Below are 72089 nucleotides of genomic sequence, written 5' to 3'. Positions count from 1 at the left end.
TAGCGCCTGAGACTCCTGTGGCCATTAGCGGGCCGTCTAGCCTAGCGCCTGGGACCCCTGATCCTGCTCAGAGTCATCCTGATATCCCTGAGCACACAAGTAAAAGGCTCTCTAAATTAAAGCTCAGCGGGCGCTCCAAGCCTCCACGGCCCCTCAGCGGGCGCTCCAAGCCTCCTCTGAGGCTGTTCCAGTGCCGCAGTCGGCAGCCCCCTCTGAGGCTGTTCCTGTGCCGCAGTCGGTGTCCCCCAAGGTTCCTGCAGCTGCGTCTGAGACGGCGTCCCCCAGGGTTCCTGCAGCTGCGTCTGAGACGGCGTCCCCCGAGGTTCCTGCAGCTGCGTCTGAGACGGCGTCCCCCGAGGTTCCTGCAGCTGCGTCTGAGACGGCGTCCCCCGAGGTTCCTGCAGCTGCGTCTGAGACGGCGTCCCCCGAGGTTCCTGCAGCTGCGTCTGAGACGGCGTCCCCCGAGGTTCCTGCAGCTGCGTCTGAGACGGCGTCCCCCGAGGTTCCTGCAGCTGCGTCTGAGACGGCGTCCCCCGAGGTTCCTGCGTCTGAGACGGCGTCCCCCGAGGTTCCTGCGTCTGAGACGGCGTCCCCCGAGGTTCCTGCGTCTGAGACGGCGTCCCCCGAGGTTCCTGCGTCTGAGACGGCGTCCCCCGAGGTTCCTGCGTCTGAGACGGCGTCCCCCAAGGTTCCTGCGTCTGAGACGGCGTCCCCCAAGGTTCCTGCGTCTGAGACGGCGTCCCCCAAGGTTCCTGCGTCTGAGACGGCGTCCCCCAAGGTTCCTGCGTCTGAGACGGCGTCCCCCAAGGTTCCTGCGTCTGAGACGGCGTCCCCCAAGGTTCCTGCGTCTGAGACGGCGTCCCCCAAGGTTCCTGCGTCTGAGACGGCGTCCCCCAAGGTTCCTGCGTCTGAGACGGCGTCCCCCAAGGTTCCTGCGTCTGAGACGGCGTCCCCCAAGGTTCCTGCGTCTGAGACGGCGTCCCCCAAGGTTCCTGCGTCTGAGACGGCGTCCCCCAAGGTTCCTGCGTCTGAGACGGCGTCGGCCTCCTCCTTCGTCAGAGACTGCGAGGCCGTTGCCGGCCTCCTGAGACTCTGTCTCCTCGCCTCCGGCCCCACGGCCGGCCTCCTGAGACTCTGTCTCCTCGCCTCCGGCCCCACGGCCGGCCTCCAGAGACTCTGTCTCCTCGCCTCCGGCCCCACGGCCGGCCTCCAGAGACTCTGTCTCCTCGCCTCCGGCCCCACGGCCGGCCTCCAGAGACTCTGTCTCCTCGCCTCCGGCCCCACGGCCGGCCTCCAGAGACTCTGTCTCCTCGCCTCCGGCCCCACGGCCGGCCTCCAGAGACTCTGTCTCCTCGCCTCCGGCCCCACGGCCGGCCTCCAGAGACTCTGTCTCCTCGCCTCCGGCCCCACGGCCGGCCTCCAGAGACTCTGTCTCCTCGCCTCCGGCCCCACGGCCGGCCTCCAGAGACTTTAGGTTGCCCTCGCCCACCCTTTGTGGGTTGTTTTGTGTTTCTTGCCCTCCTTCCTGGTTTTCCCCCTCCGCCCACCCTTTGTGGGTTGTTTTGTGTTTCTTGCCCTCCTTCCTGGTTTTCCCCCTCCGCCCACCCTTTGTGGGTTGTTTTGTGTTTCTTGCCCTCCTTCCTGGTTTTCCCCCTCCGCCCACCCTTTGTGGGTTGTTTTGTGTTTCTTGCCCTCCTTCCTGGTTTTCCCCCTCCGCCCACCCTTTGTGGGTTGTTTTGTGTTTCTTGCCCTCCTTCCTGGTTTTCCCCCTCCGCCCACCCTTTGTGGGTTGTTTTGTGTTTCTTGCCCTCCTTCCTGGTTTTCCCCCTCCGCCCACCCTTTGTGGGTTGTTTTGTGTTTCTTGCCCTCCTTCCTGGTTTTCCCCCTCCGCCCACCCTTTGTGGGTTGTTTTGTGTTTCTTGCCCTCCTTCCTGGTTTTCCCCCTCCGCCCACCCTTTGTGGGTTGTTTTGTGTTTCTTGCCCTCCTTCCTGGTTTTCCCCCTCCGCCCACCCTTTGTGGGTTGTTTTGTGTTTCTTGCCCTCCTTCCTGGTTTTCCCCCTCCGCCCACCCTTTGTGGGTTGTTTTGTGTTTCTTGCCCTCCTTCCTGGTTTTCCCCCTCCGCCCACCCTTTGTGGGTTGTTTTGTGTTTCTTGCCCTCCTTCCTGGTTTTCCCCCTCCGCCCACCCTTTGTGGGTTGTTTTGTGTTTCTTGCCCTCCTTCCTGGTTTTCCCCCTCCGCCCACCCTTTGTGGGTTGTTTTGTGTTTCTTGCCCTCCTTCCTGGTTTTCCCCCTCCGCCCACCCTTTGTGGGTTGTTTTGTGTTTCTTGCCCTCCTTCCTGGTTTTCCCCCTCCGCCCACCCTTTGTGGGTTGTTTTGTGTTTCTTGCCCTCCTTCCTGGTTTTCCCCCTCCGCCCACCCTTTGTGGGTTGTTTTGTGTTTCTTGCCCTCCTTCCTGGTTTTCCCCCTCCGCCCACCCTGGGTGGGTTGTTTTGTGTTTCTTGCCCTCCTTCCTGGTTTTCCCCCTCCGCCCACCCTGGGTGGGTTGTTTTGTGTTTCTTGCCCTCCTTCCTGGTTTTCCCCCTCCGCCCACCCTGGGTGGGTTGTTTTGTGTTTGGGCTCCGAGAGCGTCTGGTATCCGCCCTTGAGGGGGGGGGGTACTGTTATGATTCCTATTTCTTGTTACTCTGAGTTTTCTGTTATCAGTTGTTTTGTTTTTATTTTCCATTATCTTCAAGCATTCTTTAGTTACTCTCTGTTGCCCCCTTGTGATTGTTTTCTTTTCCCTTGGATTCCCTCTTGCCAGTTCCACCCACACCTGCTCCCCATTCAGCTCGTTAGTCCTTCCTTTGTTTGGTTTTCCTTAAATACTCCACCTCTGCAGTCACTCAGGGCTGGTTCCTTCTTGTTGCTCTGTTGTCTACTCTGCTCGTCTCTCCCCGGCTCCTCAGACTCGTCTTTACCCTGTTGTCTCCATGATTTTGGTATGTTTTATATTTTGAGTTGGATTTCTAGATTTCTGCCTCTGCTGCCTTTTGGTCTACAATTAAACCTTTCAGAACACATCCCTGCTTCAGTTGTCTCTGCATCTGGGTCCTCAAAGCAACCTCACCACCCATACATGACACTTTATTATTTAGCAGTTAAACATTTAATCCTCTATTGAACCAATAAGAGAGGTTATTTGTCCTGTTTTCTTCAAAAATGTTTGATGCAAACTCACATCTTTATTAGCATTATGACAAACACTCGGGCAAGTTGATTTACCGTATGAGCAACTTAGAGAAAATCTAAAGTAATTTGTCCAGAAACTGATTCATTCCCTGTTTAATAATATCAGTGTAATTTTAATAATCCTTTGGTTAGATTCTAGATTTTATCTGCAGGTTCTTAGATTTATTCCACATTATGTGTTTCTGTTAATCACAACAAAGGCAGGTAGAAAAATGGACTGATTAGGTATGAATAATTCCAATAAATCTTTATCAAATCAGTTGACAATTAAACTTAGACTGCAAAATAGAAAAGAAATGACTCAATTCAAAAACTAGATAAAAGAAACTTTTGTTTTAAAAATAAAAATTTTTTTTTTTTTTGCTCCAACATGTTTTTCTGTCACACATTGAATCACAGGAAATGAGACAAATGAGCTGCAGATGAGCTGCAGGAAAATAATTAATCAAAGACGGATCGGTGAATCGATCAGGCTGATTCTTCAGGGTTAGGTCTGACGTCCTCCGTTGGTTCTAGACTGAACCAGTTTCTGTGAGGAGACAGAAACATCAGAACGTGGTTAAAAAAAAGGCAGAAAGACACTGATGGACAGAGAAACACTGGAGAGAGAAGCTGATGGAGAGAGACACTGATGGACAGAGAGACACTGATGGAGAGAGACACTGATGGACAGAGAGACACTGATGGACAGAGAGACACTGATGGAGAGAGACACTGATGGACAGAGAGACACTGATGGACAGAGAGACACTGATGGAGAGAGACACTGATGGAAAGAGACACTGATGGAGAGAGACACTGATGGACAGAGAGACACTGATGGAGAGAGACACTGATGGACAGAGAGACACTGATGGAGAGAGACACTGATGGAGAGAGACACTGATGGACAGAGAGACACTGATGGACAGAGACACTGATGGACAGAGAGACACTGATGGACAGAGAGACACTGATGGAGAGAGACACTGATGGACAGAGAGACACTGATGGAGAGAGACACTGATGGACAGAGAGACACTGATGGAGAGAGACACTGATGGAGAGAGACACTGATGGACAGAGAGACACTGATGGAGAGAGACACTGATGGACAGAGAGACACTGATGGACAGAGAGACACTGATGGAGAGAGAAGCTGATGGACAGAGACATTAATGGGGAGAGACACTGATGGAGAGAGACACTGATGGACAGAGAGACACTGATGGAGAGAGAAGCTGATGGAGAGAGACACTGATGGACAGAGAGACACTGATGGAGAGAGACACTGATGGACAGAGAGACACTGATGGAGAGAGACACTGATGGACAGAGAGACACTGATGGAGAGAGAAGCTGATGGACAGAGACATTAATGGGGAGAGACACTGATGGACAGAGAGACACTGATGGAGAGAGAAGCTGATGAGAGAGACATTAATGGATAGAGACACTGGTGGATACAAAGACACTGATGGACAAAGAGACACTGATAAATAGAGAGACAGTGATGGACAGAGACACTGATGGAAAGAGAAACTAATGGAGAGAGACACTAATGGCCAGAGAGACACTGATGGATAGAGACACTGGTGGACAGAGAGACACAAATGGAGAGAGACACTGGTGGACAGAGAGACAATGGTGGACAGAGAGGCAATGGTGGACAGAGAGACACTGATGGACAGAGACACTGGTGGACAGAGACACTGATGGACAAAGAGACACTGATAAATAGAGAGACAGTGATGGACAGAGACACTGATGGAGAGAGAAACTAATGGCCAGAGAGACACTGATGGATAGAGACACTGGTGGACAGAGAGACACAAATGGAGAGAGACACTGGTGGACACAGAGACATTGATGGACAGAGAGACATTATGGAGAGAGACGCTGGTGGACAGATAGACAATGGTGGGCAGAGACAATATCACTTGCGTAAAAAAAAGCCCCTTGTATAGTCTAAAATCTAGGACAATTTATCTGACTCGTGGGCATCAACTATCTATATCAGGGAGAATTCCGGAACTTCCGGGAGACTAGGGATGTCTGATGTTAGCAGCAAGCCACCGGGCTAGCTTGAGCTTCACAGTCCCCCCTCCTCACCCACGCTCTCTCCATTCATCTCCTGGTCGCAATCTTTACTCACTGTAGCAGCGATGTCCACCTCGCCCTCTTCGGTTCTTCGAAAGAAGCAGCCCTTATTTATATTTGCTTTTTCTTTTCTGGAATACCCTTAAGTACCTCTTTTTGGTATCCATCGTCGCTAACATATACATGTTATATATATACAGGTGCTGGTCATAAAATTAGAATATCATGAAAAAGTATATTGATTTCAGTAATTCCATTTAAAAAGTGAAACTTGTATATTATATTCATACATTACATACAAACTCATATATTTCAGATGTTTATTTTGTTTAATTTTGATGATTACAAATGACAACAAATGAAAATCTCAAATTCATCATATCAGAAAATTAGAATATTGTGAAAAGGTTCAAAATTGATGGCCCCTGGTGCCACACTCTAATCAGCTAATTAACTCAAACCACCTGCAAAAGCCTTTAAATGGTCTTTCAGTCTAGTTCTATAGGCTACACAATCATGGGGAAGACTGCTGACTTGACAGTTGTCCAAAAGACGACCATCGACACCTTGCACAAGGAGGGCAAGACACAAAAGGTCATCGCTAAAGAGGCTGGCTGTTCACAGAGCTCAGTGTCCAAGCACATTAATAGAGAGGCGAAGGGAAGGAAAAGATGTGGTCGAAAAAAGTGTACAAGCAAGAGAGATAACCGCACCCTGGAGAGGATTGTGAAACAAAACCCATTCAAAAATGTGGGGGAGATTCACAAAGAGTGGACTGCAGCTGGAGTGAGTGCTTCAAGAACCACCACACACAGACGTATGAAAGACATGGGTTTCTGCTGTTGCATTCCTTGTGTCAAGCCACTCTTGAACCACAGACAGCGTCAGAAGCGTCTTGCCTGGGCTAAAGAGAAACAGGACTGGACTGCTGGTGAGTGGTCCAAAGTCATGTTCTCTGATGAAAGTAAATTTTGCATTTCCTTTGGAAATCAAGGTCCCAGAGTCTGGAGGAAAAGAAGAGAGGCACTTCATCCACGTTGCTTGAAGTCCAGTGTAAAGTTTCCACAGTCAGTGATGGTTTGGGGTGCCATGTCATCTGCTGGTGTTGGTCCATTGTGTTTTCTGAGGTCCAGGGTCAACGCAGCCACATACCAGGAAGTTTTAGAGCACTTCATGCTTCCTGCAGCTGACCAACTTTTTGGAGATGCAGATTTCATTTTCCAACAGGACTTGGCACCTGCACACAGTGCCAAAGCTACCAGTACCTGGTTGAAGGACCATGGTATCCCTGTTCTTAATTGGCCAGCAAACTCTCCTGACCTTAACCCCATAGAAAATCTATGGGGTATTGTGAAGAAGAAGATGCAATACACCAGACCCAACAATTCAGAAGAGCTAAAAGCCACTATTAGAGCAACCTGGGCTATCATAACACCTGAGCAGTGCCACAGACTGATCGACTCCATGCCACGCCGCATTGCTGCAGTAATACAAGCCAAAGGAGGCCCAACTAAATACTGAGTGCTGTACATGCTCATACTTTTCATGTTCATACTTTTCAGTTGGCTAACATTTCTATAAATCCTTTGTTTTTATTGGTCTTCAGTAATATTCTAATTTTCTGATATGATGAATTTGAGATTTTCATTTGTTGTCATTTGTAATCATCAAAATTAAACAAAATAAACATCTGAAATATATGAGTTTGTATGTAATGTATGAATATAATATACAAGTTTCACTTTTTAAATGGAATTACTGAAATCAATCTACTTTTTCATGATATTCTAATTTTATGACCAGCACCTGTATATATATATATATATATATATATATATATATATATATATATATATATATATATATATATATATATATATATATATATATATATATATAACTGTAACTTGAGCATGTAACAAAAGTAATTTCCCTCTGAAATTATTAAAGCATTTCTGATTCTGACTCTGATTCTGATTAAAACCAGCAGCTATTTTGATCCATGAAATTATCATGTCTCAACCAGGGGGGGGTAACTCTTACTGCTTTAAAAAATTTTTTGCATGTCTCACATGTTGTAAATACAATTCACAAGGAAATCAGAGAACTAAGTGAGGACAGGTGCCAAGAGGTACAGCTCCATTTGAAGTAATGAGCATGGACTACATTGAGCTGACCCCAAGTGGACAATACAAGTACTGCCTAGTCCTAGTGAACAATATTTCTAAATGGGTAGAAATTGTTTCCACAAAATATGACAATGCACTGACAGTAGTAAAAGCATTGTGTAACATATCATACCTGAGCATGGTATCCAAAAAATATTACAAAGTGATAATGGAACACATTTTGTGGATGAAGTGGTATCGCTAATGTCCAAACATTTAAACATAACTTTGAAACATCACTGTTCCTACCATCCACAGAGTGCAGGATTAGTGGAGAGAATTAATGGAGAAAAATTAAAAATAGATTGAGAAAATTAATGGCAGAAACAGGAAAGCCATGGCCAGAGTGTTTACACTTGGTAAAATTACTCATGAGATGAGGATTATTCCAACATCTAATGGTTTAACCCCTTTTGAAATAGTGAATGGAAGACCTTTTGTTCTACCTTTATGGGAAGGACAGCCATGGGCAGAAAAACAACATTGACCCATCAACTAAGTGAATTCTGAAGCTGTTCAGATACAGAACTGTTCAAAGAAAATGTAATCTGCCCGGAGCTCCTTTTGTTTCCCCACAGGAAGAACTGCAGCCTGGAGACCGAGTGCTGATTAAAATCATCAAAAGGAAAAATTGGGCAGCTCCGAGGTGGGAAGGACCCTACATTGTGCAACTAGCAACCCCCACCACTGTGAGGAGATCCAGGAAAGGGAGACTTGAATCCACCAGAGTCATTGTAAACTGATTAAAGATTTTCCTCAGCAAGAAGCCCAGTTACCTTCACAGGGACCCCACAACTAAGGTAGGGATCTGTGGTGAAGTCCAGCTTCAAAGGGGTTTGTTTTTTTTAGGACCAATCGTCTCAACGCTGGTGAAGAAATCAACCTAACCCTGTCCTTTAGAGTCCTGGTTAGTGGGTGCTTCCTTGGAGGGACTGGTGAAGATGGGAAAAACCAAAGTGGTTTTACTGCCCGGTGATGACTGTTGGACTGGTGTTCCTAGGGACTCAAACTGACTGTCTGAAACAAAGGAGGAACAGAATGGTCTTTGATGGATCCACAGCAAGTCATCCTACAGTGCCAATATGTGGTAGTAGCATTCCAAGCACGTTGCTGAAGATTTAAACAAAACAGACTGTTATGTTTATACTCATATTCCTACTTCTATGCATACAATATGAATTGAAAGATGCTGGTGTTTATATGCACAAGAGGGGGGAAATGTTAGGATTATTCAATGATGATTATAAAGTTGATGTGTGTGCATATGAAACACTGAAGTCCTGCTTCCAGCCAGTTTACAGGGTCACATTACTGGGTCATTTTAGGATCATTTCACTTTATGACCTGCCTCCAGCCAGTTGGTCATAAAGCAGGGTCATGCTGTTTTATGACCTGCATCCAGCTAGATAATCATTGCAGGGTCTTCTGGCCTAAGACCCACCCATTTGCTTGTGTTCTGTTAATAAAAGACTCTGCTGTTTTGGTGAGGGGCAGAAAGGTGCTGAAATGTGAGCAGGCAGCCTTTCTCCTCCTGCAGGACGCTGTGTTTGAAAATCCCTTCGTGTGTCAGATTCATTTTTGTCCTATAGGAACTCACAACTTTTAAATCTAACAGCCATCCAAGGCAGGAACACAGGAAATAATTTATTGTTCAATTCCTGGGCAAACGCCTGGTCCATGAACTCAGTATCAGAACCTGAATCCACAAAAATGGAGACAGAGAGAGAGTTGGCATGAGTGGACAGAGTAGCGGGCAGTAACAGGCGGGAGATAGTCTATGGTTCGACTCAGTATGGACCTCCCCTGCCCTTCTGAGCCTGAGCTTTTACTGGACTGACATGACCCTCACCACCACAGTAAAGACAGAGCCCTTGTTGCTGCCTGCGGCGTCGCTCCTCCTTTGAAAGGGAAGTCTTCCCCAGTTGCATGGGCTCGGGCTCTGTCTAAACCCTACAAGGTGAGATTGCAGCAGGGGTGGATCTAGAAGGCTGGGTGTGAGCTGCATGGTGATCTCTTCACGGAGGTTGATACGAGAGGCTAATTCTTCCAACTAATTTAAGATTAAACATTTATCTTTATCACATCTAAAAAATATATATCAATATATTAATTTATTTCTTAAATTAAGACTCTTGATCAAGGTCATTGGGCTGGCATCCTAAAGTCCTAAATTGGCCAGCCGCCACTGGATGGTTGTCAGGGAAGACTTAATGTCTATTAATACAACAGGTTTGGAAAAGTAGCTGCTGTGCTGTGAGGTATGTAGAAAGTATTAGGAAGTCACCTTTAGACCTTCCTTACACCACAGGTCTGTTTTAGAGTTCCCTCCCAACCACATGGAGGAGTTACACTCCTGAGTTTGACTCCTGATTTCAGGCTATTAAATATATATTTTCGTTGTCTTTTATATTTTTTATGTCAAATCACATGGAGAAATGACATCAGACAAGTACAGAGCAGAATCACTGCCTTTCAAAAAGTAAAGGGAGTACAGCTGACTAAACTCATTGAAGATGGACTTTTTGATACAGAGCATGAAAGATTTCACTGTGTGGATCAGTTTTATCTATAATCAGAAAATAAGATATTTATTTGTATTTTCCTTTCTCTGTGTCCTCCACATCTATCAGACTCCGAATACATGTTAAAGGGATTCAGTTTAAATTATTCCACATATTTATTGCAGATTAAATGTCTCATTTGTGTGACTAAACTGTCCTTAATAAATCAAAGCACCTCCCCAATCCTCAAGCATCAGAGTGAGACATCAGCAGAGACAGTAGAGACTCTCCTTGTTGATTGAAAGGTAGAGACAGGATCCCGTATCTGTATGAAGCTGCTGGTTTGATTAGAGAAGCTCTCTGATTCCAGGTGGGAGTTACAGGTAATTTAATGCTACAGCAGGTTATATGCTGCCTGTAAGGACCAGCAGGTTTTATTATCAAGGATCACCATCCTCTCAGCACCGAGAGGGAGGAGTTTAGGAAACCGATTGACCATCACATTTTTTACCATCCGGAGAGGTTTGAATAACACCTCAATAAAAAAAAGGCATTGCCTGAATACCAGAACTTTGGACACTTTTTGTTGTTGTTGTTTTTTAGTTTAATGAATATATGTCCTGCATATATGGCAAGTCAATAAGCAACATCACATCCACAAAACTTTGACTACTTTTACAAATATGACATATAGACTTTATACTCTATGTATTTAGAACATATATAAAGATATTTTAAACTTAATAATTTAGGTTGAGACATAAAATACGTGATAATTAATTAATTACACTGAAATAAATTACTGTATATAAACTAAGTAATCGAGTCTGTATGTCTGATGCAATGGTGTTTAAGATCCAGCAGGTGTCAGTATAGAGCAACGCTGGCACAGTATTATTACAGTTTGCAGAATTAGGTCTTTCTACCCATTACTACATGACAGATTCTGGGTCTTTTAATCAGGGGAGTGGAGTGTATTAAATTAAGATCAGCAGCAGTTAACAGGCCCTGAAATGCAAAAGGGAAACCTAAATTAATACATTTTTTTGGAAAATGATTATTTTCACTTGTTTTGAGCAGGTAAACATGTAATTTTCTTATTTTAAAGGTGAAAATAATTATCCATCCATTATCTGACACGTTTTATCCCGAGTGGGGTCGTGAGGGGTGCTGCAGCCTATCTCCAGCAGTCGAGAGGCGGGGTCCACCCTGGACAGGTCGCCAGTCCATCGCAGGGCAACACAGAGACACACAACCGTTCACGCACACACTGACACATAAGGAGAATTTAGAGAAGCCAATTAACCTAACAGTCATGTTTTTGGACTGTGGGAGGAAGCCGGAGTACCCGGAGAGAACCAACGCATGCTCAGGGAGAATATGCAAACTCCATGCAGAAAGACCCCGGGCCGGGAATCAAACCCAGAACCTTCTTGCTGCAAGGCAGCAGTGCTGTGAAAATAATTTTTTACTTAATTTGTTTTTCCAATGTGTGTTGGTCTTTATTGTAAGACAAAAGTAATTGCATCTTCTTCTGGGCCAGTATTAGTCAAATCTCCCAGGAATGCTGCTAAGAATGGACCCAAGTTTGGAGAACCAAGTTTAAAAGCTAATTAAGCATTTGTTTTCAACACATTGCTGATGGAGGTTCTCAGTCATCCAGGTCATAGTCATTCCGTAAAAATTCAAAAAATATCCACTGGACTTGGTTTCCAAGATTTGAAGACGTTTTGCCACCTCTCCAGGAAGCTTTCTGTGGATATCCAAACTGGGCTTTTATCAAATCAGCAAGGAAATCCAAAAGACACACAACAGAAGACAGCGATGAGAAAATTAAACGCAAACACATCACAATCCCTTATGTTGCTGGAGTGTCTGAAAAGCTCAAGAGGATTTTCTCCAAACACAAAATCCCAGTACATTTCAAGCCAAACCAAACCCTTAAACAGAGGCATCCTAAAGATAAAACCCCCAGACCGAATATGAGCGGAGTGGTATATGCTGTTCAGTGCAGTGAGGAATGCTCTGATCTTTATATTGGAGAAACCAAACAACCTCTCCACAGACGCATGGCCCAACACAGAAGAGCGGCCGCCTCTGGACAAGACTCTGCAGTACACCTACACCTTGTGGACAAAGGACATTCTTTTGAGGACCAGAATGTCCATATTCTGGATAAAAAAAATAGGTGGTTTGAGAGGGGCGTGAAGGAAGCCATCTATGTTAAGAGAGAAAAACCAACTTTAAACAGAGGTGGTGGACTCAGATTTCAGCTTCCAAAAACATACAATTCAATCATAGACACGATCCTTTACAGATATCACCAAACCCCCCACCCCATCACAGAGGAACGAGGGACCTACCCGCTCCAGCCGGTGAACAATACCTCCTTAACGACCGACCCTTAACAATCATAGACAGTTTTCAGGTATTACAGGAGACAATCCCCCCCTTAACGGCAATCCCCCCCCTTTAACGACCGACCCTCAGAATCATAGACAGGTTCATATATTACAGGCTAACGATGGTACCAAACGACCCATTCATCGGTTACCATTTGCATGTTTCCAAGCAATACAAGGCCTTCTCCATATAAGACTCAAACTCACTGCAGATCCAGACATTTGAATTGAGAAAGCTTCCTGGAGAGGTGGCGAAACGTCTTCAAATCTTGAAAACCAAGTCCAGTGGATATTTTTTTAATTTTTATGGAATTTTGGTTGTATATAACGGATATTTGAAAAAAAGATTATATATTTTTCCATGTAAATTGATCATAATTCAGGATCATTGATTCTGACAAATCTAAAAGAGTTTCTAGTTAATCGGATGTGAACACTGGATCTAAAACAAAAGCAGCTGGATAAAATTTCTAATAAAATACAATTTCTGGGGTGCAGGACTTTGGTTTGCAGATGAAACACAATCCGGTTTTTAAGACGATAGAAATGCTATGCAAAAAGCAGGGGCGGATTTAGGGAATTTGGGGCCCAAGGCAAAGACAGGCAGGGGGCCCTCTGAATTGAGAAAACAACACATAAAATAAAACCCTTATCGAGATAGAGAAAAGGTAATAGAATAGACATCCATTATTTGTTCTAGGTTTTGTCCCTCTCTTCTTGTCCCTTTTCTTGTTGTTTTCCTCTCTATGTTTTGTACTCAGCTGACTTTTCATGCTGTCTCAAAAGGAATGAAAGATTTTTTCCCAAGCACTAAGCTCACTAAGCTGATTGCTCCTTCCTGATTTTCTCCATTTTGATTTGGATGAAATAATAGCAGAAAGTGAATCTGACACACAAAGGGATTTTCATTCAGAGCTTCCTGCAGGAGGAGAAAGGCTGCTGCTCACATTCCAGCACCTTTCTGGCCAACAGAACAGCAAAGGTCTTTTATTAACAGAACATGAGCAAAATGGGTGGGTCTTAGGATAGAAGACCCTGCAATGATTATCTAGTTGGATGCAGGTCATAAAACAGAGTGACACTGTTTTATGATCAACTGGCTGGAGAAAGGTCATAGAGTGAAATGACCCTGTAAATGACTTCTAGCTGAAGGAAAGTCTAGAATGACCCTCCTGATTGAATCACAGGACAGAATGTAGCATCTTATTTCTTCAATGTTTCATATGCACGCACATTAACTTTATAATCATCATTGTATAAACCTAACATAACCCCATAGAGAGGCACCAAGGCTGGAGAGGCTAAAGGCTATTGTGGAATGGTATTTTTGTTTGGCCTGTTTGTAAGGGGAAGGAGGTTTGAAAGGAAGTCAGGATTCTCACGTCCTGGTGTGAACGGGAAACATTTGTTATCTCTGTCCTTTGAAGAGTTAAATGTGTGTGTGTAGTCCCCTTTTTATGGAGGGTGAGAATGTTGCAGCCTTAGAACATCACTGAACTGCATTTAGGCTAGTCGTGTGTTCTCCTCTGCAGAGAAAATAAAAACTTTTCTTCCTATAATAACAACTCTCAGCGCTCATATTTTTTTAACTCGACACTATAAAAACAAATTAGGCCAAACCAAAAATAAACAGCTGACAACAGTCAGTCAGCATGAATCCATTGTGCTAAGAAGACTGGTGAACACTTAGTGGGACGTCATTTAAAATGGTGAGATTATTCACCACCATCAGATATCTCTACAGATATAATCTCTACTGATTAAATAAAAGCCTCCTTAACCAGCTGTTTAAAAAAGAAAAGCAATTATCCAATTTCCTCACAAAACCTTGGGAGATGAAGACGTCCCTGACTGAAGACTCCACCAGACGTTCCCACAGACTCACTACTCGCTTGGTCCTGCTGAGTCTGTCCTGCTTCCTCCTCTTCCAGCGTATCCAGCTAAGCGCCAGGTGCTGATTGGTGGACGGCTCCGCCCCTCTCTTCACCAAAGTGTCCAAGACAGGCTGAAGGTTAGAACATATACTGCTAGTCGATCATCGATCTCTAGCCCATGGTGTCCTGGTGCCAAGTGCACTAATCATTATTCTTGAATATGGTGTTAATTGTGCACTATCCATGCTAAACAGTCCAATAATAAAGCACCTCCTTGGTTCTGAGCTCAAAACCTGAGACCAGGTGTGCATCGGTCCAAAGATGATCCGGTAGCAATCAGGTGGAGGCGACCTGATCCTCAGCCAACAGCTCTGAGGAAGTGGAATGTTTTATTTCCTGCTCTTTAAAAACAAAAAGACCTCTGGCTGCATATTGATGGAGTTTCTGTTGTTTTCATGTTGAACAGGCAAGAGCTGTGATTGGCTGGTTTCCTCTTTGTGATTTATGAGTATATAAATAAGGAGCTGAAGAGCTGCAGTTGAAGGACTGAGGTGAAAAAGGTAAAGATGAGGATGAGAAATTCATAGAGTTCCAAAAGCACATTAGATTAATATTAACAATGTCTGAAGACATTTAAATAAACATAAATCTACATTTAAATAAAATCAACCATCGTGTTTGTGTTGCCTTACAAATTGCTATTTATTGTTACATAGGAGCTTTTATGGAGGCAGACATCTTTGCACTACAGAACAGAGGTGAAACACTGGCAGAGATGGCAAAAGTACTCACTTTCCGTACTTGAGTAAAAGTACAGGTACTTGTGTTAAAAAATACTCTGGTAAAAGTGGAAGTACTGATTAAACTTCTTTACTCAAGTAAAAGTAACAAAGTACAGGCTTGTGAATTTACTTAAAGTATAAAAGTAAAAGTAGAAACCACTTTTTTCATGCCGTTGCCTACATTTTAAATGGATGTCTGCCAATAGGACTAGATCTCCGTTGTGTTCATTTTCAATCATCTCGTCGTCCATGCTACTATGCTAACGCCACCGCCACCAAGCTGCAATGATTTGCCACGAATGAATACCGCCGAATCTGTCGATTCATCTTGTAGCGGTGCGTCAAATGCAACGTAGATTCCCATCCAATTAGATTGAATTTGGTATTGATGACGTGAAAAATAATAACGGTAACTCCATTGAAATGATTCAAAACTAAAGTAACGAGCCAATTTTTTAAAATGTAAGGAGTAGAAAGTACAGATATTTGTGTAAAAATGTAAGGAGTAGAAGTAAAAAGTCGCCATAAAAATAAGTAAAAGTAAAAAAAAAAAGTAAAGTAAAAATATCAGAAAAATCTACTTGAGTACAGTAACGAAGTATTTGTACTTTGTTACTTCCCATCTCTGCACACTGGTGACTAAATAGAATAGAATATTAAATACACACAAAAAAAGTTCTTAAGTAAATTGATTCTATTAACTGTGAGAATAACGTTTTTAGAATTAAAGTAATTGCGTTAATGTTAACACTGTTCAGTATGTGGAGCTGAAGCAGTGAAATAATGAATGTGCAAAAAAGTCAACGTGAGTTTGAATCCTTTGTTTCTGTTGCAAAATATAAACCCAATATACTTTAATTTATTTTAACAGTAAAAACAACTAATACTACTACAAACTACTAGCTTTCTTTTTACTATTTTTACTGTAAACTGATGAATATTTTAGGCAATTTGTTCTTCTGTAATACACAATCTGACCACCAGGTGGTAGAAAACTCTAATCTGAGAGATCACTGAAATAGTAGTAGGCCTATCTTTTTCACAATTTTTACTAGTTTTATCTTATTTGAAAATAATCACATTTGGGAAGGTTGTAGTTTTTATTTAACAGATAATCTGCTGTGAGAAGATGAAATTAAAACAATGTAAAACTTTTTAAAACTAGAATCTGTTATTAAATTTTATAGTCCAATTTTAATTGTGTCAAACTGGAATCAATCTAAACCAGTTCTCCTGGAACCAGAACCTTCTCTCAGCCACAGATCACAGTTAGTCATGTCAATCAGATCCAGGATGAAGTTCCTTCTCTGCATGAAGGAAAACCTCATGTTCTAACAGCACTTATATAAGACTTATTTATCAGCTTTTTACTAAAATCTGTTCGCAGAAAGAGAACAGATTAGTTTTAGCAATAAGACTTTTACTTTTGAGTCAAGGCCAATTTATGCTTCTAACGCATAGCCTCTGCAACCATCAAATCTGTCTCTGTGCATGACCACGCCCCCTGTGCAGAGGCTCTGCAACTGTCATTGCGCACCTAAAAAAATCCTGACTACGCGTTGGAGGGTCGCAGAGCCGCGCAGACCTCAAGCGGAAGGTCGCAGACAAAAAGCAGCTGTGATTGGTCCTTGGTTTGCCTTTCCGGCTGTCTGTGTGGTCGTCCTTCTCGGCTCTGTTCGAAATCCTGGGCTGCATCCTCCAAGGACGGGGTCTACCTGGACTGGATCCTTCGAAGTCCGTGAAAATAAGGAGACCGGAAGAGTTTTGGCTGTGGATTCGGCAACCGTGAAAGTTGACACACAAAGCAGGAAAATAATGAATACCGAAGTTCTCAAAACTGTTTATTTCTGTATTTATTTTTTATTGTAAAGTGAACAAAGACTAAACTCACAAGAATCCAGAGTGGAATAAAGGTTCCAACCACCGGGGAGCAGGAACAAATAAAATCAAATGTAATGATAGAAACCTTAGTCAGTTAAATAACCTGCTGCTGTCATTCTGCACATCTCTGATGTTGCTGCTATTTTCAAATATCCATTACTGTAAAAATGTCCATAGCTGCATATTGGTTATTTATTCTCCAGTTTTATATTGTTAAAACACTTTACAGTATTTTATTGTTTATATTTTAACTCTTCCCTATTATGTTATTCTTATACATTTTTCTAAGGTCCAGATTTGTGTGACCATTTTCAATAATATTTCTGCTGCTGTAAATTTGCCCATTGTGGGACAATAAAGGGATTTTCTATTCTATTCTATAAAAGGGGTAGAAAGATATAAGTAAATCTAAACAATGTATGTATAAAAAATATATCTGCAAAATCTCTAATATTCAACAACAAAAAATACTTAGTTAAGCATATTGTGCAAAACAGCAATAAAAAATTTAACTCCTATCAGATTTATAGTCCCCACACTGTAGATATATTAGAATCTGTCCTTAAATTACAGCCAAACCCATTTACACAGTAACAGATAAAAACCTTTAGATAAATCAAACAACACCACTGCAAATCTGACTCAATAACCATTAAATCAACTATTTTCATTCATTTCAGACAAAACTATTCAGAGATTTGTATTATATTAAACTGCACTTCCAATATTCTCCACTGTTCAGCGCCAAGTAACCTTTTCTCTGATCACGGCTTGCTTGGTCTTCCAATGAATCCTGGGAAAACCAAGGATAGCGAGGATACATCGGACCCGTCCTTCAAATCGGGCAAAAAAAAGGACGCATTTGTAGGCCGCATATGAGGACTCATGGAATCTGATCAGACCTCAGAGCCGCGCTATGACGTAAAGACTACATAAAGAAATCATACACTTGCCGCTTCATTTTTAAAACATATTAATATAAAAAATATAACCGCGGATGTCTTGGGGACAGTGATTTGCCTACGTTCTGAATGCTGGCGTACCATAAATAATAAATTATGAACAGTTTAGTTTGTGCCTTCAAGTCGTTGCCCATAGGAAGACGTTACTTGGATATAACCTAACGGAATATCTTCAGAACGGCTCCAGATGACACAAGACTCATATGGGTGAGTAGAACATGATGGAATAACGTAAAATTAAGGGCCAAATGTAAAAAAAAACTGTGGTTCCCCTTTAAACTTGGGTGATGATCTAGATCTGGTCTGGTTTCTCTGAGTGCTCTAGTTCTACATAGAGAGAAATGTTCTAACAGCAGGATGATAGAAACATGAATGTAGAAGTAAACAGAGTCTGTTGGATGAAGCAGTCAGAAGGCAGCAGCTGGAGGTCAGAGGTCAGATGGTGGACTACCTCACTGAGGAGTAGATGAGGTCTGGTTCTACTGGAAGCTCTGCTAGAACATCAACACACTCTGGTTAGAAGGAAAGAAAATACAGAGAATAAAGCTGCAGGTCAACTATTTAAAACAACACAATACAAAACTAAGGAATATATTTACTCATTAGATCAGAGCTGTCAGTCATTTTGATCCCATGGAAATAATCTAAAGAAGCAGGAAATCATAGATGAAGTAGAAAAGCTTTAATTCCAACCTGTCCATCACAGCAGCCAGTGTCCTTCATCTCTATCTGTGTCTCTCTGCTCTGAGCTTCATTGCTGACCTCCCTCCATGTTGGATGCTCCTTCCTCTGCCTCTATCAGCTCAGGGTTCCTGCTCCTTCCTCTCTAATGCGCTCTGGGTTTTCTATCATTCTCACTATTCTGATAACTACTAGAAGACCAATTACTGCCCCCAACATAGAATCCAAAAGGTTAAAGGTCATCAAACAGCTTCCTCTTTCATCACTGTGATCTATCTACTCTGATTCCAGATCTAAACCTGATCTAATAGTCAGGAGCTCAGCTCCTCATCTACACATGTGTATAATTGATTATTTTCAGCTCCTGATGCAGCAGAAGATCTGCAGGACTTAATGTGTCAGTGGTAGAGAATTCACCCAGAAGTCGACCTAATTAAGCCGACTCACATCTGGGCAACTTAAAAGTTGCTCCCTCAGCTGTTGTGGACCTGTGAGGTGATGTGTGTGCAACATGCAAAAATGGTCTCCTATTGGCTAATTTCATGGGCTTAGTAGAGCCAACACTACAGTTAGCAATAAAAGGTGGATTAGACCACTCTGATATAAACTAGTCCGTCACTCCTGCAAGACTTACTCTAAGTAGCTTTTTGTGTTACCAAACTAAACACAATGTGCAGCATTTAAACATGCTGAAAACCTGTCTGACATGCATTGAACTCCAGCCAACAAACTTTATCTTCTGTCTATAGTCTTGCTTCACTCCTTCTCCTTGCATGATCCACTAAATATCTGAGCTCACAACTTTAACTGTATGTAAATGAACCACACCAATTTGGGAATGGAGATCTACTGGTTAGGGCATTACAACCGTTACAGCTCTGCAGACATGAACATGTCCCCTCCTACCTGCTTGGAGGCCTCTGCTTCCATCAAGGCTGTAGAAATAGATCTGGCTTTGGACAGCAGCTCTGTTCCTGGATCAGTGGTTCTGTATTCACAGACCGACCAGAACTTGATGTCTTCCTCCCTGAACTCTGTCCTGAGGAACTGAGAGAAGGTTTCCATCCCATCTGACAGAAGAAAAACACAATGACAGAAACAGTGTTAATGCTGAGAGATGAACAACAGAGAGATCAGAGGAGATCTAACTGGGTCAGATCCATATCCAACCCTGCTGAGGAGAACCAGCCCAGGGTGGGCTCCATCCAAATGTGACCCAGCATCAGGTTACAGATCAGGTTCTTCTGAACCCAGCAGCTTTTAGTGTTTAATATCCTTTAAAGCAGCTGAATGGGAGACAAAAATGATGGACAGTTTGAATGATTTGAGGCCCGTTTCACGACTCAAATCCTTAACTCTGTATTTTTCTACACTAAAGTCAGAAACTTTGTTCGTCTCACAAAAGTCTCTTAATTAACTCCATCAACTCTGAGTAATTTCACTCATAGCTGAGCATGTGCATAAAAAATATGAAAACCAATTTATGTTTATCACAGTACACTTGCGAAGAATGATCCAGGAAATCACATTTTAGGATTTTTAAAGAATTTATGGTATACATATTTTCTTACTCTTATACTAATTAAGCCCAAGTGTCAAGACCCAGGGTTTTGTTTTGTTTTTTCTTTTTTTTTATTTTTTCCCTTCCTTCCTCTACCACCAGAGCCTGTAGGCTGGCCCCTGGAGAAGTGTGGGAAACCCCGTGGACACACCTGGGGGAAATCATCATTTGACTGTGGAGCTACATAAGGAGCGGATGACCGACTCTGCGTTGCCTGAGTGTTTGCCTATTATGGTAACCAGAGCCCCTCGTAGATCCTACCGAGTATTATTCTCTTTGAGTAGACCTTTCGCTTAGATTCTTCTGTCTGAGTAATTCCCTCCATTGCTTCCTCTTCACCAGGTCGTCTCCAGTGACTCCCTGTGGACGCTGCCTATACCGGAAGCGTCTGAACTCCTCCGAGAGCTCTCCTTGTGAAGCGTGAGGTTGATATTCCCAGTCAGCCTCCCTTCTCCACCTCGCTGAACAAACTTACCTGTCCACCCGCCAGCTCCGCCACCCCCGGTTCCAAAACCCCACTCTGGACCCTACACAATCCACTCCACTCAAGAGAAGCCTCCTCTGATTCAGCCGTTCTGTCGCTGAACCGGACACCAACTCAAAAGTAAGCACCGCTGCTATTATTGTATTTTCCCACTGTTCCCTGAACGCAACTCTAACCACCCTCTCTCATTGACAGTCAGAGGACCGGATTTTCCCCTTCTCCCCGGAGCACTTTCCCTCACTATTGTTTGAATCTGTTCAATAAACCACTTTAACTGATTTCAGTGCTCTCCTGTGTGTGTTTCTGCATGTGGGTGAAAAGACTGGAACCCAACATGACACCAAGTTAAAAAAAATATTTTGTCCCCCACAAGCTTCTATAGAAAGCTGAAGAGTTTTAGATAAAGGAAGATTGGATATAGGTCTATAATTGACCAAGTCATTGACTGCTAATGATCTTATTGTTAAAAGAATCAATATTTTTTACTGCTAAGAGCAGGTGAAATTGAGGGTTCAACAAATACTGTACAGTTGCCAAACGCTGGGAGAGTTTGGCAACAGTATTAAAAATAAATCTAGGATTATTTTTATTCTCCTCTATTAATGAGGAGAAATATTCTGTTCTTGCTTTACAAAGGGTCCTCTTATACAGTAAACAATTTTTGCAGACTCCTGTAGACATGTAGAGCACCATTTTCTCTCCAGTTTCCTAGCATTTTGCTTCAGACTGCGCAGCTCTGCATTAAACCAAGGAGCCAACTTTTTATTTTTAAAGTTTTTCATGTTCAAAGGGGCTGCATTGTCTAAAGCAGTAAGCAGAGAACTAGCATCATAGATAACTGCATCAACTAAATCATCAATCTGTGAAGGGGAATAAACTAAACTTTTGTCCTCTGCAGCACTGCTCAGCAACAGAGCAGAGAGAAAGTGAAAAAGATTTTTTTTTTTTTTATAACTGCATTATTTAATAATGATCTGTGTGGCTGGAAAATTTATATTTCTCTTATTTCATGTACTATTTATCCCATTTACTAACTATAAAGGTTTTCACCCAGCCTGTTTCACCTGCAAGGCCATACAATTTTGAAAAAAACCAATAGAGTCTAAGATACTGTAGCATTAAAGGCTCCACTTAAGCTATCACCTTTAATGTAAGCATGGATGTTAAAATCTCCCACTATGATGACCCTGTTAACTAAACTAAAATAAACTTAAAATTCAGAGCAAGGACCTTGTTAACGATACAAAGTAACAAAAAGAAGAGGTTTTCTTGCTTTGCAATTTGGATCAGGGAAATTAAGGGTTAAATGTTCAAAAGAGTTGTAGGTATTAACTGTTTTGGGAGTAATCAGTAAGTCAGACTGAAAGATTGTTGCTACTCCTCCTCCTCGCCCAGAACTTCTGGGTATGTGAAAATTTAAATAGCTTGAAGGAGTTGCCTCATTTATGCTCACATAATCCTCTTGCTGCAGCCAGGTTTCTGTAAGGCAACATAAGTCAATGTGATTATCACAAATCAAGTCTTTAACTAGCAGACTTTTTGAAGAAAGAGATCTTATGTTACACAAATCATGTTTCATTGTTTAAAAATTTTCCCCAATTGGAATATTTTAATTATTATCATATTTTAATTTGAATTAGATTATCACGATTTACTGCTTTAGAATTCTTTTCTGTTTTATTCGATTTTGGTCGTGGGCAGGACACTGTCTGGATGGAGTAAAGAGTGGGTAACAGTAGAGAAGCTGCAGAGATGTGTGTTAAACTACGACTCTGCTTCCTGGTCTGCACCCTGTGTGGTCAGGGTTTTGGAGGACTAATAAATGTGGCCAGATTCCTAGAAAGAAGAGCTGCACCATCCAAAGTGGGATGGATGCCGTCTCTCCGAATCAGACCAGGCTTTCCCCAAAAGTAAAGCCAATTATCAATGCAGCCCACGTTGTTTTCAGGACACCACCTAGACAACCAGCGGTTGAATGACGACATGCAGCTAAACATGTCATCACTGGTCAGATCAGGGAGAGAACCAGAGAAAATTACAGAGTCCGACATTGTTTTGGCAAACCTACACACCGAAGCAACACTAATTTTAGTGACCTCTAAACGGTATAACCGGGTGTCATCACCCATGGTGGACGAAGTACCCAACATCAGTACTTGAGTAAAAGTATTGATACTCACTGTCATATCTTACTCAACTTGGTGCGCATGCGCTGAGTGGATGCTGGCGCGTTTTTGCAGCCGCTGCTCTCCGCTACCTGTTTTTAAGTATTTTTCAACGTTTTTACGGAACTTTGGGCTGTGTACTCACATTCAAGTGAGAGCAAAGACACTTGCCTTCGCTTCTATCATCCTAACTCCGGCTGCCATCCCGTTGTTTTTGTGTCTGAGTGTGGTTAACTAACCTCACTCTCCAACTGTTCTCCTGACTCTACGCCGTTGCTGCTGTTGGTTAGCCACCGGCTGCCGTTAACAATGTCAACCTCCAAGTTCTACATCTGGTGTATCCTCCTCTGGACTGTCCTCTCCACTCTACATCGACCTGGGGCTGGTCTGTCCCAGTATTCGGCAGCTGATCTCCTCCTGCTCCGTGGGTTTCTGTCTGCGCCTGCACCGCCAGTTCTCCAGCTACACCCGGAGATCATGCTCCTTCCCCGCCAGAGATACATCCACCGCGGATCCCGTCGGAATTTCCACATCGATGACTCCAATCCAATACCATCATTCTGGTCCACTTCACGCCGCTCTCGCCGATATCCCGGTCGGACCGCTGATTTCAGTTCGCTTGCTAGCCTGGCTAAGGCAGCAAGCCCCGCCTCCGGTCATATCAACTCTCCCGTCAACTTTGGACTCCTGAATATCCGCTCTCTCACAAACAAGGGTCAGCTCATCCAGGATCTCATCAATGACCGTAAGCTGGACTTCCTCTGCCTCACGGAGACCTGGCGACAACCTAAAGACTTCTCCCAGCTCAACGCCTCCACTCCACCTGGGTTTGTTTACCACTCTCTTCCTCGTGTTTCTGGCCGTGTGGGAGGTCTCGCGTTACTTCATCGCGAGAAGTGGAAGTTGTTGCCTGTTTCTATTCCAGTTTTCCGCTCTATGGAATGCTTTGCATTTGAACTGCCTGGTCCTACTCCAATATTTATTTCCATAGTCTACCGTCCCCCCAAACCACATAGTGACTTTTTAAATGAATTATCCATACTACTTATCCACCTGACTACTTTCTCTCCTAATGTCATTCTCCTAGGTGATTTCAATATTTACATGGACAATGTAAACCTTTCACTCACCAGAGACTTTACCTCCTGCCTGGACAGTTCTGGATTTCATCAGTATGTTGATTTTCCCACCCATATAAAAGGACATTCGCTGGACTTGATTTGCTGCTCTGGTTTAATCCCCTGGAACTGTTCTGCTGATGATGTCCATATTTCTGATCACTTTCTTTTATCCTTCAACGTTTCCCTGTCTCTCTCCATAATCAAGCCTGTCCGCCAGATTTCCTTCCGCAATATTAAGAACATAAACACAGACATCTTATTCTCCCACATTGACAACATCCCAATCCCTGCTCTTTCCTCTCCGGACCACCTTGTCACCCACTACAACTCTGGGCTTTCCTATATTCTCAATTCCTTTGCCCCTCTCAAAACCCGGTATGTATCCTTTTCCCGTTCTGCCCCTTGGTTTACTCCTGAGCTCCGCCTCATGAAAGCCAAAGGTCGGCAACTGGAACGCCTCCACAAAAAAACTGGTCTCTCCATACAAAAAGAAATGCATAAAACTCATCTACTTCAATATTCAAATTCATTAGCCATTACTAAATCAAATTACTATTCTGACCTTATCTGCTCCAATGATGGAAATTCCAAGTCTCTCTTTTCTATAATGCACAAGATCTTTGACCCCCCTGATACCCTGCCTTCTTACATGTATTCTACTCAGACCTGTAGATCTTTGTCAACCTTCTTTAATGAAAAAATCTGCTCCATTCACCAGCAATTACATGGGACCGCCTTGCCTCCCACTTCCCCTCCCCCATAGCCAGTCATTTTCCTCCTTCCTACTGCCCACTTCTTCTGAAATTTCTGACCTCATTCAAAAATCCAAGTCCTCTACCTGTTCTCTTGACCCCCTCCCCACGGCTCTGGTCAAAACCTGTCTTACCTCCCTCCTCCCCTTCATTACTTGCATTATTCATTCCTCACTCTCCTCTGGTATTGTTCCTTCACTTTTCAAAACTGCACCTGTCTCCCTGATTCTGAAAAACCCTGGATCTGATCCCGCTAACTTTAATAACCTTCGTCCAATTTCTAATCTTCCCTTTATCTCTAAAATACTTGAAAAAATTGTGTCTGCTCAACTTCACACCTTTCTTACCCTCAACAGTCTTTACGAGCCTTTCCAGTCTGGTTTTCGCCCCTCTCATAGAACTGAAACTGCCCTAATAAAAATCACAAACGATCTCCTTATAGCTGCTGACTCTGGACTCCTCTCCATCCTCATCCTTCTCGATCTCAGTGCAGCCTTTGATACCATTTCTCATCCCATTCTCCTCAATAGATTATCCTCTCTTGGCATCTCTCACATCCCTCTTGACTGGTTCCGCTCATATCTCTCCGACCGCACTCAGTTTATTCAGCTCAAATGTTTCACATCACACCCTTCCCCTGTCACTTCTGGTGTTCCTCAAGGCTCAGTTCTTGGCCCCCTCCTCTTCATCACCTACATTCTTCCCCTTGGCAGTATTTTTCGGAAATTCAACATTCATTTTCACTGTTATGCGGATGACACCCAGCTTTATTTATCCAGTAAACCCACTTCTTCACTCCCCCCCTTGTCCCTTACTAACTGCCTACTTGAAATTAAAGACTGGTTCACCTCAAACTTCCTTAAACTTAACAGTGATAAAACAGAACTCCTCCTTGTTGCCACTAAATCCACCCTATCAAAAATCAAAAGTTTCTCACTACCCATTGACAACTCCTTAGTCTCCCCCTCCCCTCAGGTCACTCCTCCCTCTCCTTTCAGTCTCACATTACCAAAATTACCAGGTCTGCATACTTCCACCTTCGCAACATTAACCGTCTCCGTTCCTCCCTCACCACTCATACTGCCTCTGTCCTGATCCACAGCCTCATCACCTCCCGTATTGATTATTGCAATTCTCTTCTTTTCAGCCTCACTCATTAATCCCTCCATAAAATTCAACTTCAGAACTCTGCTGCTCGTGTCATCACCAGAGCCCCCTCCTTCCATCATATTTCCCCTGTTCTTCACCAACTCCATTGGCTCCCAGTTCAATTCAGAATTCAATTTAAAATCCTTCTCTATACTTTCAAAGCCATCCATAACCTTGCTCCTCCATATCTGTCAGACCTCCTTCACATTGCCACCTCCTCCCGCTCCCTTAGATCCTCCTCCTCCATCCACCTCACTGTACCCCCAGCTCGACTTGTCACCATGGGGAGCAGAGCCTTCAGCCGCTCTGCTCCCCAGCTCTGGAACTCACTTCCTCCCGCCCTCCGCAGTATTGACTCTCTCCCCTTATTCAAAGCCAGACTCAAAACCCATCTGTTCCAGCTCGCTTATCTGTGAATATACTGCTCTTTTCCCTATCCATGATTGTTTTTTTGTTTTTTATGTTCCTGTATCTGTATTTTGTATTTTCATCTCTTTTTATTTATCTTTTGTATTATTTGTAAAGTGACCTTGAGTGTCAAGAAAGGCGCTGCTAAATAAAATGTATTATTATTATTATATCTTACTCGACTACAAGTAAAACTTACTCTGTCAAACATACACTCAAGTTAAAGTATTAAAGTACTCACTTTTGAAAAATGCTAAGGTATTCAAAAGTACATACGTAGATTTAAAAGTACGTAAGTATTAAAAAGTAAACATCTTCTATCTTCTAGTATTAGTACATTTCTATATCATTTTCAGAGTAATTTTTAAAAACCTTGTAACTTTCAGAAACCACCGCATGTAATGATGCGTAGAACCACCTGCTACCAATACTAGACCACTACACCAGAATGGTCTAAACAGGCCAGAAAAAAGGAAAGCTAGCATCCATCCATCCATCCATTTTCTTACACGCTTGTCCCGAGTGGGGTCGCGAGGGGTGCTGGTGCCTATCTCCAGCAGTCAATGGGCGAGAGGCGGGGTACACCCTGGACAGGTCTCCAGTCCATCACAGGGCAAGGAAAGCTAGCAGCTTCCTTGAAATTTAGTGGGGTACAAAGTAAAATATTTAACTTTGAAATGTAATGGAGTAGGAACTACAATATTTGAAATCTAGTGGAGTGAAACGTATAAGTTATCCACCTAAAAATAACTAAAGTAAAGTAAAGATACTCAAAAAAGTACAGTGATCAATTAAATATACTTTGTTACTTTCCACCACTGGTCATCGTGAATAACAATCTTACTGTATTTAACCTTATGCTTAAGCAGTTTCAGGTAGGATTTGATGTGGCCTTTTCTGGCCCCCGGCAAACATTTGACTATGGTCCCTGGTGTCTCTAATGCCACGTTTCTCACTATGAAGCCACCAATCACCAGAGTAGGCTTCTCAGTGGGTTCGTCACTGAGTGGGGGAAACCGGTAAGAAACTTGGACAGGTTTGTGGTGTCCAGTGGGCAGAGATCCATGATTACCCTTTCTGAGTATTGTTAACCAATCCCCAGCCTGCTTAGGCATTGTTGGAGAACCACTACATGGAGGTTTCTCTGTTCTTGGTAGCCAGTAAATTCCCTTGAAAACCTGTTATAGAAGTAATAATATCATCGTAATCCAAAGGACAAGATTGACAGACTTAAAGACCAGGAATCAAACACTGTAGAGCGCAGTATTCGAGTCTTGCACAGAAATCTACTATTACAGTCAATGATTTACCCATTGAACAAGGACAAAGTCAAGAACTAAGGAGAACTTAGGAAGCTATCACACAAGAGTCAGAACAATCTGATGAAGAGGAGGAGTACACATAATAATGGAAAAGTGTACCTGTGTATGATCTGAACCCAAGATCTCAACTTTAATCACAGCTTGAACTCAGAGCCACAGCAGAATTTTAACCTGTTAGACAAAGTATTCAACGATCTACCACACAGCAGCAATGTAACGACTTGCATGTCGAAGTACAATGTCCAAAAGTACTAATCACTGCTCCTGTACCCTATTCAGCACCATGGACAGTGCCTATCATCACCAGCTGAGAAGTATCCAGTATCAGACACAAAGCACGCAATGAAAGCTATGAGTGAAGCTGTTCCTGTTGACGGTAATGACATAGATAGTTTTGTACCAGTTGTCCCAGATTCTGATAATGTACCTCAAACTATCACTCAAGGGGAAGATGTCACAACACTAACGAGATCACCAAGAACCATCAAGGCTCGAGAAGTTTTCACTTACAACCAGTTTGGACAACCTTCCTATCAACCTTTGACTGTAGGAGCAAACATGATGTTTACCTGTACTCCACAATCCATGTTGTCTTACCCGACACAACCTAACATGTACTTTTACCATACTCTTGTATGGGCACATTAGACTTGTGGTCAGACAGAGTAATCCTTTGGGGTTATTAAAGGACCATAGGACTGACACTGACTGCAAAAGTTAAATAATTGAACTTAAGCTTGGTTTTAATGAGTTTTAAAGAGTTGTATGTTCATGTAGGAACTCTGTTATGAAACGGTTACTGTTGCTGGAGGTTTAATGACGAGCCATCCATGCGTTTGCTGTTACACGTGTCCTCCATGATCTAGGATCTCCGAAGTTGTAGTCTTTGTCTGAAAACGGTTTATCTGAAGCTAATATTTGCATTTTAGGATGTAACTAAGGATTCTACCATTCCAGCACAAGCTTAGGCTCAACATAAGCGGAAATAAAAAATAAGAATTCTAGTTTGATGAGATTGCTGTTTTGAGAGGGTTTTTTTGCCGTTCAGTCTGCCAGTCAGTCGCGTTTTCTCTGATCTATTCACACTTCTGTTTGTATGTGAATGAGACTAAGTAACATAAATTAGTGTTTTTGGCACTTGAAAATAGTCAGGTCTTTTGCTCTAATTATTCAGAAGTAGGAAAATGGTTTTGATGTAATCTAATTAATACTTTGACAGATGGTGCTAACTCCAACTCCTCCTTTTCATTAACGAGGTAGGAAAACTCAGTCGGCCTTTCTTGTCCAGAACTGGGCTGATTTATGTCTTACTTGAAGGACAGAGTATTTTAGTGTCAGTAGGTAACTTTACATCAGAGACCAAAACAATCACATCATGTATTCTCTGAGGATTCCCTCTTAGGAGTACAGATGCACTCGATCCTCTACTCGGCTTTAACTATTTGAGGAATATATTACCATGGCAGCTTCAGTTGGTTAGTTTAGCACGTATAGTTATAGATTTGTTTTCATATCCTGTTTTCTCTGATCAATATTTTACCTTAACTGAAACCATCATCCCTCCTAAGTGAATAATCTGTAGCCATATTGTCTTCTGTTAGAAAAAAGGGCATATTGCAAACATTGCTGGAACCACTAGAATAAATGTACTATGCTGTTGTTAATCGTTTAAAGGAAGACTAGTTTTTTTAGTTTTTTAACACCTCTGCTGCTCATGAGGCAGGCGTGTGAAACTAAGTGGAAACCAAAAAGCACCTCACACCTATCCGTGCAAACTAACAAATATTACTGCAATGCAAAAATTGAAAAGCTTCTGTCAATGTGCAAATGGAAATAATGACCACAATAGATCATAGTAGAGTAAGAAACTAGACCAGAGTAGATATGTTTGTATTAAGATTAAGCTGTTTGAGTTTGCATCTGAAAATTTTGCAAAAATAAAAAAATGGAAAACCACTCTCAGTAAGGTGTAAACAAGCTGTATATTAATGTAGAAAATGTAGCTGCACGTTTTGAGGATGATAGCTTCCGTTTCTATAGTTATAAATATAACATATTTGATATAAAATGTCCTAACATGAAAAGGTTCTCTCTGCAGCAAGTACAAATACAAGCACAGATACATAATCAGGTTCCACTATTCTTAGTCCTAAACCCCCACTCCAAGAGGAGAATTTCCACATAAAACCACATACACAGAATCATTACCTTCTGTTGGTCCTTTTCTCCATAGATGTCGCGTTAATATTCTTACATCACTATATGTTACCATATCCCATTCAGCTTCGTTGACCTCAGCTGAGCCTATTGTGGCACAGAGAGGGATTTAAATATTAAAATGGAAATTAGGCTTTAAACCTCATAAAATAAAGTGAATAACAAAAACAAACAATGTAAAAATCAAAAGTCTTACTTCCAGTTTTCTTGTAACATCTTTGTTTTATCAGTAGAGTCATCAGCAGTAAAACCAGTGGACTGATGCATGAAAGAGACGCGATCAAGGAGAGAGGAAACTGGGAATCTGAAGGAGGATTGGTGGTAGGAACATAAGAGGCGAGATTTCTTGAGACTGAGGATGGTTTCTCTGAAGAAAAAACAAGAAATAAAAATAACTTCATTCTCTGAAACCCAGACAGTGGAAGAAAGATGTTGGTCCTTCTGACCTTCAACAGAGATCCAGCGTGATGGAGACTCTCCATGACCCCTGATGTTACACCTGTAGAGGCCTTCATCAGAGCTGGTCACATGGTGGAGGGTCATGTGACCTTTGGGCTCAGTCCTGATGAGGGAGCCATCTTTATAGAAAGCAGCTGGGAGGTTGGAGGGAGTGGTCTTTGTTAGACAGCTCAGAGTGACGTCATCTCCCTCCATCACAGGGAGGACAGGACTCTGCAGGATCACTGATCCACCTCAACACAGAGACAAACTACAGCATTTCATCCATTTCCACACAGCTTCATCAACACTAACTCCACAGTCTGATCTTACCAGTGACAGTGAGCTGGATGCTGCTGCTGGCTGCTCCCTCTCTGGAGGAACACCAGTAAACTCCACTGTCATCTGGGAACAAGGAGGTCATGTAACATCTTAGACCATCTGGTTTCCCCCATGGACCTTTACACTCAGACTGTCCTCTGGTTGTGTTCCTCCAAACAGTCCATCCAGCAGAGCTGTTGTTCTCCTCACAGCTCAGAGACACAGAGTTTCCTTTAAAGAACTGAGATCTGCTGGGACTCACAGTCAGAGCAGCTGGAAAGATGTGAAAAATAAACAACCAGCCACTTTATTTTCAAAAGAACCAAAAATGCAAACTGCATTTTATTTTAGATAATAAAATACATAATTACCAACCTTGTTGATTTGTAGAATAGTGAAGGAAGGCCAGCCCTGAAAATAAAAGTATTCTCATTAAACTCAATCTTCAAACTTCTAATTAAATGCTCACTGAGACTCTATAGACTGTAGAAAAAAGTCAAACTCAACATTTTCATGTAGATCTGATTTCTTGATTCAAAACAATTTAAATAAAATAACAGACATTTTCTTAAAGCTGTTATAAATCTTTGCATCTCTTTTATATAATTTCAGCCAAATTATTTTGTCATGAATTTATTTTCATCAGAAAATACACTAGAAAAACCAGCTAAAAACCTTCCTACTTACAGAGTAGACATGGTAGAGGTGTTACCCTCATCCTTCCTCTCTCTCGTCTGACTTTTTCTTCTGTTGAGGAAGTTATTTCAAGTTAAACCGCCTTCTTCCTGAGTAGTGAGGAGGGCTGCCTCTATCTGAGGAAACTTTAACCACATTGTTCATAGAATACCAGTTACCTAAGCAACTGCTTGAAACTATAGAACATACTAGAACTCATCTTCTGTTTTATGCGGTTCTAGCGGGTCGTTGGGACTAAGGTCTCAGCACCAGTTTTTCAGCAAAAAACACTTTAAGCAAGAAGAACTTTTTAGAAAAAATATTTTTATGAATTAAGCAACATCAGACCAAAAATTATTAAATTAAGCTTTACCTAAGGAGAAATAGGAAAACAATACAAAGAAGGTATTGAGCATTGATGTATTGAAGGAGAATATGCAGACAGTCTCTCAGATAGTGGATGATAGATGTGGGAGAGTCAGAGGATCAGTGGCGCCATCTAATGGGAGCAGCTGTGCAGAACATGTTGATGAGGATAATAATGCATCACCATTAAGTTCCTAATCACAAACCTATGTAAAATAATTGTAATTAATGCATTACATAATTAAAGCCAAAATTATAATTGGACATTAAAAAATCATTAGAAATACAAGATAAACATTACAAATAGATTTTAAGAAAAATAATTTGCTTTTAAAAACAGATACTAATGCATATACAGGAGATAGATTTAACTGTTGAACATGGACTAATCTCCTCTTGATAAATCTCTTATTATTACATTGTTTCTTCATATTGTAACACTTCCTATCAGTTGTTAGATTATTGTAGAGAGAGATTAAAATGCCAATCCCAAATACAAAAGCAGTATGACTACTATCACCACTGGACTGGCAATCAGGCATAGTGGGCATTATTTGAGTCGGCTGTTATTTCTCTTTCTTTCACTCTTTATGCTAATGGTAACAAAAACCTGGTAGAGCAGAGATAGCTCTGTTCGAATTCATGGGCTGCGTCCTCCAAGGACGCGGTCTACCAAGACTGGATCCTTCAAGGTCTGTGAAAATAAGGAGACATGCTGGTGTCATGATGAGTTTTATGGTTCTAACCCACATGCAGAGAAACACTCAGAAAAACAAAGGTAAAAGTTAACAGGCTTATTTGTAGGTAAACAAAATCAGAGTGAGAGGTTATACAGCAGGGTAAACTCAGTTGAACGTCAGCGGACTGATGAACTGGAACCGGAAACTCTGAAGGGGAGATCACAATGATCAGTTCAAGGCCTGTAGGAAATATAACTGAGACTTGTAATTTGCAGGAATGGGACTCACGTTTGGGGGGCTCTTGGTTTTCCTAAAGATCCAGTTTGTGGGGTTTTATCCAGAGATGAATGAACTCGTTGGTGGGCGGACAAGCAGACTAGCGTTGGGTCCAGAGGAGCATTGGAGCGGACGGTCACCTGGTTTTCCTGAAGCAGACTTGAACGGATCTGTTGGAGGTTTCCCCTTGCTCAATGTGACTCAAATTATTCCTTCCAGGGGGGGGTAGAAGGTCCATGCTTATCCAGTGGATCAGGAGGGCATCCTACCGGAGCACAATGACAAAGGCAAGCTTAGAATCTTGGAGACAAGGCAATAATTAGACTCAGCTAATCTGAGGTTGGCTAGAGTACCCAATACTGGCAAACAATCTGATGTCGAGGTAGTGACAGCCCGCTGCTCAAATACTCCTCTGGTGATGACCCAATGAGCCGCAGGTGTGCAAGGAGGTCCAAATGAGGAGAGGGCACCATCTAGTAGTGGAAAGGGAGAACAAAAGAAAACACTAAAACAACCGCACAAACTGGAATCCTAACAGCTGAAAACACCATTCCTAATATTGGAATATTTTGAAGCATCCATAAAAAATTTAACATATCCATAATATTTTTTATCTATATACTGTTGAACCATACTTGACCCTGAAATATCCTCCTTATTTTTCTTTTAAAACAGCAAATTTAAATCCATGTCAATAGCAGGTAAAAGAGATGGATGAGGCAATGATCTAATAACTGTTTTACTGAAGTTTATTTGAGATAATTCAAGATATTTTATAGTACTATCTTAGGAATGTTGACAAAATAACTGTAAGAGTTGTTTGATTTTCCTGATTGTGTTTTTATTTTTATTTTTTCATTTAACCCGGTGTAGTATTTGGAACGAATGCTTACGTATTAATGAACTGTAAAACATATGAACCTGAAAGGGAAAAATTGAGAAGAGTAGTTGAAAGGACAGGCCAAGAATGGAGTCTTAAAGGATTATTGGGAAATAAAGGAAATATAAAGGATATTTATAGATTAAGGAAAGCATTAATTAGTTATCTTCAGAATACAAAATTAAAAAATAGAATTTAATAGATGTAAAACAATGTTGCTACACAATCATGAACAGTAGGTGGCGGTATGCACCTTAAAGTTGCTTGCGATCCGCCATGATAAAAAAGAAGAAGAAGAAGGAAGGAATGCTTTCATTGGATGAAAAGAAGCTGGGTGTGATTGGCTGATGGTATGGTTCATTTACATACATTGCTGAAGTTGCGAGCGCAGAGAGTCGAGCGAGCGGAGAAACAGCCGAGCGCACAGCTGGTGTTGAGCGCGGAGAGAGAGCAGGTCGAGCGCGAGCAGAGACGGATTCGAGCACGCGCAGAGATGAAACTGAGCGCGAGAACAGTGTGTGTTGAGAGGGTTTTACAGAGTTGAGCGCGCGCCAGACTGGCTTTGCGCGTGTTGTCTCACTGCGCGCTCGGATTGGTTCCTGCGCGCTCAAACCGATGGCACAAATATCTCTCCATATTACAGCAGGCTCACATCTCAGTGCTGAATTGGTTTTAAGGAATTCTCTTAAGGAATACCCTGCTTCACAGTCATGGTTCCACCTGAGCGCAGATAACCATCATGTCCTAACATAACATCTCATCCATCAGAGGCTCTCAGCTGCCATCAGTGTTCAGTCACTCTGATCAGGTGTCTTCAAAGGCTGGAGAAGCATTAAGAAAGGAATCTATTTAAACCAAAAATGTCTAAAAATTCTTCTTTCTAAATGAAAATCTGCTGTTTTTCACATAATTGTCTACATTGCAGAAACATATCCAGCGCCCTCTTCTGTGTTCTACCAGCATTGTTTCTGTCTGCTGAAGCTCATTAAGCCATTTCTATAAAATAACATAAAAACAAACACAGCCTACCTTTTTAGCATGTGATCTCCTTAGAAAATGTACTCACAGAAAATATTCAAAACATTTTATCATACACTTGTAATAATGAAAAGGCAAAATGAAAAAAGAGATACATATTAAATAAAATATCTGAGGACCTTAAAGGTTAAAAAAATAGATGTAGCCATCAGAGATTATATTGCAGACTGTTAATATCAGCTCAGCCAGCAGGTGGTTTCATGAACTCATGTAGCTCCAAGAAATGATCCCTTTGCTGAAGCAATCAGCTCAGATAGATCAATGCCTCATGAGGCCTTATCTAAGCTTTACTGCTCAGAACCCAAGTTCCAATGAAGAGCCTGCTGGGAACGTTTTCTCCTGCTGTCTGGTATTGACGATTAGCTTCATGAAACCTGGACTGCAAAATGACCCTTCTAGTTGTCTTGCTGAAAACTTACAGGATCTAATGTGTTTTTCTGTCTGGAATTGTAAACATCTGGCAACCAGAATATATTTCTTTTCCAGATGGCTGCATGTCAGGCAGTGCTCCAAATCAGACTTTATCCAAAATGAATGTGGTTATATTGTCTGCTAATGGCAACATTAGTGGAATGTTGCAGCTTTAATCTCTTACACTAAACATAATACATTTATTCTTTTTTTATATTAAGCCTAAATCGTTTTATATTGATAAACTTAAATACATCTCTTATTGCTGTGTTGAAGGAAAACAGTATTCAACTATCCAATCAGTTAAATAAAGGAGATCAATGGTAATTCACGTCGGCTTTAATTTTTTTTAATTTAATTTAATTTAGTTTAATTTTTTTTATTAAGTTTTACATTGAATTTCTGGATTAAAAAGCTAAAATCTCTGAGATGTTTGTGCAATTTGGCCGTTAAAACTTAACAGCACAGTGATTCTCAGAATCTGACATATTTTTACGATCCTACTTGAATTTATATATATTTCACCAACTGCTTTATTTATTTATTTATTTTTGCTTTTTAATATTTCTGTTTTGCTTTAAATATCTTTAGTCAAGCCTTAAAACTTTAAGCACTAATTAAATGTTAATTCAGTGATTGATTGATTGAAGTTTAGAAGAATAGTAAATAAAAGGTAAAAATGGTTCTTCAAATGATCCATTTTCTGTACTGTGAGAATAAAAATTATTTCAAGCTTTATTGTTTATTGTGTAAACCAGTGGTTCTCAAACTTTTTCTGTCATTCCCCACTTTGGACAAGGGGGAATTTTCAAGCCCCGCCTGTCCCCATCGCCCCAACACAATGCTAATGAAATATGAAACAATCTTAAAATGTTCCAATTTTATTGAAGTAACAAGTAGTATCTAAATACAAACTATCTACATCAAATAACAGCAAGCTCAAAAATAAAGAAAATAAAAATGCAGCTGTGTCAAAATTTGTATCAAGCTCAAAGATAGAAAAAATTAATGTGCCACTCTGCAATCTGTTAATAAAAGAAAATAAGTGAAATCCATCTGGCAATACAGGTCTATTTATCCCTGCATTAGTGGCTTCAATGAGCCTGTTTTGCATTGCACAGTTTCTCAAAACGGGGTTGCAGGCTTGATACTGCCACTCTCAAGTCATGCTTTGTTTTCAGTGAAGCAGCAGCTGAAAAGCCCATCTCACAGAGATATGATGTGGCAAAGGGAAGAAGAATGCACACAGCACACATAGTGGGGGAGAACGGGGTTGGGAGGGAGGAGGCGCCCCACGGCAGCAGGACAAGAAAAGGAACGATACGTGCTTTCCCGTAACCCCCAGATTCCATATACTCCGTCAGCGCTCCGCTCCGCTCCGCCCCGCTGACGTACGTCGTGCGGAGCGCTTGTCTTTCATGGAAATCAATGAGAGCTGTTCCACATCCACCGCTACTCCTCCGCACGTCTCCGTCCACGTACGTCTTCTCCGTCCGTCACCGACAAATTACGGAGCCGAGCTATTTTTTGCTCCGCTCCGGTCCGGCCAGGTCAAGATCCGCAATTGCAATCGCACCAAACAGGAAAAAGAACCTCGACAAATTCCGGTTCGTCAAATTAAAATATAGTAGCAACAGATTGGTGACTAGAAATTATAGCACAATTCTTATAAATATCTAAAAAATAAAAAAAAATAACACCGTTTATTTAAATGATTGGATCCAAACTATTGGTTATTCACCAACCAGGAAGCAGATTTCTCATCTCCATTAAAATATTTATTTTATACCGAGGGACTTAAAGTTTAATCAAATCCATTCAAAAGAAACTTCTTATTACATGAATGAAAAGAGATGCTGAGTTGTAGAGAACAAGTTCATAAAAAAAAAAGCAGTTTTGAATTATCCTTATCTCTGTTACAAAAATCTACAAAATATATATATATATATATATATATTTGGGCAGAAACTGAACATATGCTGGATGATGGTGGGATTTTTTTAATATGTCATACTAAATTAAGCGCTCACAGGGTTCATACAGGAATGAGTGACTCTAATTTAATGCTATTTTAATGCTATTTGAAATGATTTTAATGCCATCAACAAGAACCATGTACACAAGTTATTAGTGTACATGAAATATGGAGCTGTAAGCACAGTTCCATGACTCCTGTATGTATGTAAAAACACACACACACACATATATATACGTATATATATTCTCTAGCTTTTTCTCCGCCTCGAGCTTCCTTTCCGAACATACGGCTTTATAAACAGTTCCACGCAAATTAATAGCGATATAATATATCTGACAAAATTGTTTTTAGAAGCATTTTTATTAAAGAATCATAAATGCAACGATAAACATATTTAATTAATTTTAGTGCCAATTAAGGGCTTGATTAAAAAAAGAATTATGAATTGTAATTATTTTTAATGATCCGCGGAAACCCTGGTTCATCTGGCGCATGCCCTCTACGATCTCCAAGGAACTCAGAGCGGAGCGGAGGGGACAGCGGCGGCTGTAGGCTTTGCTTTGTGCAGGCGGTCTGGAGCGCAGCGGGGCGGAGCGCTGACGGAGTATGTTCTCCAAAAGTCGCTAGATTTGTCGCTAGTCGCTTTTTTGAAAAAGAGTCGCTGGAGGGGTCTGAAATATGGCGTCAAAGTCGCTGAGTTGGCAACACTGGGGCGCGAAAGTTTATTCCGTTACAAATAATATGCCGACGTCACGTCAATCATCATTTTGGTACTTCAGTTCCAGGGGAAATTTTTCTCATATCTAATGTTCTTTTAATTAGACTGCATGTAGGCTAGTAATGATTACTTTGTGGGTTTGATTAGTCTAAAAAGCGGCAACATACAGCTATAAGGACAGTTTTCTCTCACACGTTATAGTCACACACACACACACACACACCGGAACTTGGCGCGCCCCACCTGTCACGTCTCAATTCCCCACCAGTGGGTCGCGCCACACACTTTGAGAACCGCGGGTGTAAACTGATGAACTCTTTAGGCTGTTTGCTTTCTTGTAAATAGACAATCTGACCACTAGGTGGAGTAAGGCTCTAATCTAACAGCGACCACTGAATGTTTTTATGTTAGTTTAAAAATGGTTAAATGATCAAAAAACTTTTGGATTGGTGTCAAAGCATCTTCAAAAAACTGAGTGTAAGTCCAGTTGCTTTCCTATTTAAGCCTGTTTGAGTTTCACCATAGATGTGTTTTTAAAAACCGATCAAATGAAAAAAGATCTGATTGATCCATAAAAATGTTGTTTCCGATTTAGCCTCATGTAGAACTCATTGAAATTTGGTGATGATCTGAACCAGGGATTTTCTAAAGGATTTATTTCACATAATTTAATAGAGAAATGATTCTTTTCTCTCTGATTGCTATAGTTCTACAGCAGGATGATAGCAACATGCAGATCATGAATGTAAACAGAATCTGTTGGATGAAGCAGTCAGAAGGCCGCAGCTGGGGGTCAGAGGTCAATAAAGCTGCAGGTCAACTATTAATAAAAACAGAATATAAAACTAAGGAATATATTTACTCATTAGATCAGAGCTGTCGGTCATTTTGATCCCATGGAAATAATCTAAAGAAGCAGCAAATCATAGATCATTTAGAACAACTTTTATCTCAGAGCTAATAGTCTGAGGAGCTCAGCTGCGTCTTTAGCTGCTGTTAGACCTCAGCAGGCTCCACCTGATGATTGTTCTTAAAGCTCAGCCCCAAGCCAGCTGATGACTATGGAGGGTTTAGTCCTCACCCACAGACATGTTTCTAACAGGGACTCCATGTTTCAGCTTGAACGGATCAGAACACTAGATGATCTCTGATCATTTTCAGCTCCTGATGCAGCAGAAGATCTCTGCAGCTCTGCAGACATGAACATGTCCCCTCCTACCTGCTTGGAGGCCTCTGCTTCCATCAAGGCTGTAGAAATAGATTACAATTTTTTTAGGCCAGCAGAGGGAGCTATTTATTCAAACTTCATCAGCCATTAGCAGAATTATCATCTGATATTAGAAAATGTTGTTTGTTAATCTTTTCCTACATCTAATAATCAAAATGAATATGGATGGATGGATGGATGGATGGATGGATGGATGGATTCAGCTGACAGTCCACTTTATGACCAGCCTACATGTTTGCTTGCTACAGTAGTAGGAATGATCTGATCAGTCAGGTTGATTTAACCTGTAGATCCTAACTGTCTTTGGTCTGGTCTACTTATGGCCCTGCAGGCCACCATCCATGATAATACCAGGTCTGAGTTGGAGCATTTCTTTTTTTTTTTTTTGAAAAAAAAATTAGAAAATGAAAACTGGGATCCTATGTCAATTGAACAGACATGTTGAAACTATCACTTTGCATTGTTGTTGTTTTTAAATAATTAGTAAATCAGAATTTGTGAAGAAAAAAAAATGAAATAGATGCAGAGGACCTATCAGTTTTTTTCATAACTTTCCATCTGATGAGATCTAAACTGGTACATTAGTGTTTATTCTAACATAAGTTTATGAAAGTGAAAAACACTTTACAACTCAGTTACAAATAAATAATAGAGGAAAATTATAATGCTTAAGTATTTCACTGTTTCAGTGCCAATATCTATGTAAATATAATGTGTAAAAGTATAAAACCCTAATTCTCCTCATTTTCTTCATCCTCCTCTAATGATATATCGTTAACATCTGCTCCAGATGTGACCTCACTGATTAAAGCCTGAATAAAAACGTAGACGAGTGTCTTTTTGTCCTGAGTGTCTCTGTGTTGCCCTGTGATGGATTGATGAGCTGTTCAGGATTTACACAAAGCCATTAGGACTCAGAGAGTCTTCATTCAGACCTGCTTATTGATGAGATCTGCAGAAACAGTGGCGGTTCTAGACCAAATGTAACGGGGGTGGATTGGGGTGGGGGGTTTGGGGGTCAGCATGTGTTCATGGGGAGCCTAGAAAAGCATCAAATAAAAACAGGGAAAGGGATTAAAATATATGAAGATAGCTGCATGAAGAGAAATCTCTATTCAATTAGGTTCAATCAAAATTCTATGTCTTATTAGGTCGATATGCATTCATGATTTAGAAATTTCCTTTTTATTTTATTCAATTAACAATATAAAGTCTAAAGCCATTATATTAGGTCTACGAGTTCAAAAGAAAAAAGGAAGAACTGTAACATAGAACATCCACCCAACTTTACTCCTCTGTCAGAATGTCCAGGCCTATGGAGGAAACATTTAGGGCCTGATTGGAGCCGTTCTGGGGGAAAGCTGAGGTCCAGGAAATGAACCAATCTGGAAAGAAATCTGTAACTTTCATTCAGATGCAGAAGTGCCAGTAAAGAGGAAATCGTCATTTTGATGACTTCATGCTGCATGACACACACGGCTGACCTCCAAAAATACAATATTTCTTCACTGTAATCTGTGTGATGCATGCTAATCCTCACCTGCACACTTTATGGGTTTTATAACTGAACGCTTCATTCGTTCACTACGTTTGTGTAACTTCTATTATTTGTAGTTCTATCCTTGAAGGTTGTGCATCCTTCCTGTGAGTGTCTGTCCTGTACTGACATCCATAAAGCGGAAGGCTTTCAGTAAGGGGCGACTGAGCCAACCAGACCTGGCGGTAAGCTTGAACACAGAGACAAACAGGACAACCAACCATTCACGCACACATTCACACCTAAGGAGAATCTAGAGAAGCCCATTAACCTACCTTTCATGTTTTTGGACTGTGGGAGGAAGCCGGAGTACCTGGAGAGAACCCATGCATGCTCAGGGAAGAACATGCAAACTCCATACAGAAAGAAGAACCAAGAACCTTCTTGCTGCAAGGCAGCAGCGCTACCCACTGCTTCACTGAGCAGCCCATCACAATGTTTACTTTACAAATAAAAATTAATAATTTCAGCACACAGCAATGCTAAACTCTGACTGCAAGTTTACTTCAGGGAAATAGACTTATTAGATTTTTAACTCTATTCGCTAACAAACTGATGTGTTGATTTTACTGCCAGTCATGAGGGCTTCCTCCCTTCCCATTGTTGTGATTTTATGTTCAATTCTTTTCCCAGCCAGCTGGGAATTTATATTTCTATATAAATAAAATATCTAATTTGGACCGATTAAGTATGAATAATTCAAATAAAGCTTTTTCAAATCAGTTGACAATTAAAGTTAGACTGCAAGAAAAGAAATCAGTCGATGCAAAAACTTGATAAAATAAGCTTTTGCTTTAAAAATAAAAAATGTTTATTTGTTTTTGCTACAACGTGGTTTTTCTGTCACACATTGAATCACAGCAAATGGCACAAATTTTAGAAGCAAAAAATACATTCAGGAGTAAATATTCATTCAAAACAAGGAATATAAAACAATTCAAACTGGCTGCAAAGTTAAAATGATGCAATTCAAAGAATAACTGAAAACAATAATTGGCTGTTAATAACATTTTGCACTGGATAAAAAGTGCAACACACATATAGGTTTATATCCTGAATATTTCAGCATTTATAGATGATTAAATGATGAATTACAGCGTTTATTCATGTTAGTTTATTTACTTTTCCTTTAATAGTTTTAAAGGATCTGAAGCTGCAATAAAAGCAGGTTAGAAATGAGCTGCATGAAAATAAGCAGATATATTTGAGATAACATGCAACATTACAATGGCTGGATAGAGAGAAGAGGGGAGGAAGAGGAGCAGAGGGGAGAGAGGAGGAAGAGGAGCAGAGAGGAGTAAAGAGGATGAAGAGGAGCAGAGAGTGGCACATAGTAACAGTAACACTTTCAGTGTGGATAGGAAGGCTGAGGAATCAGGGATTTTGCTGCAGGCTCAGAGCAGAGAAGAAGATCAGAGATATCAGAGCATCAGAGGAAAATAGTGAAACATTAAAGTTAATGAGACATAAAGGAAAATCTAAAATCCCTGATAAGGTAACAGATGTAGAAAAGCCTGCTATCAGTTCAGAGGCTGGACTAATGGCTGCCTGATGATTGAAGATGTGAGCTGCTGTTGATCAGCTGGATCAGAATGAAGGACTGGAAGCATCTCTCTCTGCTGGACAATCAGACACATCAGGACCAGTTCTAACTGGTTTATGCAGGATCAGGAAAACTGGATCTGAAATAAACCCTGAAGGTACTAAAAAATCCCACATTTTCTTTGCCTTGAAGCTCCAAACGATGAACAGCTTTCAGATTTTTACATATTGATGGTAAATAATGATGGAGAGGTTGTTTCTCAGGAGGTTCAGGCTGGTTCTGGATCAGAGTTCTGGGTCCATCTGGGTTCAGATGTTCAATCTGTTGCTGTTCTGACTGCAGTGTTAATAATTCCCACTGTTTCTCTGCACCTTAAACACATCAGACCTCCAGCTGTCAGAGTTGGTTCCGGACTGAACCTATTTTTGCTGAGGAGACAAAATAATCAGAACACTGTTAGAAACAAGTCAGAAGGACAGAAAGACACTGATGGACAGAGAGACAAACCTTTGACTGTGAGATAAACTGTTTTCACTCTCAGCAGTTTGTTGTCCTTCTCAACACTACATCTGTACGGTCCACTGTCCTCCATTGTTGGATTTTTCAAGGTCAGACTGAAGTCTCCAGTTTTCAGAGCATCGTTGTTCATCTTGGTTCTGGTTTCATTGGACGGATCTTCAGGCTGATCAGAACCTGTCATACACATGGACAACCCTGTTTCTACCAACGTCTATCCACTCCACTGTGACCTCTCCCAGCTCCTCAGGTAATGTTGTCTTGAACGGCAGCAGCACAGACTCCGCCCCCTCCTCCACCTCCACCTGATGGACTGAGAGAACAAAGAGGAAGATGAGCTGTAGAAAGCAGCAGATCTTCATCACTTTATTGACTGATTGTAAATAAAGCTGAAGGCCAGAAGGTAACAGAGAGGAGCTGCAGATGATCAGAGTCTGGATGCTGCTGAGCAGCAGTGTGCAGCTGCTGATCTTCTTCCTCCAGTCCAGCACGTCTTTGTCTCCATGTTCAATAATCTTCTCTGGTGAACAGACACCTTCATCCCACCTCAGCAGGATCTTAACGTCAGCAAATATGGTGGCAAAGTATTGCTGACTTTGTAAATCTGCAAGTTTCACATCAGTGTGATAGAAGAGCCTAAATCACAATCAGGTCACAGATTAGCGGACCGCGGTGTTATGAACAACATTAAATCCAAAGATTTTGTCAGAGGTACGGCTGATTTATTTGTTCTAGTCTCTGGTTATTCACACACAACAATAAACAGTGATGCTGACGGGAGTTTGGAAACTGCAAAGCTTTGTCTTATAGTAGAAAATCAAACGCGCATCTACACAGCACAGCGTTCACAGATCGGTGTGATGCACTCATAAGCGTCAGATAGCTATGGTGCATTCAGGAGCATGGGACATTTCATACTCACAAGGAAAGAGACATAAACAGAACAGAACTTAACTCATACAACAATGTATTTATTCAGAAACATTGTGGGCTTCTTACAGTACTGAACACTCTATAATTGTATTTCTGTTTTTTATTATTCACATCTGCTAGCTCTTTATTCTGCAAAAACTTTAATTATTACAGCAGCAAATTATCAAATTTAGCCTGTTTAAAAGTTCCAAATGAGGCTTCAGATCAGACAGCCATAATCACCCTGTCATTGTTTTATAGGCAGAATTAGCATTTGCTGACCCTTGACCTTTAACTACTGATGGATATACAGGAATACAGTCACAGTGTAAACTCCTCTGAGATAACATGGGATGCAAGTTTTGGCAATTTCATTTTTTGTTTTTTCAAAATTCATTTTATTTCAGTGTTAAATTCTGTATAAAGTTACAGATCATAAAAATGTCTCTGGACCTTTACTGGTTGATGATTTTCTTTATTCAGACCCCGCTGATTTTTAATTGTTTACCCCTAATTTAATATTCACTTTTACTAGAGTAAAGAGGTCAAGTTGATACTTCAACTTTTACCAGAGTGTTTTTAAACTGCAGGATCTATACTTCTGTGTGAACTTTTGACACCACTGTTCACTATGATAACCGGCGTCAGTTTTCCCATAATCTTAATTCTGCTGTTTTTCCAGTGTGCTGGTGGCTGGTATTTTCTTCCCCTTTAAGGTAATCACGTGACTCCACCCATCCAGTCAGAAGCATTAACAAATAGAATGGTGGATTAGCCCAGTGAAGAAACGTCTAACAGCTGTAAATGTAATTTCATTAGCTAATGAAAGCAGTGCGAGTTTAAACGATGCAGATTGTTCTTACTGCATGCTCAGCTCCATGCTACCAAAATTACACCATAGATTGTGACATTTTAGACTAGAATGGTTGCCGGTTTAATGCTTCATTGCTTCTATAAAAGATTTATATTTTAAAGCATAAGAAGCCAAAGTTGGTGAATCATTAGAGCTTCTGTTTTAGCAAACAATGTTTCTAAATCACTTCCTCTGTTTACTAGAACAGTTCATGATTAACCATTTTCCTACTACTTTAGACGGAGGAAAAAACTAAACTAATGAAATCATTTTAAACTTTTTTCTGGGCTCTGAAGTAATGACAGTTTTATGAGGCAAAAGTAGCAAGAAAAGAAGAACAGAGAATCAGAAAGGCTCCAGTTCACTTGGCAAAACAGAAAAGTATAAAGATTTATATTTCTGAATGATGGAGATTAGTTCTGGTCTCTGTGCCGATCAGAGGAAACCTGTCTGATCCGAGCAAAGGAAAAAAGGAGCATTGCTCTGCATGGTGAACAGGTGGTGTTAAGCTTCCTGCATGTTGGATATTAGGACCGTTACAAACTGGTGACTCTGGAAGCTCAGACTGATCATTGGGCCATGAATTCTACTTCCTGGTGGATTATTTATTCATGCATCTGCAGCTCTTTGATGCTCTGAATCAGACCAATAAGAATGATTGACAAACACTTTTTATTGAACATAACTATTCATCAAATTACCATTCTTAACGTTTTTATTATAAATATATTAACTGACTTCATAGTGAATTTTTTTTAACTGGTATTGAAGACGAGAACAACTGATTATGTTTAATGCTTAAAGTTAACTTTAAGCATCCAGCAGGCTGAGGTCATCTGTGATAGAGCTTATAAAGACAGGATGTTACAAGAGAAGAAGAAGAGCCTAAAATCAAGTACCGTATTTCCCAGACTATAAGGCGCACATAAACGTCTTTTTTTTTCCCTCAAAATGTGCGGTGCGCCCTATGTGTGTTGTAACTGCGACTTTTGAGACCACTTCATTGAGGAGATGATGAAAGAGTGGCTGAATGTAAGGAGACCAGGTGTTTTTTTTTCACTCATTACCATCGCTGTTAATCTGACTCCGTGCGTGCCCATCTCACAGCTGATGTGAAAAACAAGGTGAAACAAATGAACGCTGTGCTCGCTGTTATTCAACCGCTTGACATCGGTGTGAACCAGGCGCAGCAGAAGCAGCGAGTTTACATGCAAAGTCAATGGTTGACGCGCGTATAGACGCAGCAAAAGGTCCTGCAGCGCGTTTTGAGCAGCAGGCGCTGCGCGTCCCGAGCGTTTAAGCATCTGACATGTCGCCAACGTGCTTCTGCTGCTCGAGATGGAAAAATTGAAGTTTTGCTGCTGGACGCGCCGCATCAACCAATCAGAGAAGCTGATCTGGAAGCTGACAGCGAGGCAGACACATCACTGATGATACACATATACACAGCACTGTGATCGCTCCTCTGAAACAGTTTATTGACGCCTAAATCAACCTAACCTCCCGACAGAATATGTTTGCTTTTATTGTCCAGTTTTCAGGTGGATTTTCCTGCTTAAAAACATATTAAAACGACTTTATTCCCACTGATCACAGCAAATATAGCTGCAAGGTGTATTTAATACAAAGTATTAATCAAACCTGGGAGCTGGCCGTGAGACAGACACAGCGCTCTGATGATATATGATATTAAGGCAAATGAAAAGGGCTGGATGGATGAGGAGATGATGAAAGCGTGGCTGAGGCAGGTGTTTGTGAGGAGACCAGGTGTTTTTTTCCACGCATCACCATCGCTGCGTGCCCATCTCACAGCCGATGTGAAAAAAAAGGTGAATCAAATGGACGCTGTGCTCGCCGTTATTCCGGGAGGTCTGACAAAGGAACTTCAACCGCTCGACATCGGTGTGAAGCGGCCGTTCAAAGTAAGGCTGCGAGCGGCGTGGGAGCGATGGGTGACAGACGGAGACCACAGTTTCAGGATAAGTGGAAGGCAGCGCCGGGCAAGTTACGCCACCGTTTGCGGATGGATTGTAGATAACGTGTCTGCTGGCTCTGTTGTTCGAGCTTTCGCAAAAGCCGGCATCATTTCTGAGGAGCCGCGCTGCACGGAAAGTGACTCCGACAGCGAAGAAGGGGAAATTGGCATGTCTGATTTAGCGCAGCTGTTTAATTTAGAAACAGAGGATGAGGACTTTGATGGGTTTGATTAATACTTTGTAATAAATACATGAATAAAGCACAATCATACCCGCTCTATTTTTCTACCTGAAAACTTAATTCAGCAGCAGCCTCTGGGCGCGTCTCCTCCGCGTATACCGCGGTGGCTGGCAGGTGTTTTTTCATCTAAATAATCTAAATCTTGCAGCTATATTTGCTGTGATCAGTGGGAATAAAATAGTTTTAATATGTTTTTAAGTGAGAAAGTCCACCTGAAAACTTAATAATTGCAGTCAGTTCATCCAGATTATCTATTTCTGTCGGAGGCGCTCAGACCCCCACATACCAGCGGTGCGCCGACAGGAGAAATCCTTTCAACAGCAGCCTCTAAGCCGGGCAGCCTCCGGGTTCACGCGGCTGCTGGCAGGTGTTTTTCATCTAAATAATTTAAACTGCAGGCACCAGGATACCAGTAATAAAAGCGAACATATTCCGTCGGCAGGTTTCAGGATTTTAAGTTAATTTAGGAGTGATCACAGCGCTGTGTCATCTGCGATGTGTCTGTCTCACGGCCAGCTGCCAGGTTTGATTAATACTTTGTAATAAATAAATGAATAAAGCACAATCATACTCAGTTTTGCCCCCGCTGTATTTTTAAATACGCAGTAGAGGTATTTAAAGGTAGTAGAGGACATGTACAGGTATATAAAATCCGCGCCCTATAGTCCGGTGCGCCTTATGTGTGTGTTAAATACAGAAATGGGACACATAACTGAGAGTGCGCCTTTTAGTACGGTGCGCCTTATGGTCGTAAAAATACGGTACATGAAATAATAATTTTCCTATTCTTTTGGGTTTTTTTAACACATTTCTTTTAGTAGAAAAAAAAAACAGTTCTAAATGTTTTTGTTGTGCACCCTATCTCCTCTCCTTCATACATATGTAGAAATGTATTTTTTGTTGTTTTTTTTCCTCTCTTAGCTTTCTCTCTCTTATTTGATAGAAGATAATGAGGATTAAAGAAAATAAAACATCAAAAGAACCAAATATCAGAAGATTGTCAGAGCATCCAGCTGCTCCTTCATCTATTGATCAGATGAGTGTTTGTCAGGAGAAGTGATGAAAACCTGGAGCTGGAAACTGGTCCCTGTCTGGACCGGACCTCTGCCTCCTGCTCTGGTTCCTCATCTTCCCTCATTCTAATGTTGGTTCTGGAAAAATGCTGAACTCATTCCATCATATTTACTGGGACTCTGAACCTCAGACAGACACATTGACCTTTGACCTTCTAATGAGCCTCTGATCACTATTGATCACAACTGATCAGCTGATTGGAGAAAATACAACATCAGAGTTAAACCACTGACCTTTGACCTTTAGCTCAACGAGTTTCGTCATCAGGATCTTTCCCTCGTTGCTGTAGACGATGCAGGTGAAGGTTCCACTGTCTCCATCTGTTGGGTGTCTCAGAGTCAGACTGAGGTCTCTAGTTCTCAGCGGGTCTTCATTCATCTTGGTTCTGTTGCTGTAGAACTGGTTTTGTTCTCCAGGACGATCAGAACCGTTCTCAAACACATGGACCATCCTGTTCCACTGGTACATCCACTGCACTCTAGCGTCTCCAGGCAGGTTATCTCTGGTTCTGCAGGGCAGCAGGACAGACTCCTCCCCCGCCTTCACCTCCACCTGTGGGACTGAGAGACAACAAAGGAGCAGATGAGTTGGACAGACAGCAGCAGCAGCAGCTCTGAGGACATTTTCTCTGACTGGATGAAGGTCCAACATGTTGGACTGGTTCCAGTCTGAAATGTGTCCATGTCTCCAGTGAACAGAGACAGTGTTGTCTTTGCTGTGGGTCCAATCAGCAGCAGAACCCACTGTGGGACAGTGTGTCCTCAGTGTGGACAGCAGAGCCAGCAGAAAGCTGCAGACTGAACCAACCAGCATCAACACTGAGTTCCAGCTGCTCCTGCTGTTCTTCACACAGTTCTTTGTCTTTATTATGAGGCTGATGGCTTCAGATTAATAAACATCATTAAAGAGGAAAAGTCAGAGAAACAAACTTCCTAAAAACTGCAGATCAAAAAGCAAAGACCGAGAGATCAGAGTCTGGAGAGCTAATTAGAGCCACGATGGCAGCAACCTGTTAGAACAATTTCTTATTTATTTTTTTATTAATCAGCTGATGCCTCTAAGCAGGAGTTCTAACAAGAGTTAAGAACAAAGTGAGTCCAAGATTGTTTGTTAAGAAGAATCAAAGCAGGAAATCAAATCCTGGCCTAGAGAGGAGGAAACATGAGGAGGAACAGAGCTGATTAAAGGCCATGGAGAACCCAGCAGCAGATGATTGGTTCAGAGACAGACAGCTTCTAACAGGGACTCTGGCTTTAGCTAAATGTTAGCTGCTTTCTGCACAGCTGCTGCTCCTCCTGCTCTCCCTGGAATCTGTGCTGAAATCTTTGATGCTCCTGCAGTGCATCCAGTAAAGTGTGTCCAGATGCATCTGATGCTCCTGCTGCTCCTCCTGCTCTAGACGCAGGACCTTCTGCTGCGCTTTGATGCGCATCAACCATCATCTTTGCATGTAAACCAGCTGCTTCTGCTGCCCAAAGCACGTCTGGTGTGAACAATGGAAGCGGAGGACGCTGCTCTATCGTCCTTTACTTATTCTGAGGTTTCTCTGGTTCTCATTGAGACAGGAGGCAGAGGGGCGATGGATCAGAGGAGACCCGCTTAGACCAAGACCCACCAGAGAGACCAGGAAGGAATCAACTGGATCCAGGAAACTATGGTGATCAAATCCCTATATGAATATTCCTTTAGATGGGTGATAACCGGGTTTCAAGGACAGCTTTAGTTTGACCATCCATCCATGAAGGTAGAGAAGGAACCCGGAACACAATATTTGACTCTGATGCTGATCAATGTTAAATAAAGCAGGTTAAAGCGAGGAGGAGGAGGACTCCTCTCACCGGGAGAAGCTCCTGGATCCAATATCACCTCTGATATCGATCAATTATCAGTGATGGATATCGGAGATCTGATCTAATAAACTTTATCTCTCTTTGTTGCCCACTTGTTCCACTCTATGAACAACTTTTGAATCTCTGTGGAGAGACCATCAGTGTTTGGAAAACCCCAAAAGCTCAGAAACAAAGAGTCCACTTTGGGTCATCCAGACTCAGCTCTGATTCGATGGGACTTGTTGTAAATTTACCCCTGCAGAAAGCTTCCATGCTGGGCAGTGAGCAGTGATGGACCGGGCTCTGTGCTGGAGGTGAGGGAGGATGATGAACAGTCCCTCTAGGACTAAATTAAAGCTTTTTTTAAAACCACCTAAAGAACTCTGGAGAGCATTCCTTATTTCTACCTTTGTTAACATTATTATCTCCATTTTAGGAGAAAAAGCTCCGCCTACAACCACTGATGGGGGTCAGAGGGCCGATGGAGCCAGAGCACTGCAGCCTCTCTTCTGTCAGTGAGCCCCAGGGCAACTGTGGCTACAATGGAGCTAGCCACCATCAGTGTGTGACTGAATGGATGAATGACTGTGTAGGAATATAAATGCAGCTTATTTTAGTTAGAATATTGATTTTTATTTTATTTAAATTTATAAGTAAGATGAATATTGTTTGTGATTTCATGATTCAAAGGGATTTAAAAGGATTGAAAAATGCTATTTACATCTGTACAGTTGATTGATATTGTGTGAGTAAGGGGGGTGGGGGTTATCTTCATGCCAGGGGAGCCAGTGGGAATCAGAAGGAGATTGGAGCGCAATAGCTTTCTGACCTCGCCATTCCCAGGCTCCGTTGGACTTCAGAAAACCTTAATTTATTGGATACATTTCATGTTTTCTGTTGCGTTTAGTTTTGAAGTAAATGGTTAAAATCAACAAGTGGACTCCTGGATTTATTTTCAGTGTTTTTGATAGAAGCTAAAGCTTGAATGAGGACAGTAGGAACCGACAGACTGAATGTAGTGTAAAGCTCTGTGGATGAGTCCTCTGACTTGATGAAGCGCTGCAGAAGAACAGGCTATTTACCATTTACAGCCTTACAGCCAGTCCCTGATTGGCTGCCGTGTCGTTTCTTCATAGTAAAGCTCAGCTTGTTTCTACTTCAGTGATCAGCGCTCCTCTCTCTCCATGCGGTGCTGCTGTTTGACACCTCAGCTCTATCTAGCAGCAATAGGTGGGGGAGGAGCAGTGAACGCCTCACTGTGGGAGTTTAAGGCTGGCTGCTTCACTGCGCGGTTTGCAGAGGAATTCTATGTGAATCCAGCAACTCCCAGTGGACAATGTGCCTGATATGAACGCACCTTTAGGGGGGGAACATAATTGACTCTCATTAGAGTGTGAGCTGGTTATTTCTGAGTTAAACAGGGAGAACTGGGTTCATTTATAAAATGGGACTTTATGCTGTTAGCTGGAGAATAGAACTAAATAACTGTTTCTACCAGCAGTGATGATTGAAACTAGGGCTGCAACTAACGATTATTTTAAAAATCGATGAATCGGACGATTATTTTTTCGATTAATCGATGAATCGGACAAAAAATATTTTTTATATTAACCTCTTTATTCCAAAATAAACATTTTAGACAGAACAAACAAGCACACAAGTACAGGTTGCTCATTAACTGTACTGGTGCAATATGAAAAATAAATGTTTGTGTTAAAACTACGCAATCTTACATTGAGAAATGTAGCTGTACATCCACAAAATATAGGGTACTTTGTTTCATAAAGCGCAAAAAAAGACATTTTTGTTTTTAAAAGCCCCTAAGGGGTTCAAACAATAGGCCCCCCCAATTTCAACAAATGAGTTTTTTTAGACTAGAAGAGTTCTGCCTTTTAAGACAGGAAAGTATAGCAGTTAAAGTTGCTACTTGAGAAAATACTGAACCATAGAGATAAAAATAGCCCTGTGATTCAAATTATAAATTGTATTTGGAATAAAAATGAGAGAACTAGGGGTGCTAAAAAACACATCCTCAAAAGACAGATATTTACATGGGAATGTGGCAGATAATTAATTGACATATTACTGATCTTGCTGGATTTTATTCTGCTTTACTTCCATAAATTGCAGGATCTTCTTTACTTTATCTTTGCCAGAAGATTTAAACTTTAAAAGCCTTGCCCTCATAATTTTCAAGTTAATTTATTTATAAAATAAATGTAAACGCTGCTTAAGCTAATTCAAATGAAATTAAAAGTCAAATAAGTAGCCAACCTTATCACTGTCTGTAACCTACTAACAAGGTAAGGAAAGCATCAGATGAGCTACCTGAGAAACTAACGTTACGTTTCCCCACTTTAAAACCAAACAAACATGGTGGTTCCGTGCCATGTTAATTTCTTTTGAAAAAAGTTGCATGTTATCACTTTTTTCCCTTTACAAAGCGCAGGCTATTTTAATTATTGTGATCAATTTGCGCCGTCAATCCCGGTGCATGCGCGCTTCATTTGCAGTCTGGACGCTGAGGCTCTGACTGCAGAGCTGAGAGGGACTCCTGCGGGAGCGGGGGGAGGCGCCCCACGGCAGAGTAGGAACGATACATGCTTTCACGTAAGAGTCTCCAAAAGCCGCCAGTGACACCGAAAAAAGTCGCCAGATTTGTCGCTAGTCGCTTTTTTGAAAAATAGTCGCTGGAGGGGTCTGAAAAGTCGCTGAGTTGGCAACACTGCACCTGCGGCGCTGACTCGCTCTGCCATATTTTTTTTTCTTCCTCTTTCAGTCAAGAGGCAGTGATGACGGCGGCGGCGGATGACGCATTAATCGCGCGACACAACTAATCGATGATGAAATTCGTTGCCAACGCTTTTAAAAGTCGATTTTTATCGATTTTATCGATTCGTTGTTGCAGCCCTAATTGAAACCTTTCTAGATCTATTCCTCCCTGAATATCAACACCTGCTCAGTAAACATTGTTGCTGCTCCAGTCAGCTCTATGAACTGAAGGCAAGTTAGCAGAAAGTTTGGCCCTCTAATGCAGGAGTCTGCAACCATTTCCAGGGCAAGGAGCCCAAACTGATGGGAGATGGAGCAGGGACCCCCTAATTATATATACTGTATGAAATAGTGTTCTATCAAACTGGTCCTATAGTCACTCTATTACAGATGGAGTAATGTAACTAAAGTAATCCCTTCCTGGGATTATTAAAGTATTTCTGATTCCTGGTTGATGGGACAGGTGTTGTGAATGAAACGGTGCCCAGCTTGAAAGAGCTCCTGTGTGTCTCTGAATGTGAGCATTGATGACTGAAAGACATCTTCTGCCTCCATTTATCTGTTTAATTCAGTGTGTTCAATTCATGTTAATGTGGATTTAAAGACATTTCGATTACTGGAAAAAAGTTGTATAAGGGAATACATAAAAAAAAAAAAAAAAAAAAAAAAAAAAAAAGTTGGATCAACCAAAACTTTAGCGACCCCCATGCAGTACCTCCATGGACCCCCTAGGGGTCCCGGACCCCCCTCTGTTCTAGACAAAAACAATAACAACATTAAACCTGACCTTTGACCTGGAGGTAAACCTGATTTTTCATCTGGATGCTGAAACATGTTTCCCTCCCTGCTGTAGATGCAGGGAGGGAAACATTTATAAAGTGTCTCTTTGAAAAGGCTGTGACATTAATAAGAGATCAGACAGTGGAGATCAGGATTATGGGAAACATGGTTTTAGAGACTCACCTGAGCCTGAACGGCAACAACAACAACAATAGAGAAGAATACCAATGAAAATTAGAACCAGGATAACCAGCAGAGCTTTGGCCCAGGATGGCAATTGATCTGTGGAGACAGAAGAAGAACATCATGACCTCTGACTTAGATCTACAACAGTTTTCTGTTTTCTATCACTTTCAACCAGCTGATCTATGATGTTAACTCTTCATTCTCTTCCTCTAACGTCTCTGAGCAGGTTTAGCTCTACTGTCAGCTGCAGGCTGCTCAGTCTAATTAAATGACAAATGTTTCTATTATCATAATGCTTCAGCACTTTACTGTAACAATAAGTACTTTTAAGAAGAATTTTAAAGGTTTCCAGAGTTCTGTCTGGATACAATGATCTGAACTTCTCAATGAACTTTAATTCCTTCAACATGTAACCTTATGGGAACATTGCTATAAATGATCCCATGATTATTCTAACCAGAATATAAATATCATCCTATGAACTCCCATATAATCTAATACATTTTCTAATTCCAGAAATCTATTTTAATGTAGAGCTTTATTGTTTAAAACCTCATTAAACACATTTACATTCATCCAGTGTCTGATGCTTCAGCTACTGATGTTATAGAAAGACCATTTATTCTCTGATTGACCTGACCAGTACTAGTTTTTTATCAGTTATTTGTTTATTATATTGTGTGTAAATTGTGTAAAAGTTAAGCTTTTTGAAATGATTTATTAGTCTAGCAGCTCTATGTTAAAGTGCTTTTCTTTCTATCCAGAACAGGCAGGAAACAAGGCGGCTATCTGCTGAGACGTAAAGTTAGAGGAAGAAACTAGAAAAGGCTCTGATCTCCCTGCAGAGGAGGAACAATCCAGGGAGTCTGTCTATAACAGCAGTGCAGCAGGTCATATCCAGGATATTCAATGTTTTCTGGACTGGTTCAGCAGTAAAAGCCAGACTGGATCTGCTCCTATGTCCTTATTGCTAAAGCAAACAATAGATTTAATTCATGGAACCAAACTGGATCATCAGACGTCCAGCACTAAAACTGAAGCTTAGACTGTTACACATCTGAAACTTATTCATTCATGGATCATTTCTTTCAGTCTAACCCAGATGGGACTTAATATTTGGTATGTCTGAATTTACTCTAAAAAAGTAAAAATCAGTCAAAGTCTAACACAGCCACCAATAAATCAGTTCAGTTCAGTTTATTCGAACAACAAAACAATATAAGATGTGTAAATACAACACAACACAATGAATACATAAACCATAATAAATTGTTCGAAAAGGAATGGGACGAAGTATAAACTTTTAAGTTTCCCATCCCTAATGAATCAAGAGACCTAAGTTGCTCATTTAACTAGTTACATTCACTCTTCCATATTAATCTACCTGTTATTTATCTTTCCTCTTCTACATATTTATCCAAAAGTAATTTTTTGTACCTTCTCTTAAACAAATTTATGTTCACACTCTGCTTTAAACACGGCTGTAGACTATTCCATAACTTCACTCCACTACTTGATATAGTCATTCTTTTCATCGCTGTTCATACCGTCTTCGTTCTGAATACTGCATCTCCTCTAAAATTATATTTTTCATCTCGTTCTTGAAACAATTCAGTTATATTTTTAGCCACTAGTTTGTTTTTTACTTTATACATTACTTGCGCTGTCTTGAATTTTACCAGGTCTGTGAATTTTAATGCATATAGCTGTATAAATAATCGATTGGTGTGCTCTCTAAATCCTACTTTGCATATCATTCTTATTGCTCTTTTTTGTAGTGTGCATATGGATTGTAATGTGCTCTTATAGATGTTACCCCAAACTTCAACACAGTAAATCAAATATGGCAAAAACAATGAAAAATAAAGCATTTTTAGTGATTTTGGGTTCAATATATGACTCGCCCTGCTAAGAATAGCACAGCATTTGGCAAGCTTATTTTTCACATAGCTTACATGTGGTTTCCAGCAGATCTTGTGGTCTAAAATCACACCAAGAAACTTTATTTCATTCACTTTTTTGATTTCTTTATTATCAATTGAAATGTTTCCATTAATCTCAGAATTCTTTCTTCCAAATATGATAAACTTTGTTTTGTCCAAATTAAGAGATAATTTATTTTTATCAAACCAAATTTTAAACTTATTCATTTCTGTTGTAATTAGCTCCAAGATCTGCGGTAAACATTTGTGTCATCTGCAAATAAAATCAATGACAGTGCCTTTGAAACTTTACAGATGTCATTGATATAAATGATAAATAATTTGGGGCCCAGCACTGAACCCTGTGGTACTCCACATGTAATTTCCAAGAGCTCTGATTTATGTTCCCCTATTTGAACAAATTGCTGTCTATTTCCTAAGTAGCTTCTTATCCAATCCAACCCAACTCCCCTTATCCCATACCTTTCTAGTTTGGTCAGCAATATGTTGTGGTCAATGGTATCAAAAGCCTTTTTTAAATCAATAAAAACCCCAACTGCCACTTTTTTATCATCAATGCAATCTGTAATTTCCTCCATGAGTTGTAGTAGTGTCTGGGATGTTGATCTGTTTGACCTGAATCCATATTGATTGTCAGTGTATATGTTGTGTTTTTCCATAAAGATATCTAGTTTAGTGGTAAATAGTTTTTCAATTATTTTGGAAAATTGAGGGAGTAAAGAAACTGGCCTATAGTTTGTAAAATGGTGTCTGTTTCCGTTTTTGAACAGTGGAATAACTTTGGCTATTTTCATTTTGTCTGGAAATGTACCTGTTTGAAAGGACAGGTTACAAATATAAGTTAGTGGTTTAATAATTTCTTCCATAACAATCTTAACAGTTTTCATATCTATTTCCATCCAATCAGCAGAGGTTTTATTTTTGCAGTTTTGTATTATTTCTCTAACATCAGTCTCAGTCACTGCACCCAGAAAGATTGTGTATGGGTTCCTTTCCCCCCATGTCTTCGCAGACAGATGTATTTGTCTCTGATATTTTTGACGCAAGCTCAGGTCCAACATTGACAAAGAACCTATTAAAACCATTAGCAACGTCAGTCATATCCTTTATAATTTTGTCCTTTTCAGTAAAATATTCCGGTAATTTTGTTCCCTTTGACTCCTTTCTCACAATAATGTTTAAGATAGTCCATATACCTTTAACATTGTTTTTATTTCCTTCCAGCAATTTATTGTAGTACTCCCTCTTACAAGACCTCAATATATTAGTTAATTTATTTTTGTACCTCTTGTATTTTGCTTCTGCTTCCACTGTCCTTTTTTTAAGAAAATGTCTATACAATGAGTTCTTCCTCATACACGCCCTCCTCAACCCCTCAGTCACCCATGGACTATTCATCTGTTTAATGCTTTCTTTAAATTTCTTTACTGGGCAGTGCTTATTGTATGACATATTAAACATATCCATAAATTTCTCATAGGCTGCATTTACATTTTTACACAGGCTCCCAGTTTTGATGTAATAAATCCTGTTTTAAAGCCATCATGGCTCCCTCTGTTTTAATTCTTTTATATCTAAACCCATTAATTGCAAGCTTCTTTCTTCTATAATTGCAATTAAATAATGTAAAAATTGGTAAATGGTCAGATATGTCTGTAATTAATATACCACTTTCTGTGCTATTTTCCATGTAGTTTGTAAATATGTTGTCAATCAACTTGGCACTGTGAGAAGTTATTCTTGTTGGTCTGGTAATGGTTGGATATAGACCCATACTGTAGACTGTATTCATGAACTGTTCCGTCTTTCTATGTCCTGTATTCATGAGATTAATATTGAAATCTCCACAGATGAATAGAAGCGTCTGTGTCTTATTAAAGAAGTGCTCAAACCATTCAGTAAATAATTCAACATTTCCTCCCGGTGCTCTGTAAACACAACTGATAACAGCATTCTTCATTTTTTCTAAACCAATTTCAATTGTGACGCATTCCAGTAAGTCATCCACACATACCGTCATTTTGTCAACAATCTTAGCATTCAACTCATTTTTCACAAAAAATCCCACACCTCCACCAGTCTTATTGTTTCGATTCAGATGCACAAACTCATATCCTTCCATCCCGAAATCCGCCCCCCTTTCGTTGTTTATCCACGTTTCTGTTATTGCTATGACATCAAAGGGATGTACAACTTGACACACATAGTCCTTTATATTTACAAAGTTTGCATACAGGCTTCTGCTGTTAATGTGTAGTACTGATAATTTCCCATCCTGCTTTATTTGATTGTATTGTTTGTCGGTGTAGTAACGACAGTCACTGTTGATGTGAATGTAGAAGTTGTTGTCGGGATCTATATCCTGTTCCATATCTAGTTGGGTATGCTCAGTGTATTGAAATTGGTGTAAGCCTAACTCCGTAATGTCCTGTAAATTGTGAAGGTGTGACATACTGGCCTCCGCCAAATCTTCTTTTATGCTTGTCATGTAGGTGTAGTCTTTGCGTTACCTTACGGTAGCTCCCATGACGTTCCTCATTCAAACTTTCTCAACTCCTCCATACTCCTTACTTGAACAACTTTAGCCTCTTCCGGAGCCCCATTTAACTTGATGATATCTTGCCGTTTACAGTCCACGTTTGTTGTATTTTCTTCAGTTTTTTAATGAATCTCGCTTGTTTGGCTATTTCCGCATTTTCCTTGGTCAGATGTTCATTTACATAAACATCGGTTCCTTTTAATTTCCTCCCCTCTTTCAACAGTGCCGTCTTGTGTTTTCTGTTGCAAAAACGTATCAGGATGGCTTGCCTATCACCGGCATTTCTCTTCGTGATTGGAAAACAAGCCTCGATACTCCCATTGTCCAGCTCAATTCCTTTAGATTGAAAAAAGGAAGTAACTTGTTGCTCCGTGGACGCTTGCATCTCCATATTCGTTTCTCCTTCGTCTGCAGTGACAGCGCGAGCATACGAACGCGGTTTCACCCTGAGGCCTGTGATAATAACCTCGTTTAACCTTGCGTGTTGTTCCAGCTCTGCAACCCGACTTTGTAGTCGCTCGATTTTCTTGTCTTTTTCTGCGTTTTGAATACGAAGTGCCTTGATCTCCTCCACTAAGCTCAATATTCCTTTTTGCTGCGTTTTGACCGAGGAAACCTCCTCGGTTAGGAATTCAATCGCTCTTCTTAGTTCCTCCATATCCTCAGACGCGTTCTTCCTTGGAGCCATATTGTTCCGTTTTTGTTCCGTAAATCTATAATTTATTTTACTAAGTCTAATATTTCTATCAGAGAGGTAATGAAGTTTCTTCAGATCTCAGACCAGCTGCTTCTACAAAGTCATCTAAAGCATCTCTAGAAAACAAACATCTATCCTGAGATGTTTCTAACATCCAGAACAAGGAAGCTGCAGGAGAAACTGATCCAGAGACATAAACTCACCTGAAGGAGGAGGAGTTACATGTAGGTGGATGGAGCAGATGAGATTCTTCTCTCTGTTTTTTCCATGATAAACAACCTCAGCCTCATATGTTCCAGAATCATTCATCCTCACATTAATGAGAACCAAAGACACGTCTCCATTCTTAATCTCTATGTCCTGGAAAACCACTCTGTTCTTAAAAGATGGATGCTGGTTTCCTGTATCCACTGCATCATGTCTGTACCGTAGAATACTTCCTTCCTTTATATCCGTCGTCCTCCACTCTACATATCTGATGGGTCCATTTTCAGCTCTACATGGTAGAATCAGGTTCTCTCCAATCGCAGCTTTAATGTTGATCTGACCTGCAGAAACAAGAAGAGACAGTTTTGAATTTATTTGCAGCTTAGAAAAGGAGTTAATTTATTTTTTTCTGTTTTAGGTTAAAGCCTAAAACTAAAACTTCCAGGTTAATTTTGTTTATAGAAAATGTAAAGGAAATTAAAATTAATCAAATCAAGATTTGGTTCTTTGTTTAGTTTTCCTCTTTTAAAGCCAAAGCAGAAAACAAATCAATCCAGATTTTAGTTAATTTTTCAGTTTTTAAAACCTAAATGCAAAAACATAATATTTGGTTTCATTTTTTTGCGTTATAAATCAGCACAAAATAAACCGTTTAATTTCTAGAGCTAGCAGTTGTACTGCAGAAAAGATTAGATCTTAACATTCAGCCAATCAAAAAACATTTAGAATAAAAGAAAAAAACAGATTTATTGGTGAAAGTGTAAAGGTAAGGTTTGTTTGGCTATAATGAAAAAAGTAAAGAAAAAACACAGACAGGGTTAGGAGAAATAAGATAATTAAATCAGGTTATATGAACAAAATGCAGGGTAATAATTGGTGAAATTTCTCTAAACAGACATTGCAGCTATTAGGCAGTTGTTACTACTGACATCACTTTTTAATCCTGTTTTGTCTCAAAGACGGCAGAGATGATTAATTTCCTAATATTCTGCCAATGGCTGCATTCTAACTGTATTCATCAGTGGCTGCTGAACTTTATGTGACTGGAAAAACCCTCTGATATCAGCAATGCTTTGTGTTGCTTTGAAGCTCCACAATACTCTGCTATGAGCATCAGGAGGTTTGGCTTAGAGAACTATTTAAAATAAAAGCCACCCTCTAATGTTTACATCGCTCTCTGTGCTTTTATTTTGAAGTCTAGATTCCCAGGTGGAAACAGGAAATGCTGAGTGGTTGCTGAGGCAACGGCAGCTGGAAAATGATGGAGCCAGAGGCCACTGATTTCCTGACAGGGAATCTGTTCAGTTCAGCATTGAGATGGATTAGATATTGGAAACAATCAGCCACAGCATCTTCTAAGACAGACAGTCATCCATAGTGAGACGTTCACCATCCTAGTGCCCACTGACAGCATAATGCAGCAGACATTCAGCGTACGGCACAGACTACAAGGTTAACATGTAGAAAGTTTCCTCCATTTTCAGAGCCTCTGCTATATAGAGCTACATCTGTCTCAATTTTCAGAAACTCAGCATCTCTTCATCCATGCCTTTGATAAGTTTGTTTTGAAGTTGTGAGAGGCGCTCTCTGGATTTGATGAAACTTTTAAGCCTCTCAGTATAAAATAATTTGATCAAGATGAGAAATCTGCTTCATGGTATGCAGAAGTGACGATAATCTGCATCCAATCATTTAAATAAACGGTCTAGTTTTGGGAATATATAAGAATTATGCTCTAATTTGTAGTAACTGATCCATTGCTACCTCTGTAAAAGTGCTGAAAGCCTGAGTTCGTTTCAATCAAAGTTAAAAACTCATTTTTTTAGAGCTGCCTTTGACTGCTGAAGTTAAACTGTTAATGAAGGTATGGTTATTTTAAGGTTATGGTCCAAATGTTTCATGTTTTACTTGCTTTTATTTTCTTCTATATTATAGTTTAATTCGTGTAAAACACTTTTAATCGAACTTATACTGAATTGTGCTATACAAATAATCTTGCCTTATCTCTTTAGAGCAACTACAGCAATTACCTGTACTGCCCAGCCTTTTGTCAATACAACCCTCTTTAATTATACTTCTTATTCCTTTAGCACCCAAACTACCAGTTTCAGTCCGTGAGGCAGACACCCTGTCTACTTTTAAGGCTAGGCCTAAAACTTTCCTTTTTGATAAAGCTTATAGTTAGAGTGGCTCAGGTTATCCTGAGCTATCTCTATAGTTGCTGATGTGCTGATGAAGGTTCTCAGTCATCCAGGTCACAGTCATTCCGTAAAAATTCAAAAAATATCCACTGGATTTGGTTTTTAAGATTTGAATAATCTCTATAGTTATGCTGCTATAGGCTTAGACTGCTGGAGGACATAGGGATCCCCATTTTATCTTTCTGCTTCATTCCATCTCTAACGTTCTGCTCTCTCTCCTTTTCTCATAGTAGCTTCATCTGGTCTGTTCCTGTTTGGCTGTGACTCCATCCTGGAGAGAAATGTCAGCTGTGCTGCTGCCATCAACACCTTTGTTTATAGATGTTGGAGGTTGGCTTAGTGTGAGGGATTGCTTAAGAGTCAATGAGTCGATACAATCAGCTGGTTTTCCTTAGAGGGAAAACTTTGAATCAATCTGACTGGATGATCTGGTGAACTGTAAAGTGCCTTGAGATAACATGTGTGAATTGGCGCTATAGAAATAAAGTGAATAGAATTGGTAGAATCAGTATAATTGTGGTCCAAAAGGGTTCTACATTGCTTCCCTTTGTACACATGGCATATCTGCACTGTAAAAATCTGAACTGTCAACCTAAACTGCAGGGAATTAATTTCTCATTAAATGTGGACAAAGCAACAAACAAATGCTTGAACAGAATTCTTATTGTCCATATTAGATATTTTTATAAAGAGAACAACAAAGTTTTAACTCTCCATCTTGCCTCAAGAAAAGCCAATATAGCAGATTCAAAAACCCTGAAAGAAATGCTGGCTGATCCTTAAAATGGGACCAGACTAGGGCTGCAACTAATAATCATTTTGTAAAATGATTTCTCTGTCGATTATTTTTTTTCAAATAATTGATTAATAGTCAGATAGTGAAGGGTTCCTTAAAGAAGATTTTTTACAGAATTAAACCAGGTGAGACTAAAACTTTTCGACTTGCTGTGTTTCTGGATTTTTTCTTTATCTTAAATTTATCTTCTGGTATAATTACTGCTCTAAGTGGGTCGCACTGCCAGCTAAACACAATCTCTATACTTAACGATTAATCGATTACTAAATTAGTTGGTGATTTTTTAAAATAATAGATTAATGTTTCAATAATGATTAATTTAGCCCTAGAGCTGCTTTACAATTGTAATGTAACGAAAAAAAAAAAAAAAATCAAGAGTGGAATCACTATTTAGAAAGGAAACCTGCCCTTCTTGGCATCAGGAGGGCAGGATGATTTTCTGGCTCACCTGCACCCCCCGCTTTGTTTTTCACACTTTGCACATGTCAACCCACTGCCTTGATTCCCATTGTGCCAAGCTTGAATGACTTCTGGCACAAAGTACACCGTGCCTCATAAAAATGACCTGGTACTGGATCTAGCCATGCAGTAATCTCTTGGCTGAATAGGCATTTTTTGTCTGAATTTTCACCTCCCCACATTGTACAGGTAAGAAAATAGTGGGGCATCACACCAAGGTCCGGCAGCAGCATTGTTTTTATCCTAATCCTAATCATGGAATGCTAACATTTTAAGACTTATGAAAGACTGATTCAAAAAATGTTAATACCAATTAAGGCCTTGATTTTCTATTGAAGAATTCAATGCCGTTTAAGACTTTTTAAGGATCTGTGGGAACCCTGTTAGATGATCTTGATGGAAACAGCAATGTTAGAAACAACTTATTTTAAAAAAAAGGTTTTTAGACTCACTTGAAGTGTTTTTTTGACTTTTTAGAAAAAGAAAAATGTGCTAATATTGAGATGGAAGCACATTTGTTCAAATGATTAGAATCACACTTCTCTCTCGACGTAGACAGAAGAATTTAACAATGGCTCTGAGACTACAGTAAAAGTGCTTAGAAAATAAAACATATCAATAAATAATGACAATTCAAAAATCTGTTAAAAAGAATTTAAGTAATGCTGCATCCATCCTATTCACTCAGAATTTAGTGGTAAATCTGATATCAATCAGAATAGTCAGAATTTAATTACAGATATCTGAAATTAGTATTCAGCCCAGTCCAAATATAAATACATATATCCTAATTAACTACTATGTCTAGTAAAAAAACGATTCCACATATTTGGAATAGAAGTGTGGTAGAGCTGATTTTATGATAAAACGGTCTGCCACAAACTTTTTGAAGCAGATGTGTTGCTGAGAAGTGTTTCAAACTCACTCCAGCCACATATCAGCTTCGAGCTAGGACTTTAAGTTTCTGCTGGTGTAGATTTCTCAGTCATCCAGGTCATAGTCATTTCAAAAAAGTAAAAAAAAAAACAATCCACTGGACTTACTCGGACACACTCATTATTAAGCTATTGATGCTTCTCCTTTAAAGTCACACTGTGTAACTTTTGGCCACTAGGAGCACAAGAGCTGTAACTTTCATGTCTAGCTGCTGTTCAATCATCCTTTGCTTTATATAATCCCATAGCCAGTGAAGCAGGAAGCTGATTGGTCGTTTCCTTCATTAACTTTTAACTGCAGCAGTGAACAGAAGGCTGCTGCTGCTGCTGATTCTTCTTCTCTGGTTTTTGGCAGCTTCTGTTTGCGGTAAACAGATCAGGCATCGAAACTAGGAATGGAAAATAAAAAGTTTGAACCATTCCAGGAGAATTGAACAGTTGGAACCGGTTCTGATCCGTTATTGATTCTGGATGCCCAACCCTAACAGACAAGATAGCAGCCAAAATGGAGGGATGTTTAAATGAAACTCTTTATTATGTCCTGAAAAAGCTGTTTATATAGTTTAAATTTAAACAACTGGCTGCTGTTAGAGCTTCTTCCTATAAAAACTAGACGTTTATCACATCCGTAGTTATTTGATTGGTACATTTACATATTTATACCATCTATAAGGACCTTTCATCCTTATTTCACATATTACACACATTATTCAGAAAAATAAAACAGCAAACCAATAAAAGACAGTTTAATATTAAATCAGTTAAACTTATTTCTTTATAATATTGCACCATTAAACAGCACAGAGCTGTTTGTTTAGTATTATACAAAGAATATAGATAATTATAGATGATCTGCCTTCATGGAACCATTAGATTAATCACATTTAATGTTAATGTTTGTTTATCTGCTTCAGGACTGAATGCTGATATTTCCACTGATCTAAGGTCCAGATATTTCTACCATCTGGGAGTAAATCCAGCTAGAAGCTGAAAGAAAAGGTTTCTAGTGTTTTCTATCCCAGTCAGAGCTTTAAGTCTAACTGTAGCTCAGCTGAAAGTCCCTCTGATGAGGCTGGTGATGCTTTCAGAGCAAACCTCCAGCTCAGGTCTCTCAGGGTGAACAGGTTATTAGCTGGAGCTCACAGTTCTCCTGTTCTGAGTCACTATTCAGCTTTTCTGGCTAACTTCAGCTGCTTTAATCCACTTCCACCTGATCCTGTGTTCAAAGCAGCACCAGGCTCCAACTCTGAGCTCATTCCAGCTGTGAAAGGAAGCGGATCCCTGATGAAACCCTGTTAGAGGCTCTCAGAGGAACTCGCTACGTCTTCTTTTGATTCCCACTGGAGCAGGAAGTGATGATATGGAAAACCATTAACAGACATAATACTGCTTTGCTGTGTTTATGTTGATTGTTGAAGAACTTTGTTATCTAGAAAGATTCTCAATAAATTAAGTTTAACTCGCTGATCTGATTGATCTTAAATAAATTAGATCTAATAATTTAATCTAAAGTCATTTTGCGCCTTAATGCTTCCTTTTCCATCTAAATCTCTTCTTTCAGGAGATCCAGATCTTTCCAGAAAACATCTGGATCACATAAATCTCCTGTTTCTCTGACTGTGACTAACTGGATGTGCTCTCTTCATCCTCTGACATGGGAGCTGGCTCGGAGTTCGTCTGCCTGGCTGTGTGTTTCCTGGACGGGGCCGCCTTTTACAGCTGCTTTTTGTATCTCTGCTTCTGTCTCCATGAACCCCAGTCGGCCTCAGCAGATGGCCGCTCACACTGAGCCTGGTTTTCTGGAGGTTTCTTCCTGTTCAAAGGGAGTTTTTCCTCTCCACTGTCGCTACAAGCATGCTTAGTGTGAGGGATTGTATTTGAGTCAATGAGTCGATGCAATCAACTGGTTTTCCTTAGATAGAAAACTTTGTATCAATTTGACTGTATGATCTGGTTGAACTGTAAAGTGCCTTGAGATGACATGTGTTGTGAATTTGGCGCTATATAAATAAACTGAATTGAATTGAATTTTTTCCATCACTTGTTCCTCCTTTCAGCTCCGCTGTCAAAGCTCTGCTTCATGGTTTCTTTCTGGTCTCTCCTGCTGCTCAGGCTGCATCTCAGGATGGTTTTCCATTTCAGTTTCACGGAAAAGGAGGAGCAGAAGTCACTGCTGTTTGGGTTCACAGGATTCTCAGAGTTTGGTTACAAATCCTAAACATTTTTATTTCTAACATGCATGAATATTCCAGGGCCCCACATAGAGGGATGGGTAACCAGCGGGGCCCTCATAGGGGCCCCAGATGGAGGGATGGGTAACCAGCGGGGCCCTCATAGGGGCCCCAGATAGAGGGATGGGTAACCAGCGGGGCCCTCATAGGGGCCCCAGATGGAGGGATAGGTAACCAGCGGGGCCCTCATAGGGGCCCCAGATGGAGGGATGGGTAACCAGCGGGGCCCTCATAGGGGCCCCAGATGGAGGGATGGGTAACCAGCGGGGCCCTCATAGGGGCCCCACATAGAGGGATGGGTAACCAGCGGGGCCCTCATAGGGGCCCCAGATGGAGGGATGGGTAACCAGCGGGGCCCTCATAGGGGCCCCACATAGAGGGATGGGTAACCAGCGGGGCCCTCATAGGGGCCCCAGATGGAGGGATGGGTAACCAGCGGGGCCCTCATAGGGGCCCCACATAGAGGGATGGGTAACCAGCGGGGCCCTCATAGGGGCCCCAGATAGAGGGATGGGTAACCAGCGGGGCCCTCATAGGGGCCCCAGATGGAGGGATGGGTAACCAGCGGGGCCCTCATAGGGGCCCCAGATGGAGGGATGGGTAACCAGCGGGGCCCTCATAGGGGCCCCAGATGGAGGGATGGGTAACCAGCGGGGCCCTCATAGGGGCCCCAGATGGAGGGATGGGTAACCAGCGGGGCCCTCATAGGGGCCCCACATAGAGGGATGGGTAACCAGCGGGGCCCTCATAGGGGCCCCAGATGGAGGGATGGGTAACCAGCGGGGCCCTCATAGGGGCCCCACATAGAGGGATGGGTAACCAGCGGGGCCCTCATAGGGGCCCCAGATGGAGGGATGGGTAACCAGCGGGGCCCTCATAGGGGCCCCAGATAGAGGGATGGGTAACCAGCGGGGCCCTCATAGGGGCCCCAGATGGAGGGATGGGTAACCAGCGGGGCCCTCATAGGGGCCCCAGATGGAGGGATGGGTAACCAGCGGGGCCCTCATAGGGGCCCCAGATGGAGGGATGGGTAACCAGCGGGGCCCTCATAGGGGCCCCAGATGGAGGGATGGGGAACCAGCGGGGCCCTCATAGGGGCCCCAGATGGAGGGATGGGGAACCAGCGGGGCCCTCATAGGGGTCCCAGATGGAGGGATGGGTAACTAGCGGGGACCTCATAGGGGCCCCAGATGGAGGGATGGGGAACCAGCGGGGCCCTCATAGGGGCCCCAGATGGAGGGATGGGGAACCAGCGGGGCCCTCATAGGGGCCCCAGATGGAGGGATGGGGAACCAGCGGGGCCCTCATAGGGGCCCCAGATGGAGGGATGGGGAACCAGCGGGGCCCTCATAGGGGCCCCAGATGGAGGGATGGGTAACTAGCGGGGACCTCATAGGGGCCCCAGATGGAGGGATGGGGAACCAGCGGGGCCCTCATAGGGGCCCCAGATGGAGGGATGGGGAACCAGCGGGGCCCTCATAGGGGCCCCAGATAGAGGGATGGGGAACCAGCGGGGCCCTCATAGGGGCCCTAGGCGGCTGCCTCTATGCTGAGTCCATCCCTGTCCAGGATATTCAATGTTTTCTGGACTGGTTCAGCAGTAAAAGCCAGACTGGATCTGCTCCTATGTCCTTATTGCTAAAGCAAACAATAGATTTAATTCATGGAACCAAACTGGATCATCAGACGTCCAGCACTAAAACTGAAGCTTAGACTGTTACACATCTGAAACTTATTCATTCATGGATCATTTCTTTCAGTCAGATGGGACTTAATATTGATTATGTCTGAATTTACTCTGTAAAAAGTTAAATAAAAATTCAGTAAAAGTCAGAAAGTCATTAACAAACCTACATCTTATTTTACTAAGTCTAATATTTCTATCAGGGAGGTGATGAAGTTTCTTCAGATCTCAGACCAGCTGCTTCTACAAAGTCATTTAAAGCATCTCTAGAAAACAAACATCTATCCTGAGATGTTTCTAACATCCAGAACAAGGAAGCTGCAGGAGGAACTGATCCAGAGACACAAACTCACCTGAAGGAGGAGGAGGAGAAGGAGGAGGAGGAGGAACTACATCCAGGTGGATGGAACAGATGAGTTTCCCCCATTCATCATAAACAACCTCAGCCTCATATGTTCCAGCATCATTCATCGTCACATTAATGAGAACCAAAGACACGTCTCCATCCTTCATCTCTATGTCCTGGAAAATCACTCTGTCCTTAAAAGATGGATGCTGGCGTCTTGTATCCACTGCATCATGTCTGTACCGTAGAATACTTCCTTCCTTTATATCCGTCCTCCTCCACTCTACCACTCTGATGGGTCTGTTTTCAGCTCTACATGGTAGAATCTTGTTCTCTCCAATCACAGCTTTAATGTTCATCTGACCTGCAGAAACAAGAAGAGACAGTTTTGACTTTATTTGCAGCTTAGAAAAGTTGTTCATTTATTTTTTGTCTGTTTTAGGTTAAAGCCTGTCGTGGGAAAAAAAGTATTCAACTATTCATCCTAGTTAAATAAACGGAGATCGATGGATTTCACTCAGTCGGCACATTTAATAATCATCTTTGCAAAGAGAGAACAGTCATCATGGCACAGCATTCTGCTCTGTTCTGATCTGGGCAGGGTTCGTTCCCCCCTAGTTACAACAATAGAAAGCAGTCAGAGTCATAACAAATTACACACACTTTGCTTAACAGTAACATGTTATGAAAAAACCTTGAAAAAGAATCTGGATTGTTATGGGAAGAAGCTATGTCTGCTCTACAAACAACATTCTGCAGGGAATGGTGTGGCCTCCAGAGAGAAACAGACTGAGTGAAAACTTTTATAGAGAGTAAATATGAATATTAATATATAATGAGAGAAAGATATACATTTTCCCACAATAAGCCGAAAACTAAAACTTCCAGGTTAACATGTAGAAAGTTTCCTCCATTTTCAGAGCCTCTGCTATATGGAGCTAAATCTCTCTCAATTTTCAGAAACTCAGCATCTCTTCATCCATGCCTGCGATAAGTTTGTTTTGAAGTTGTGAGACGCGCTCTCTGGATTTGATGAAACTTTTAAGCCTCTCAGTATAAAATAATTTGATCAAGATGAGAAATCTGCTTCATGGTATGCAGAAGTGACGATAATCTGCATCCAATCATTTAAATAAACGGTCTAGTTTTGGGAATATATAAGAATTATGCTCTAATTTGTAGTAACTGATCCATTGCTACCTCTGTAAAAGTGCTGAAAGCCTGAGTTCGTTTCAATCAAAGTTAAAAACCCATTTGTTTAGAGCTGCCTTTGACTATTGAAGTTTAACTGTTAATGAAGGTATGATTAGTTTAAGGTTATGGTCCAAATGTTTTATGTTTTACTTGTATTTATTCTGCTTTATTTTCTTCTATATTATAGTTTAATTCAAGTTTAATTTCTCAGTCATCCAGGTCATAATCATTCCAAAAAAGTAAAAAAATAAATAAAATAAAAAAACACAATCCACTAGACTTACTCGGACACACTCATTATTAAGTTATTGATGCTTCTCCTTTAAAGGCACACTGTGTAACTTTTGGCCACTAGAAGAACAAGAGCTGTAACTTTCATGTCTAGCACCCCTAGTGGCCAAAAGGGCTGCAGCACTGTCCCAAAAGTAGGGTTGTCAAAAGTATCGATACTGAAACGTTGTATCCGGATACAATACTTGTTTTTAAAAGTATCAATACAGTGCCACCACCAGTGGCACCTAAGCAGTCATTCATCTAAAGTGCAGAATAGAGGACAATGCACTTTCAGAACACTGTGTGATTGAATAATTCTGTGCACTTTTCAGTTTCAGACTTTTTTTTTGTAACAGGTGCAGCTGCTAAGAATTATTTTTGTTTTTTAACTGGTTTGGCTAGTGTCATTGTTATGTGTGCAAAGCATAGCAAAGGAAGGAACACTTAATTTGAATTTTATACGTTTTTTATCAAGCTTGCTTAATATTGTGCGCAGCACAAAACCTCAAAATATTGTTCTTATTGTTTATTGTATTTATTTATTGTATTTTATTTATTAATGAAAATATTTCTGTAGAATTTTGGAGTCTTTGTTTTTATCCTTGTGGTATCGAAAATGGTATCGAGTATCGAACATTTTCCTTACTATCGGTATCGAGTTGAAAAGTTTAGTATCGTGACAACCCTACCCAAAAGTCAACAAACAGTCAGCCGACCTGCCTCCTGTGTCTTTTGATTGGGAACCGCACTAGGCACCTAGGTTCAGCTCTGAGGGCGTGAGAAACACTACTGATCCCTGGAGAGCAATGACGGGGCAGGCCGGATCGTGCTGCACAGACAACCAGACACGGAGCTCCAGTGCAGAGCCACCAACTTTGCAGGGCATCTCGGCTAGCTTTTGTTTTAAGCCTGCTAGCTTCCTCTGCCCATATTTTGCTTGAACTAAAAATCCAAAATAATAAAAACGATACGAGTGCATACTAATAATAAAGTTGAAAAAGAAAATCGGTTTTGCCTTAGGCATGACCAGTAGTTGAGCAGGTGGAAAAAGAGTAGAGCAAAAGTCTCCATGACAAGCTGTGGAAAAAAGCGTAACGTTCTTCTAGGTGACAAGACCTATTCAATGACAGTCTGTCTTCTCCCAACTTACATAGCCAGTATTTGAAGAGGGGAGCACCGCTTCTAGCACTGATAGTGTCAAGTGCTGTACTTTGGCCTGAGGAATCATTTAAAATAATTCATATGCATTTAGGTCAAAAAGTCTGTTGTCTTCATTTCATACGATCATCTTCATCAGTCAGAACCACAGCAGGAATGTGGAGAATGTGTGGGAACCACTGGACTGCAGAGTTGGTTTGGATCATTTCAATGATCAAAACATCTTCAATTATTAGTGATTTATTTGTGTTTTAGATGAAACCTGGAAAACACAGCATGACAGCAGCTGCTATGGTGGAAATACAGAAATTTAAATGGGAGGAGAAGACCTGCACTGGTAATGGGCTACATGCTGCCACTAGTGGCCAATCTAGAAAAATATTAGAAGAGGGTAAGCATTTTTCTGGTGTGGCGAGAGCAGTTTACATACACACACACATCCACACAAATGTTTGTTCTGCTATATGTAGTAAGGAACATGTGTTACCTTCCATTGATTTTCAGTCATTTCCAACCCTTTCTAACCCTAACCAGTAGCAAAATACCTTGTGAGGACCAGCAAAATGTCCTCACTTCACAACAACTGGTCCTAAATGTGATGGTGAAATTAAAAAAAAGGTCCTCAATCTGATTCCTTTACAGGTTCACACACAGTTTTCATTTTTAAAGCAGCATCATCTTGAAATACATTGTACTCACACTAAAAATCATTACATTTCTTTTTACTTAAATCTTTCTGTTATTTAAATTAAAGCAAACAATGATTAAAATTGATGAATGACCATTTAGATACACAGAAAAATGCCTGTTTCTTTAATTATAGTTTATTTTTTCATATTCAAATGGAGATGAGTGATGATGGCTCAGAATTTCTCCTTTCACTGTCCCAGAACTGCATGTTGACTCCTCACTCACTTTCTTTCTTATCTTGCTGAAACTCTTCCTTTTTTGATCTTTTCACTGCTGTGGCTCTCTGCCTCTTGTCCCTCATTACTATGGTCATCATCCATGTTCAAACTGGCAGATATATGTTCTCCTTCCACCTCATCTCCTCTGTCAACCTTTATTTGCTCTTTTTTTCTGCCTTTTCTCTTGCCTTTTTCTTCAGCCGGAAAATTAATAGATATGTTACCACAGCTTTTCTTCCAAATTTCTGTAAGATTTAAACTAACTTTACAATGTTTTCTTCTAGAAATTTTAAATGATTTTACCTTCCTTACCTTACACAGACCTAGCAATGCATGAACATGAATAATATTGTTAATGTTTCATTGTGTCAGACTCTATTACAACAATGTACAGACCAAGTTTTCTTTCTCTTTCCCTTTTTCTGCCATAAATTTGTTATTTCTACTTCTTTCCTTTGGTGCTGCTGCCTTGTTTCCTAGCTGCTGACACTTCGCTTCAAAACAAAAGATTCTCCCTGCTGCAGTCACACTCTGGTTGCACTACGCCATGTTGCATTTAAAACAGACGGACATTGGAACGCCCCACTCATAAGTGATCAGATGGCTGGAAAAAAAAACATTTAAACCCGGGAAAAATCGACTTTTAGTGACAGTAGGAACAGCCCGCTGACATGCGTCTACCCAGGTCAAACGACTCTTCTTCTTCTTCTTCTTCTTCTTCTTGTCGAGTTTTATGGCGGTTGGCAACAAACTGTTAGTAGCATTACCGCCACTTACTGGTATGGAGTGTGGTTCGTGATGGTTTAAATATTTATCCTGATACATTCTACCCTAACTTCTTCTAAACATACATTCACACTTAAAAATATATACATATTTGTGCACAGCTTTGTACATCATTCCTTCACTCACAAACACTCTTACTATAATTAAATTCTATGGAATAATTTTGTTTTCTTTAGAAATCGAATAATTATTTGTATGTGTTTACTCCCTAAATTTTTCCTCAGTATATCTAATAAATTAACCCTTTCCTTAATGTCTTCAAACTCTCTTCTCATATATCTTCTCTCTTTCATATCTATGACATTCTAATATAACATGTTCTATGGTTTCATATTTATCACAGAAATCACATTTGCCCGTTTTATGTTTTTGTATTTTAAAAAGTGTATAATTAAGTCCTGTATGACCAAATCTTAACCTTGTTATCACTCCTTCCACTTTCTTCTTCCATTTCTTCTTTCTTCTACCATCTTCTGAATTTTATAAAACCATCTTCCTGTTTTATCTTCATCCCACCTTTTTTGCCAAATTTCCATAAGTTTCTCTTTAATAATACTCTTTCCTTCTGATTTACTTATTTTAACTATAAAACTAATAGAATGTTTAATTGCCCTTTTTGCCATTTGATCTGCCCTCTCGTTTCCTTCTATCCCAATATGTGCTGGAACCCACACAAATGTAACTATCAGCCCCATGTTTCGTATTCTGAACAGTGTATGATTTATTTCTAATAAAATGTCCATCCTACTATCTGTTTGGTTAT

General features: G+C 40.9%; 2 protein-coding genes across 5 annotated transcripts; both read right to left on the bottom strand.

The window, feature by feature from the left end:
* Nucleotides 1-18158: 18158 nt before the first annotated feature.
* LOC119798642 (Fc receptor-like protein 5) lies at nucleotides 18159-31219 on the bottom strand. Of its 4 annotated transcripts, none has more exons than XM_038308195.1 (7): nucleotides 31188-31219; nucleotides 30876-30911; nucleotides 30513-30773; nucleotides 30188-30433; nucleotides 29938-30108; nucleotides 19469-19632; nucleotides 18159-18393 (listed from the first exon to the last, which is right to left on the bottom strand). In XM_038308195.1, exons 1-7 carry the CDS (start codon nucleotides 31216-31218, stop codon nucleotides 18376-18378), a joined length of 927 nt encoding a protein of 308 aa, XP_038164123.1. In that variant the 5' UTR covers nucleotide 31219; the 3' UTR covers nucleotides 18159-18375. The 4 variants fall into 4 exon arrangements, with proteins under 4 accessions (XP_038164123.1, XP_038164124.1, XP_038164125.1 ...); XM_038308196.1 differs by having other exon boundaries at nucleotides 18159-18375; XM_038308197.1 differs by having other exon boundaries at nucleotides 18159-18372.
* A 10842-nt stretch (nucleotides 31220-42061) lies between these two features.
* On the bottom strand, nucleotides 42062-67375 carry LOC119798655. Its single transcript, XM_038308213.1, has 6 exons — nucleotides 67103-67375; nucleotides 58352-58427; nucleotides 52967-53065; nucleotides 47636-47962; nucleotides 42338-42659; nucleotides 42062-42258 (listed from the first exon to the last, which is right to left on the bottom strand). The coding sequence occupies exons 1-5, from the start codon at nucleotides 67364-67366 to the stop codon at nucleotides 42517-42519; spliced, it is 909 nt and encodes a 302-aa protein (XP_038164141.1). The 5' UTR covers nucleotides 67367-67375; the 3' UTR covers nucleotides 42062-42258; nucleotides 42338-42516.
* Nucleotides 67376-72089: the final 4714 nt, after the last annotated feature.

Source organism: Cyprinodon tularosa, unplaced genomic scaffold (genome assembly GCF_016077235.1).
Source record: "Cyprinodon tularosa strain WSP-4 unplaced genomic scaffold, ASM1607723v1 ctg631, whole genome shotgun sequence".
NCBI lineage: Eukaryota > Metazoa > Chordata > Actinopteri > Cyprinodontiformes > Cyprinodontidae > Cyprinodon > Cyprinodon tularosa.
Note: the sequence above shows the minus strand (reverse complement) of the source record. Positions and strands in the feature narration are given on the sequence as shown.

Bases quoted from the DNA above. Each gene is read 5' to 3' on its own strand.
- LOC119798655 (XM_038308213.1), bottom strand. From the start codon at position 67,366: ATGAACATTAAAGCTGTGATTGGAGAGAACAAGATTCTACCATGTAGA. The intron at 47,963-52,966 runs GTGAGTCTCTAA...GTTGTCTCTCAG, and splicing joins TTGTTGCCGTTCAGGCTCAG to TCCCACAGGTGGAGGTGAAG. The intron at 42,660-47,635 runs GTCAGTGGTTTA...TTGTTCTCTCAG, and splicing joins CGTTGAGCTAAAGGTCAAAG to TCCATCAGGTGGAGGTGGAG.
- LOC119798642 (XM_038308195.1), bottom strand. From the start codon at position 31,218: ATGAGGGTAACACCTCTACCATGTCTACTCT. The intron at 30,434-30,512 runs GTAAGATCAGAC...CTCTGTGTTGAG, and splicing joins CATCCAGCTCACTGTCACTG to GTGGATCAGTGATCCTGCAG. The intron at 19,633-29,937 runs GTAAGACTTTTG...TTCTTCTGTCAG, and splicing joins ATGTTACAAGAAAACTGGAA to ATGGGATGGAAACCTTCTCT.